The sequence below is a fragment of the Citrus sinensis genome, chromosome 5 (assembly GCF_022201045.2).
Source record: "Citrus sinensis cultivar Valencia sweet orange chromosome 5, DVS_A1.0, whole genome shotgun sequence".
NCBI lineage: Eukaryota > Viridiplantae > Streptophyta > Magnoliopsida > Sapindales > Rutaceae > Citrus > Citrus sinensis.
In genome coordinates this window covers 7,050,879-7,122,967 of record NC_068560.1, presented here as the reverse complement: position 1 = coordinate 7,122,967, position 72,089 = coordinate 7,050,879, and the positions used below count along the sequence as shown (strand labels likewise).

At 33.3% G+C, this 72,089-nt stretch overlaps 3 protein-coding genes, 2 non-coding genes and 1 pseudogene across 5 annotated transcripts; 4 read left to right on the top strand and 2 right to left on the bottom strand.

The window, feature by feature from the left end:
- Positions 1–28,721: 28,721 nt before the first annotated feature.
- LOC127902932 (small nucleolar RNA R71) lies at positions 28,722–28,828 on the top strand. The gene has a single exon (XR_008055571.1). It is a non-coding gene; the product is annotated as a small nucleolar RNA R71 (small nucleolar RNA).
- Positions 28,829–35,078: 6,250 nt separating this feature from the next.
- On the top strand, positions 35,079–37,358 carry LOC102622421 (uncharacterized). The gene is made up of 6 exons (XM_015533768.3): positions 35,079–35,286; positions 35,503–35,644; positions 35,814–35,986; positions 36,126–36,417; positions 36,707–36,885; positions 36,987–37,358. The coding sequence occupies exons 1-6, from the start codon at positions 35,271–35,273 to the stop codon at positions 37,136–37,138; spliced, it is 954 nt and encodes a 317-aa protein (XP_015389254.2). The 5' UTR covers positions 35,079–35,270; the 3' UTR covers positions 37,139–37,358.
- Positions 37,359–49,008: 11,650 nt separating this feature from the next.
- Positions 49,009–49,112, bottom strand: LOC127902868 (small nucleolar RNA R71). The gene has a single exon (XR_008055504.1). It is a non-coding gene; the product is annotated as a small nucleolar RNA R71 (small nucleolar RNA).
- Positions 49,113–51,261: 2,149 nt separating this feature from the next.
- On the top strand, positions 51,262–53,298 carry LOC127902129 (uncharacterized; annotated as a pseudogene).
- Positions 53,299–65,782: 12,484 nt separating this feature from the next.
- Positions 65,783–67,871, top strand: LOC102628900 (MATH domain and coiled-coil domain-containing protein At3g58400-like). Its single transcript, XM_006494494.4, has 6 exons — positions 65,783–65,978; positions 66,146–66,266; positions 66,350–66,522; positions 66,864–67,155; positions 67,258–67,424; positions 67,534–67,871. Exons 1-6 carry the CDS (start codon positions 65,960–65,962, stop codon positions 67,692–67,694), a joined length of 933 nt encoding a protein of 310 aa, XP_006494557.2. The 5' UTR covers positions 65,783–65,959; the 3' UTR covers positions 67,695–67,871.
- Positions 67,872–70,271: 2,400 nt separating this feature from the next.
- On the bottom strand, positions 70,272–70,739 carry LOC127902210 (secreted RxLR effector protein 161-like). The gene has a single exon (XM_052441033.1). The coding sequence runs from the start codon at positions 70,737–70,739 to the stop codon at positions 70,272–70,274; it is 468 nt and encodes a 155-aa protein (XP_052296993.1).
- Positions 70,740–72,089: the final 1,350 nt, after the last annotated feature.

Sequence of the window (72,089 nt, the reverse complement as noted above, 5' to 3'; positions counted from 1 at the left end):
AACTAAGAGGGTAGTTTATGGTAAACTCTGACATCCTACTGACTCACCATCATGGAAGTTAGTAGATGAGAAATGGTCTACCTTTGCATCAGATCTTAGAAAATCTCCATCTTGCGCTGTCGGCTGATGGAATCAACCTAATAGCTCTCTTAGTAGCACATACAGGAGTTGGCCGGTTGTTCTTACAACATACAACCTTTCGGCGTGGTTGTGTATAAAATGAAAGTTTATGATGTTGTCCTTATTGATTTTTGGTCCTTAACAACTGAGCAATGACATTGATGTGTACTTGGCATCGTTGATAGAAGACTTGCAAACTTTATGGGAGGTGGAGTGGAAGCTTATGCTACTAATAGAAAGGAATTCTTTAATATAAGGTTTGTGTTGTTGTGGACCATAAATGAATTTCTGACATATAGGCATTTAATGAGTTCCACTGTTAAAGGGTATAATGCATGTCCATATTGTAGCTTAAATACACCCAAACGTAGACTGAAACATAGTGGGAAAAATGCATGTTTAGGCTATCATCATTGGCTTCCTAGTAAATATGAATTTCGAAGCCAAAACAAGCCTTTAATAATAAAATAGAGAGAGATCCACCCCCAAAACCATTGAAAGATGAGGAGATTTTTCAGCTGGTTGAGTCCATTGAAAATAAATGGGGAAAAAGTGAAAATAAAATGTGCAAAAGTTTTGACAATAATGATAGTGTGTGGTGGAAGAAAAAATCCATATTCTATAGAGTATTAAAAGTACTTGCTTGTGCGTAATCAATTAGATGTAATGCACATTGAAAAAAATGTTTGTGAGAGCATATATAGAACATTGCTGAACATTTCGAGGAAGGCCAAAGATGGCCTTAAGTCAAGGATAGATCTTTTGGCATTAGAAATTACGGTTGAATCAGTACCAGATGTTAAAAATGACAGGCAGACATTTTTACCTTCGACTCGTTACACTTTAACTAGAAAGGAAAAGGCCAAATTTTACAAAGCTTTGAAAAGTATCATGGTTCCTAACAAGTATTCTTCAAACATTAAGAATCTTGCGTCAATGAAGGACTTTAAACTTCAAGGCCTTAAATCTCATGATTGTCATGTTCTCATGCAACAACTTTTAACCGTTGCCTTTAGGTGTATCTTACCAAAGCATGTTAAAGATGCTATCATCAAGTTGTGCTTCTTGTTTATTCCTTGTGCACAACTGTAGTTGATGTAATAATATTGGATAAATTACAAATGCACCTTGTAGTGACTTTGTACTTACTAGAAAATTGTTTCGCCCCATCTTTTTTTGATATTATAATTCATCTTATTATACAATTGGTGAACGAAGTTAGACTGTATGGCCCAGTCTATCTTCGATGGATGTATCCATTTTAGAGATACAAGATAATTCTTAAAATTTATGTTCGGAATCGTAACTGTCCTGAGGGCTGCATAGTGGAGAGTTATGTTGCAGAAGAACCATTGGAATTTTATACATAATACATCTCAAATATGTGTACTATTGAGCAACCACTTTGACATATGCAAAACTTGTCAATCGAGAAGCTTTTGTCTCATGGAAAACAAATGCAAATTAATCTAAATTTGCTAGATCAAGAACATTTGTATGTTTTACACAATATACGAGAAGTTTAACCATATATTAGGTAATATATTCATGCTCTTAACTAATAAATTTTAATAATTATTCAATTAAATTTTATTTTTCTATAATATAAAAATATGAATTTTTTAATGTTTTAATGAGCTCGTGCAATGACTTAAACTAGTTATCTACGTCAAAATGACAAATGGTTGCAAGATGTTGCTGATTGGCTACCAGATAAGGTTCATGCTCGCATATCATTACATTTCACTAGTAATAACCTGTTCATTTCTTGTTATTAAATAAACAACAATGTTTACATATGTTTCTTGCTTAGTAGCTGTATATTGAGATAGAAAATGGTGTTACTATATCAGATACCCTATGTTGTATATCACGAGAGCCACTTCCTTTTGTGGTTAAATACTTAGGATATGACATTTTATGGTTTCCACTTTGTGACACGGGATCGAGACTCCACTTGTTTACTCAAAATAGTGGAGTGACTCTAGTTGCAAAAGTTATGTATGTTGCTAGTCCAAAAGACATGACATGTTATGGAGTAATAGATGAGATATGGGTTGTTGATTACCATTTGCTAAAAATTCTTGTGCTAAAGTGTGATTGGGTTTGAAATAGTGATGGTGTGAATAAGGATAACATGGATTCATCTTAGTGGACCTAAATTGGTTAGGGCATAAATCTTATCCATATATATTGGCTTCTCAAGCCAAACAAGTTTTTTATATACCTGATGAGGTTGTAAAAAAATGGTCGGTAGTGTGTCATATGCCTACTAGAGGCAATCCTAACCCTACAAATGAACATGATGTGTAAAATGCAACTAAACTCCCTTCTTTCACAACTGAATTACCAACTAATAAGTTATTAGCATCTGCCCACAGTGAAAATTTAATCTATGCATGAAAGTTTAATGAGGGAACTTGGATTAACAGCTTATATGTCCTTTTACAGAGTTGACAGTAAGTATTTTTTATTGCTTATTATTTAATTACAGTTAAGGTTTGGAAATTATGATTATCTAAATTGTAGCTTTTGGATATTTTAATTTCTTTAGCACATTTTTAGTGTTGTGGCTTGTTTCTTTTTATTTTATTTATTGGCTTTTTGAACTATTACTTTCTGTTTATTAAGTCCAATTGTTATTTGTGTATTTCAGGTGTACTTAAATGGATAACGGAAAGGATATTGCTAAGGATAATGTGCTGATAATAGCATTAATGGTATGGATATGATTATGATGATCTTTTTTATGATGGCACCAATTGTGATATTCTTGTATATGCTATGGGCTCAGACTTTTAAAAAGATGAAGAGGACATGGAAGGTTCTGTTGATGTAATGGCTGGCATGAAAGGTTCTGCAGATGCTGTTGAAGGAGTTCATATCAATGCTCCAGAGAGTAGTAATGCGACCAGAGGCGTGAATATAGGTGCTAGGCAGAACAAAAAGCTGAAAACGAGGAAAGGAATAATTCTTATACAATATACTACACTGGGTGTTCCTGTTGTTGATGAAGCCACTGAGCTAGCTTTGTGTCTTGGAGTCTTAGCTCATACTTCGGTTTTGATTTTATTTCTTGATTGGCGTAAAGTTCCAGACGAGATGGAGAAGTGTTTATGGGAATTTATTCAGGAAAATGTCCAAACTCTTAAATCTATTGATCTTAAAGCTGATACTTGGGGGAAAAAAAGGAAAAAAAAAAAGCTAAACATTCAGGAGAACTCTAGTGATTGCCTTGGTCTTATGTAATTATTAGGAAATAGAACCTCGTTTCACGCGGCTTGAAAAAACAATTTAGTAGTATCCTTTTTTCTTACTTTGCACTTGATGAAACTAATAAAAAATATGAAATTTTTTTTAAGATGAGGCAGCCTTATAAAACTAATGTTATTTATTAAAGTTAATTATTTTTTTGTTAACTTTAAAAAAATATATTAATGTGTATAATGTAAGTGTACAGACCTTATACCTTTTGTAGTTGTTGATAAGTTCCAAATTATATTCAACTTTCTAATCTATTAGAACTTGCATATAGGAGAAGTTCTGCACTACAAGATTTGATGGCTTCTTAGCTTGTAAAACTTGAAACATTTGCTCTAGTTGTTGGATTTAATTTGTTGAATTGATGTTTTTTTATGTAACTATTGGATACAAGTGTTTTTGGATGATGTTATTAGTGTAAAGTGTTTTTGGACTTAATAGAATGTATAATTTAATTTTTTGTTCATATTGAATTTGTGATTGAATTTCATATACAAGAACGCATAAATTTAAATGAAATAATTCATAATTTGTTTCAATATAAATTTAGATCTTGTGACAGTAAAGATTAATCATAAATTAATTCACAAACAAAATAATTAATGACAAAAAATATCAATCATAAATTCCGTCACAAACTAAGTATTTTACTCGCTAAAATTATCCAGATGATAATTCACGTGTGAAAATCAAATTTCCCGCCAAAATTTCAAAATTAAAAAAATCAATTTTCTCATCAAAAAATCAATTATTATATTCATTTTTTTTTTCATGACAGACATGTGACATCTAAATACTATCATAAGTTAATGACATAAATTTTTTTAGCATAAAAGAGTTACAGGTACATAGATGACGGATAATTCTACTGTCATCCATCCCCTTTATGATAGATTTTTTCGTCATCTATTGTCAATTTTCTTATAGTAACAGTCGTTAAGTCGCATTATATATAACTTACGATAATTCAAAAGTAGTTACTCAATATAAGAGAATAATATCCTATAGAATAAGTGGAAGATCATGGGTAACTATGTTTAAGTTTATCCCAGTAATGTAAAATTTACTTAAAATGGGTCAATTTTCTATTAAATTTTCTTTACTTTTCCTGATTTTTTCCCCATTCGGGGTGATCAGGGCCATTCTAGAAATACTAGTTCTATCTTTGTAAATGACCTAATGTTTTATAGTTTAATGACTTGTAAATAGTTATCAAATGGCTACAGTGATAAGTAAGTCAATGTAAATCAAGCCTACATTATCTGATAATTAATAATTAATTAACTTTCATCGGTTAAGCCCATGTTTAGTTGGAAAAAAAAATGATAGGAGAGGACATGAATGGAGAAGAAATGGAAGAAGTGAAAATGTGTGAAAAAAATGGGTTAATCTGATTTTTATTGTTTGAATAAACATGAAAATCATCTTTCTCCACTTATTTCCATCTTTGGGAAAAGCACAATTACACATCCAAAGTTTGGGAAAACGATCATCAATACCCTCAAGTTTTCAAAAGGGACATCAAAACCACCCTTTTGGCCATGATACCCTTTATCTCTATTATTGGTATGTGATTTCTATTACTATGGGTATCAATGTGATGAGTAATATACTGATGAGTATTTAGATCATCTCCACAATGATTGATGTTATCAGACTTGCTACAACAATCTTAACAGTGCAGTTTTGTTAATTAAAATAAGTTCACTTTATGAAACTAATAAACTAATAAAAATAAAAATGCAATAAATAAAAGGAAAATAAGCAAATTCTCACGTCAACACAATGATGAAACCAATGGGAAAGAAGTAGCTGAGTGAATAAAATCACATAATGGCATTGACTATTTTTCAATTACAGTATCGTTGCTACAACATCTACTACAACACTGGGCAGAATCCCCCATACATCCTTAGGTGTTGCCTGTTGAATATCTTATATCTAATGCAGCCTAACAGTGACCAATGGGTACGCTAACATTAAAATAGCATTAACTGATCTAGATTCCATTTACCCTAAGGTGAATCCATATGTCTAGTTCATCACTGATTATAGATCAAGTATGGTTTTATTCAAATTGAGATTAACTCAACTTGGGAAACCTAATTTAAGACCAAGTATTGTCTTAATTAGATCCATTAATAAAGACCTTTTTTATGCTCTTTTTTAGCTAGTATCCCTGAATAGGTGGTAAGCCGAAATAAAGAATTAAATTAAGTACAATTAAGACAAAATGTTATAGCAAATACACAGTAATCCACATATGTCAATCAAACATCCATTAAGATTATTTACCGCTCAACTACAATCAAATTCAGTTTATGATTTGCAATAGAAAAATAAATAAAAGAGTTTCAGCATCAAATGCATCCCCATGAATAAATTAAAAACAAGAAAAGAATAAGAATGTTAACATGAATATGTTAATAATATTGATTTTGATGATAACAAACTTTAAATGGTTCTTTGATAAAAATGTTGGAGCTATTCCTTAATAAACGAAACCCTTAATAATCATTTCATTCATTTTTCATAAAAGATGGACTTTCAAATTAGAAAAAGACTCTCTGCAAAATTTGGTTTAAAATGTAATTCTGGAAATAAACGGTAAACCGTTTTCCTTTAAATGGTAAACCGTTTTCCTTTAAACGGTTAACCGATTAATACCAGAGAGCAACATATTCCCTAAAGCTCTAACCGTTTATGAAAAACGGAAAACACAAAAGATGGGAAGGCTACTGGAACTTAACGGTGAACCGTTTATTTAAACGGTTAACCGATAACATCTAGAATCACTGATTAACAAAACCGGTTAAGGCTGAATTGTTTTGCAGGTTACTGGCAACTAACGGCAAACCGTTTACTACAAACAGTTAACCGATAACATCCAGAGATGTCACTTCATGCAAATCCTTAACTGTTTAATGTAAACGGATAACTGATGCTCATCTTGCAGGTCTCTGGAAGTTAACGGCAAAAGAGCAATCCTAAACGGCAAACCGTTTATTTAAAATTTGGCCCAACGGTAACTTTTGACCAACCTAAACGGCTAACCATTTATGGTTAACGGCGAACTGTTTTCGGACCGACATTTTGTAACGGCTAGATTTTCAGCTCCAGATATAAATAAGCTCATTCAAATTCAAAGGAAGTTGATCACAACACGACCATTGAGCTAATATTCGAGAATACAATCTTCATAGAGCTTAGAACACATTCTTGCTTCATCTATTCACATATTAAGCATTATTGTGTAAATCTTATATATATTGTGAGAGGCAAAACAATTTGTAATCTTTTACTTTGAGTGATTGTAAGTGTTGGGATACACTTGGGTTAAGAGATTAGGGATAATCTCTTGTTGTAAAGGTTTATTGACACCTTGGAAGTCAAGTGTAAGCATTCGAAGCCTTGGAGGCTTGCTTAGTGGAATCCTCAAGCCCGGAAAGCTTGGAGACGTGGACGTAGGCGAGGTTGGCCGAACCACGTAAAAATCTATGTGTTTGAATCCCTCTTCCCTAATCTTTTTATATTGTGATCAACTTAATTGTTATTGCTTTGAATTTGGATTATATTTGCATTAAGTTTTTCTTTATAAATTGAATAATTTTTAGAATCCCAATTCACCCCCCCCTCTTGGGTTGCATACTTGTATTTCAATTGGTATCAGAGCCTTGTTCTCTTGTTAAGACTGAATCGTCTAGAGTAAAAGATCCATGGCAACCCTAATTGACTCAAACTTTAGAGAAGGGCAATCTACAACTAGAACACCATTCTTTGATGGAAATGACTATGCTTATTAGAAAACTAGAATGAGAATCTACTTGCAAGCCTTAGATTATGAAATTTGGGAAGTTGTTTGTGACGGTCCATTCATGCCTATGTTTAAAGATGAAGTAGGAGATGATATTCCTAAACCATCAAGTTAATGGAGTGAGTTAGAAAAGAGAAAAATGTCTCTAAACTCTAAGGCTATGAATCCTTTATTTTGTGCCCTTGATAAGAAAGAATTCCATAGAGTATCTACTTGTGAAAGTGCACAAGAGATATGGAACAAACTTGAAGTTGTCTATGAAGAGGCAAATCAAGTAAAAGAGTCTAAAATCAGTAGATACACTCGTCAATATGAGTTGTTCCAAATGGAACAAAATGAAAATGTGTATTCTATGTATACTAGATTCACGGACATAGTGAACACCCTAGGTGCCTTAGGCAAAACCTTCTCAAATAATGAGAAAGTTAAGAAAATCATTAGGTCACTTCCAAAAGAATGGAGACCTAAAAGAACCGCCATTGAAGAGGCCAAAGATTTAAATACTTTACCTTTTGATGATTTAATTGGTTCTCTCATTTCATATGAAGAGGATTTAGCTGCAGAAAAAAGACATGAGGAGAAGAAGAAAAGCATTACTCTCAAAGCTTTAAAATATGAGAATGATGGGGAGAGTGAACTGAATGATGAAGAGCTAGCCATGCTAGCAAGGAGGTTCAGAAAATTCTTCAAGAAAACCAGAGAGCGAAGAAATTTCAGAAACTTCAAGAACCATAGGGAAAAGAAAGAGGCAATCACATGCTATGAATGAAAGAAGCCTAGACATATAAGATTGGAGTGCCCACTTATCAACAAACTCAAGAAGAAAGCAATGGTTGCAACTTGGGATGATAGTGAGGAAGAATCAAGTGATGAAGAAGGATCGCAAGAAGTATCAAACCTAGCACTCATGGCAATAGGAGTGGATGATGATCTCAATGAGGTAAGTGATCCCACTTATGATGAATTGTATGATGCTTTTAAAGATTTGCATAATGAGTTGATGAAGATTGGTAAAAAGAATGTATGTCTTAAAAAGGAAATGGCAAAGCTTAAAAATGAAAATGAATCTCTAAATGCAAGAATTGTATGCCTAGAAGCAGGGAACAAAATATTGCATGATGAAATTGCTTTATCAAATGAGAAACCTAGCATCTTACATGAGCATTTAGAATCACACATAGATGAGTTGAAAAATGAGAACCAAATGCTCAAGAAAAAGAGTAATGAATTGAATGAAATTGTTTTGAAATTTACAAATGGGCAAAAGATGTTGGATAATATGCTTAACTCACAAAAATGTGTTTTTGATAAAGGAGGACTTGGATATAAGCCTAACTTGAAGCAAAAGTATTATAAGAATTATTTTGTTAAAGCTACCTCCACAAATGATCATAAAATTGTATGTCATTTAGTTGTGTTATTGAGAACTCATGTGATGGCAAAACCTTGTTTGTTGGTAATAGATGTGGTAATGTTTATATCATTATAGAATGTGCATCTACTATTGATAAATGTTTTTCCGCATTACATGATGATAGTTGGCTATGGCATAGAAGATTAGGACATGCAAGTATGGATTTGATTTCGAAAATTTCAAAAAATGATTTAGTTAAAGGTCTTCCGAAAATTGGTTTTCAAAAGGATAAGATTTGTGAAGCTTGTCAATTTGGAAAACAAATCAAAACCTCTTTCAAAAACAAAAACCATATCTCTACTTCAAAACCACTTGAACTCCTTCACTTAGATCTATTTGGGCCATCTAGATATGCTAGTCTAAATGGCAAGTATTATGCATTTGTAATAGTGGATGATTTTTCTAGATATACATGGGTATTATTCTTAGCCAATAAGGATGATGCACTTGATGCTTTTAAAGTGCTTTATAAGAAATTACAAAATGAAAAAGGGCATGATATTATATGCATTAGGAGTGATCATGGAGGAGAATTTGAAAATCATGCATTTCAGAACTTTTGCAATAATCTTGGCATTGAGCATCAATTTTCATCACCTAGGACTGCACAACAAAATGTAGTTGTTGAGAGAAAGAATAGGTCTATTCAAGAAATGGCTAGGACCATGTTAAATGAAAATACTTTACCTAAATATTTTTGGGCAGAAGCCGTCAACACCGCTTGCTATGTTTTAAATCGGGTGTTGATTAGACCTCATCTCAACAAAACTCCCTATGAGCTTTGGAAAGATAGAAAACCCAACATTGGTTATTTCAAAGTTTTTGGATGCAAATGTTTTATTTTAAACACAAAAGATAATCTTGGTAAATTTGATCCAAAATCTGATGTTGGCATCTTTCTTGGGTATTCAAACTCAAGCAAAGCTTATAGAGTTTATAATAAAAGAACTTTAGTTGTGGAAGAATCCATGCATGTTACATTTGATGAGTCTAACCCCTCCTCTGTAGAGAAAGGAGTTGCTAATGATGATGCATATGGAGATTTACAAGAAGAATCATCAAAAGAGATTCAAGAAAATGCATCACAAGAAAATTAAGAGGATAGACAAGAAAAGCAAATAAATACGGAGATGGAGCAATAAGAAGGTATTTCCAAACACTCCCCAAGGAGTGGAGGTATGTCTCTTCTCATCCTATAGATGTAATTTTAGGAGATCCCTCACGAGGTGTTACAACTAGATCATCACTTAGAAATACTTGTGAGCATAATGCATTTATCTCTCAAATTGAACCCAAATCCTTTGCGGATGCGGAAAATGATGAATCTTGGATTATGGCAATGTAAGAGGAGTTAAATCAATTTGAAAGAAACAATGTGTGGGAATTAGTTCCTAAACTGGAACATCAATCTGTCATAGGCACTAAATGGGTATTTAGAAATAAAATAGATGAATCCAGGGTGGTTGTAAGAAATAAAGTTAGATTAGTGGCTCAAGGTTACAACCAAGGAGAAGGAATTGATTTTGATGAAACTTTTGCACCTGTAGCAAGGTTAGAATCCATTAGGATGTTGTTAGCATATGCATGTCATAAGGATTTTATTTTATATCAAATGGATGTCAATAGTGCTTTCTTAAATGGATATATTATGGAGGAAGTTTATGTGAAACAACCTCCTGGTTTTGAAAATGAAAAATTTCCAAATCATGTTTATAAGTTGCTTAAAGCCTTGTATGGATTAAAACAAGCACCTAGAGCATGGTATGATAGACTTAAAAATTTCTTACTAGAAAATGATTTTTCTATGGGTAAAGCGGATACTACTCTATTTGTTAAGCATAAGAACCAAGACATGCTTATTGTTTAAATTTATGTTGATGATATTATTTTTGGTTCTACTAATGAGTTGTTGTGTAAAGAATTTTCATTGTGTATGAGCAAAAAATTTGAGATGAGTATGATGGGAGAGTTGAAGTACTTCCTTGGACTTCAAATCAAACAAAACGAGGAAGGAATTTTCATAAATCAAGCCAAGTACATAAAATATCTACTCAAACGATTCGGCATTGATGACTCAAAGACCAAGAATACACCAATGAGCACAACAACCAAGCTGGACAAAGATGAAAAAGGCAAAGAAGTGGATATCAAAATTTATCGAGGTATGATCGGATCCCTACTTTATTTGACTGCAAGTAGACCCGATATCATGTTTAGTGTATGTTTGTGTGCAAGATTTCAGTCATGTCCCAAGGAATCTCATTTGCTTGCTGTTAAAAGAATTTTTCGTTATTTGAGTGGAACCATAGATATTGGCCTTTGGTATCCTGGGGGAACTCATATAGATTTAACATGTTATTCAGATGCTGACTTTGCCGGTTATAAAGTGGATAGGAAGAGCACTAGTGGTACTTGCTATATTCTAGGACACTCTCTTGTTTTATGGTTTAGCAAGAAACAAAATTCTGTCACACTTTCAACTACCGAGGCTAAATATATAGCTGCCGGAAGTTGTTGTGCACAAGCACTTTGGATGAAACAAACACTTAGAGATTATGGCATTTATCTTGAACAAATTCCTATTAAGTATGATAATACTAGTGCTATAAATCTCTTAAAGAATCCCATTCAACACTCTAGAACCGAGCATATAGAAATTAGACATCATTTCTTGAGAGATCATGTTCAAAAGGGAGATATTGCATTAGAGTTTTTTTCTACGGAAAAACAACTTGCCGATATTTTCACAAAACCACTTTGCGAAGAACAATTTTCAAAAATTCGGCATGAACTTGGGATGATGAAATTTTCGCATTAATGTCTCTATTCATGCTATTGAGTGTACTGAATTGATTGACTTAGTTGTGATCAAATATTTATGAAATGCTTGAGCTTGATAGTCAAATGATGAATTTACCTTGTTAATTCTTGATTATATGAATTAAATTGGTTGAAAACACGTTCATGAATCATGCATTAAAATGGCTCATTAAATATTTTCAGATCAATTAAATGATCTTGGAATATATTATTTGCTGGCAAAAAAAAATTAAATCAAATGTGCAAAATTACAGATAAAATAAACGGATAACCGTTTCCAATAAACGGTGAACCGTTTTATTCTAGAAACGAGATTATGTGTCTGTCCGTTTACTCTTTCACCGTTTGCTACAATCGGTGAACCGTTTGAAAACAGAGAGTCATCTAACAATTACTCCTTAGCCGTTAAGCACTTAGGCTTTCACCGTTGCCCTTTCTTTAGCCTCTGGAAGTTACCCCTTAACCGTTTAAATAAACGGTTAACTGTTTTCACGATTATAAAATTGTTCAAAGGTTTTTCTTCTCCTTCTCCAATTACCCTTTCACCGCTTTTGCCATTGTTGCGCAGCCGAAGGTTTCTCTGCCCTCAAACCCTCATTTTTCTTGCTTTTCTTGCCAGATCAAACCTTCAAAATCATTTCTTATCACCTTTAGAACAATTTCACCGATTCAAAACTTCAAATCAAGCCCAAAATTCAAAAATCCCAAATCTAAACCCTAACTGCCGCGGGTCGGGTTTCTTCGTTTTTACTCTGATTCTTCCCCTTCTTCAACCAAATTGAGCATCCAACTCACATCCTCTATTCATTCTTTAGTCAATCATCGATTAATTTTCTTTGCCTCACATCTCTCCCGCATTTTTTCACACTTCATTGTGTCTCTCCATGGCTGAACCCCCTCGGAGAAATCTCAGGCATAAATCCGTGCCTCTAAGGAATCCTTTCCCACCACGGGAAGTCTCTGAATTTGCAAGGATTCACTTCCCCACACCTTCCTTGGCCAAATGGTTCGAAGAACGCTTCGATAGTCGAAAGGTACTTGACTCCTTCTTTGTTAACATTGATGATTTCCGTAATTTAGTTGTTTGTGGTAGAAGCATTCGGGATATGCTTCAGCCTTGGGAGCCTGCCATTGACCTTGATGACCGAGTTTATCCAAATTTAGTGCGAGTCTTTTATTCAAACATGGAAATCTCCGATACTCGCCCAAATAGGATAGTCACTCAAGTCAGCCGTGTGCCAATAGAGTTTGATGATGCAGATCTAGCTGACTTTCTTGGTATCTCTTGTGAGGGGTTTGATATTTACACCTCTAGGAAAGCCCTTTCCTTTGACAGTTTTCGTCATACTAATGGCGTTCGCAATATATGTCGTCGTCGAGACTTGTCTGATGAGATTTGTTTGCTTTCTTTTCGGTCTCAACTTTTACCCCTTCAAATCCGCATTCTTCACACTATTTTACAGCACATAGTGACACCTAGAAAGGGTCACTTGGATGAGGTTACAAGGTTGGACATTGCCCTACTAGATAGCCTACTTACAGACCGTCCCATTAACCTTGGGTATATTATTGTGCGACACATGTTGAGTACTCCCGCGGTCAATCACCGCTTGCTTCCTTATGGCAGTATCATTACTAAGATACTGCGACACTTTGAGGTGCCTCTTCTTGATACTGGACACATGAAGACTAGACGGATTGGTCCCGAGGCCATGACTAGTATCGGTTTCTCTAGGAAGAATGGAGAGTGGATAAAGACAAGCAACTCCAAAAACCGGGATACCTTGATTGCTCCAGAGGACGATCGGATGCTCAATGATATCTATCCTCCCGATCAGCTTCCTGACTTTAGATTAGGAGCTCATCCTTATCCTCCGCATCACCGTTTTGTCCCTCGGCCTCCAGCTGACTTAGACTCTGAGGAGCGTGCGATGGATGCTGACATTCCCTCCTCTTCCGAGTCGCCTCTTGCTCCTGAGCCATCTGCTGTTCCTGAGCAGCCATCTGCCTCTATGCCGCCTCCAGCTCCCGTTCAGCCCCCTGCTTCAGACGTTGTGCAGCAGTTGATTACTGATGTTCACCGGATTTCGAAGTGTCGGCAGCTGATTCTTGACCGGTTGGACACTGTTTCTCGTGACTACCAGCAGCTACGTTCTGACTTTCAGACTTTCCAGCAGCAGGGCATTGATCAGCAGCTTGAGCTTATTGCTGGACAGCGCACTCTTCTCCGTTATTTAGGCTATGATCCGGGGAGCACATCTTCTCCGCCTCCATAGTTTCTGGGTTCTGGTTTCGCAGATACATCTCATATTTTGGTTGTTTGCATGTTGCCATTTATATTTTTATATACATTGTTTCCTCTATATGCTCTTTCTGGATTTTGATGACATGTTTCTGATGTTCTTGATGATTGGATGACTTGGTTATTAGTTTGTGGTTTATTGGATATTGAAGTGTTGGTTTGTTTGTTCATGGAGTTGTTGGGTTGTTGAAAGATGAAGTTGGTGTTAATCTATTTTGGAAGTGTTTTAATCTCATTTTGTATTAGTGGTTTTGCTCATTTTAAGGGGAAACTCTGCCAAAATTTTCGCTCACCAAAACCGGGTAACTTCCTTAAAGGATTTGCGTCTTTCCTCTCTCTCTCTCTTTTCTTTTTGATGATGAAGGGGGAGATAATTGGGAGATTATTTAAATTATTTAAAATGAATTTAAAAATGTTTTCTTGAGCAAAAATCTTTTTAATTGGACATTTCTTAATTTGGCTATACATTTAGGGGAAGCACATATTAAGGGGGAGCTAAATATTGAATGAAGTTTGTCATCATCAAAAAGGAGGAGATTGTTAACATGAATATGTTAATAATATTGATTTTGATGATAACAAACTTTAAATGGTTCTTTGATAAAAATGTTGGAGCTATTCCTTAATAAACAAAACCATTAATAATCATTTCATTCATTTTTCATAAAAGATGGACTTTCAAATTAGAAAAAGACTCTCTGTAAAATTTGGTTTAAAATGTAATTCTAGAAATAAACAGTAAACCGTTTTCCTTTAAACGGTTAACCGATTAATACCGGAGAGCAACATATTGCCTAAAGCTCTAACCGTTTATGAAAAACGAAAAACACAAAAGATGGGAAGGCTTCTGGAACTTAACGATGAACCGTTTATTTAAACAGTTAACTGATAACATCCAGAATCACTGATTAACAAAACCGGTTAAGGCTGAATTGTTTTGCAGGTTACTGGCAACTAACGGCGAACCATTTACTACAAACGGTTAACCGATAACATCCAGAGAAGTCACTTCATGCAAATCCTTAACCGTTTAATGTAAACGGATAACTGATGCTCATCTTGCAGGTCTCTAGAAGTTAACGGCGAAAAGGTAATCCTAAACGGCAAACCGTTTATTTGAAATTTGGCCCAACGGTAACTTTTGACCAACCTAAACGGCTAACCATTTATGGTTAACGGCGAACCGTTTTCGGACCGACATTTTGTAACGGCTAGATTTTCAGCTCCAGATATAAATAAGCTCATTCAAATTCAAAGGAAGTTGATCACAACACGACTATTGAGCTAATATTCGAGAATACAATCTTCATGGAGCTTAGAACACATTCTTGCTTCATCTATTCACATATTAAGCATCATTGTGTAAATCTTATATATATTGTGAGAGGCAAAACAATTTATAATCTTTTACTTTGAGTGATTGTAAGTGTTGGGATACACTTGGGTTAAGAGATTGGGGATAATCTCTTGTTGTAAAGGTTTATTGACACCTTGGAAGTCAAGTGTAAGCATTCGAAGCCTTGGAGGCTTGCTTAGTGGAATCCTCAAGCCCGGAAAGCTTGGAGACGTGGACGTAGGCGAGGTTGGCCAAACCACGTAAAAATCTCTGTGTTTGAATCCCTCTTCCCTAATCTTTTTATATTGTGATTAACTTAATTGTTATTGCTTTGAATTTGGATTATATTTGCATTAAGTTTTTCTTTATAAATTGAATAATTTTTAGAATCCCAATTCACCCCCCCTCTTGGGTTGCATACTTGTATTTCAAAGAAGACTGATTTTCGATTGATCTTTGCAATTTCTCCTCTAGTACATCCTTCAATCTATCTCTTGATTTATGTTTTCCTTATTGTTTCTTTACGGTATCTCCCTTGGGTGATGGCTCTCTCTTTTCTTTTTATGTGTGCTCCTTTTAGAACTCAGAATTAGGGCAACCGGAAGTATATGGCGCGTATCTTCCACTTTTAAAAACTTTAGAACACAATGTTTTAGTTGATACACACAAATCCAATCTGTCGTTGCTCCAGAATTACTATAGCAACTATGATACAGCAATGGTGTTACAACAACATCTTCACTGTTTCTTACTTGTTTCAATTATTCTGTAGCCAAGTTCTTTCATTGTCTTTGCAAGTCTTTTGCAGCACCATTCATTCTTTAAAACTTGAGCTTTTAGTGACCTACAATTATGCATATAATCTAAGCATAAATTATTCTAAAATAAACTAAATTTATTAAAAGTAAACTAAAATAGATGTTTATGCAAAATATAGATAAAATACAATAAAAACGTGTCATTTGCTCTCTATGTATTACTGATTTAAGGTCATGATAACTCTCATTTTATAGAGTTATTACCACCTCATACTTAATCCATCACATGTCCTCAATTAAGGGCAACAACACCAACACTTCAATCACACAATCATGCAACAAACAACTTAGCTCTGTCATCAAGTTTGTAAGGAATGTTCAACCCTCAGATCACACTCTTAATTATGCAAAATTACCATCACAGTTCAGTTCTAAACTTAGGCCTTATCCAGTCAAAAGTGTGTTTGTGTGTCGCTTTGATCAAGTTTCTGAGGTGTTGCAGCATTGCACAAACATTATATATAAGTCAGAAGTAAAACATAAATACATTTACATATGGGGAAGTAGAAGTTTCAAATAGGCTCAAACTGTGCTACAACAATTTTTTTATATATATTTATTTGGTATAGCAATGCTCGTATCTTTTGTTCCCATTTTACTCAAGTTTGCATATGAGGTGCATACTCAGCCTTGGTTACTCAGCAACTTAAGCCATTGGAGCAAACTTTATTTCATAGCAAACAAAGTTTATGATAAATCTCTATAAATTCCCCTCCCCCCCCCCCTCCAAACTTGAGATATTTTCTACTCTTTTTTGGTTTTTCTGGCTCTGCTACAATATACTCATAAAATTCAATCAAAGTCTAAATGTTGAGACATAATTTTAACCTTTATCTATAACCATTCCTACTTGGTGAAATACTAACTAAGCAAACCAAAAGGGGGGTGAATTGAGTTTCTAAAACTTATGCAATGCTTGAACAAAACTTAATGCAAATCTTAAACAAGTTCAAAACAATAATAAATAAACCAATCAAAATGTAAAGTGATAAGGGAAGAGAGATTCAAACACAAAGATTTTTATGTGGTTCGGTCAATCTCGCCTTCATCCACGCCTCCAAGCTCACTGAGCTTGAGGATTCCACTATCCAAGCCCCCAAGGCTTCAAGAAATTTTACAATTGACTTCACAGGCATCAATTTACAACAAGAGATTATCCCAAATCTCTTAACTCAAGTGTTTCCCACACTCACACTTTCTCAAATACAAGATTTTTCTCACAAACAATCTATGTGTGTACAAATATATGCCCAAGGTGTGATTTAAAGAATGAATGAACAAATTAAACTGATTAGTGTTAAAAATTGTAGGTTTATTAAGGGTTAAAAATGTTATTTTGTTTTATTAATGTAATTTATATTTGTAATTGTGTAACATATTGTGAATTTCTAATTATTTTTCTAAATATTTGATTTTGTGTATTTTTGTGTGTTTATTAGATAAAAATAATAATTTCATGCAATTTAAGGCTCCAAACTAATGCATGGATGTCAAATTTGGATTCCGGAAGTCCGAGAAATTATGTCATTGTTGAGGAAGATCCAAGACTTTTGTTGTAATTTTTTACGTTTTTACCACGGTAAATGTGGTAATTGTAAAATTATAAGTTTTATCATATTAGGTATGGTAATTGTTAGTGGAATGTGTTGGATATGCTTGAGTGGATAAGCTTGAGTGGATAAGTTAGGTTTATGTTTTATTAGTGGGATTATTAGTAGGACAAATGTAAGGTTAAGATGTAATTAGTTTTTTTTTTTTGTGTGGTGTGGATTTACCATGTAGTAGTATAAATAGAGGGGGGGTGAACACACCTCAATAAAATTAGTTTTATTTCAATTTTCAAATTCCATTTTTAATTATGTGTTTTTCAAATTTAGTAATTCCTTTATAAAAAAATGTTTAGCTAAATATTAATAGTTAGCGGAATGTGAAACTCTTAAGAAATAAATATGATTTAATGAAATTCTATTTTTAAAATTAAATTATTTTCTATTTAATTTTATACATATTTTGTATTATGAGATTTTGATTTATTGTAGATAAATAAGGGAGTTTGGCACAATAAATTCTTTTTATCTAAATATAAGGTATGGTAAAATGGTATTTTGACTTATTGTAGACAAATTAAAGTTTGGCACAATGAATACTTAATCCATCATAAAATTAAAGGGAAAATAATAATAATTTATATAATTAATCTTTTGGGCAATAAATCTAAAAAATAGCAAAAAGAATTTATTAAGTTTTATTTACTACTAAGAGTGAATCCACAACCCTAACTAATTCAATTTCATAGTTTTATTTAAATTAGGTTGTTTATATTTAAGTTTTATTTTCAAATTTTAGATAAAATAAAATAAACAAATTAAATATTTTCTCTGTGGATCGACCTCGAACTCACCGAGATACATTATAACTAGGCACTCTTATACTTGAGAATAAATCAAACACTTTTAAGTCGTGTCATAAAGCTCAAGAAATATTGTATTCTTAATAATATGCTCTCTGGTATTCATTGGATTAACTTTGATTTGGATCTAATGCAGTGTTTTTATAGTTGGAGCTGAAAACTAGCCGTTATTGACTTTTTGTACACAGTCGGATCGATGTCACTATAAGAATATTGGTCTTTAGCGACAAAACTATTTTCGTTGATGAAAGTACTTTTGACCGATGAAAAAGAACTTTTTTCGCTAAAGTCATACTAGAAAAAATAATACTTAACTATTACATATAGCGACCAAAAATTAGTTTCGCCGCCAAAAAATTAAGCAGCTAAAAATATGTTGGTGCCAAAACCTTTAGCAATGAAAATTTAATCTAATGCGACAAATAGTTTTCGTCGCTAAAAATAGTTTTAGCGACAAATAGTTTTCGTCGCTAAAAATAGTTTTAGCGACAAAATTTTTTCGTCGCCCAAAGTAGTTTTAGTGACGAAATTTATTCGTCGCTAAAGCTATTTTTAGCAACGAAGTATATTTTTGTCCCCAAACAAGCTCCTTTGGCATACAAAGAGTTTTAGTGACGAAATGTTTCGTCGCTAAAGCTATTTTTAGCAACGGAGTATATTTTCGTCGCCAAAATAAGCTCTTTTGGCATACAAAGAGTTTTAGCGATGAATATATTTCGTCACTAAAATAATTTTTAGCTACGAATAAATTTTGTCGCAGAGACTTTCTGATATGCCAAAAAAACATGTTTTAGCGACGAATATATTCATCGCTAAAACTCTTTGTATGCCAAAAGAGCTTGTTTTGTTGACGAAAATATACTTCGTCGCTAAAAATAGCTTTAGCGACAAAAACATTTCGTCACTAAAACTCTTTGTATGCCAAAAGAGTTTTAGCGATGAAATTTGAAAATTCGACGCCAAAGACCTAACGCAACGCTCCTATGGCGACAAAAATTTTTTTGTCGCTATAACCTTTAGCGATGAAAATTGCATGTTTTAGCAACAAAACGGTTCGTCGCTAAAGCCCTTTTTTGTTGTAGTGTGTTAAGCCTTATTGGATTGCCATTTTGACTTGAGCAAGTTATCGTTGTGCTATGATTTCAAATTGTCAGATCACCATTTTGCCAGATGTCGAATCACCGTTAGTTTCCAAAAACTAAACTCCAATTTTGTTCGATGTCAGTTAGCCATTTTGCTACAGTGACATTATTTTCCAAAACTATAGTTTTCCCCAAACTTTCTATAATTATACTATACTCAAAACTTCATAAAACTTTACAAATAGGTCAGTTTCAAAGATTTCTAAAACTTTTTGAAATTATACTATGACCCAAAATTTTTTTAAATATTTGAAATAGGTTCATTTCTAGAATTTCAAAACAATACTGGTTGATTTCAAAGTTTTCAGAAGGGAAATTATTATTCGTATACCATAAATTTGTAGTTTTATAAAAAATACTATAACACTTTAAGGATGTATCAATCGTCCACCCTAAATTGACAAAAGTTATCTACCGACTACTAAATCGTTAGCTGCCATTTGAAAGTTGGCGATTTTACCTTGAAAATTATCATTTGTATACCCTTAAAATCTCTTATTATCACTTACATACCCTTAAATTATCACTTGTATCATATGAAAAGATCAAATTACCCCTTTGATGTCATCATATTTAAACAGGAACTAACGGTTTGGTGGACGACAGATACATTTTGTCGATTTAGGATGGACGACTGATATACCTTGAAAGTGTTATAGTAAATTTGATAACGAAGTAAACTAAGAGTATACAATTGATAATTTCCCTTCTCAAACCTTTTTCAATTTAAACCATTAACTTGAAAATAACCAATTTCATAAAATCATTTTTCCATTAAGTATAAAATCTTTATATTATGAAAATAATGATTTATTTAAAATGTATGAAAAATAATTTGAGCTTTTAAAAGCTTAATCATTCTTAATTTTATTTGTTATCATCAAAATCAACATTATGCATACATAAATGTTAACACTTGACAGTCACAAATACTAAATGACACTCAATTTATTTTCATTAAGTTTTCCAATCTATACACAAATACTAGATAACAGAGCTACACACAATATACATAACACACAACACTAGTACTCACAGACACATTACACCATCGCAACCCCCTCAAATTTGAGAGGTGATGTGTCCTCACAAGGACACAAAATAAAACAAGCCACATATGCATACACTAGCAAGAAAGAAATGCAAAATAAACAATTTAAAATAAAAGAAAAGTTTTAGGAATTGGAAAATTAAATTGGGCTGGCAGGAAATACTCCCTTGTTGTTAGATATTCTACAGCAGCTACTACTGAAAAAAGGTTCACTTCTTCTTAGTTGCACTTTGCAAACCTTCCTTAGGTGAACCTTGTGTTATGGCAGCTAACTGCTTCTTTTTCTGACTTTGCGTTAGACTGATTGTTAGGATTCCAACAAGTTCAATAGCTACAACCTGAGTTGGTCTTGTTCGCTTATGCTCTGGCTCTTCTGGTGTTGTAGCACCTCCAGAGGTTTGTGCCCTTTTTCGCTTATTGGATATCCTGGGATCTATGATAAGAGATTTGGTTGGAGTTTATTGTGTAGCAGTTGGAGCAGGTTTTGCTAGAACAGGTTCCTTAGGAGTGATACTGGTAATGAGGTCTCTTAGGCTACTTATTACCTCTTCTGTTCTAGCAACTTTGTTAATAGCTTGCTCAATAGTTGCATCCACGTCATCTTCCCACTTTGATTCTAACTATTTTTCTTCTAAAATTTTCTCTTTTCCTTTGCTAGAAGAAGTCACCTTTAGGAGTTCTGCCTCTCTTTCCTCCTCCTCCATATCTCTTTCTTTTTCCTCTTCCTCTTTTGAGTCTTCTATTTTTGCTTCAGTATGTTCTGCTTCTTTTTGCTCTAGCTGTTGATCTTCCTCAGATTCTCCTTCCCTCTCCTTTCCTGCTGTAATTCCTTTACTTCCTTATACTGCAGCCACTTCCTCTGCCTCTCTAAAATTGAACTGTTGCAACAACGAGTCTAGAAAATATGCATCTTTACTCTTCATGTACAGAACAAATTGGTACTTTTGGGCTTCTAGATGCTGAGTAGGTCCAAAATCTCATATTCTCTTCTATCTAGGCTTGGACGCATGCCTACACTACCTCACTTAGCGCTTAAAGCATATTCTCGATCCCTGTAGCCTGTGTTGTCCTTGCTGTAGTAGGGCATTCTAGAGTTGCTGCAGTTGTAGACTCTCTAGCAATTCTCTTCACTGTCCTCAGAGTAATGGCTTTTTCATTCTTTATTCTCTCGTCATTGTCCTTAAATTGAACTCCCAAGGCCTCACATATTCCCGTGATAAGAGAAGGGAATATCAATGCAATGGATTTTTGCTTTTTCATAGCACAATCTCTAATTTCCCTCTCAGTGACTTTGCCTACATCTATCACTAAACCATTAACTATGGCATAGAGGAAGATGAGCCTATCTTTTGAAACTGTGGCGGTGAGGGGCAAGGGTAATTGGCATCAATCGAGATTTGAAGAACTTAACCCACACTTTAGTAATAGGTTTCAAATCAATTTTGTTAATCACATGCCCTTCTTCGTTCATTCATGCACTACCCAGGATATTTAGGGTTTTGAACACTTCCCCCCATTTTTTAACGGTCATATTCTCAACAAATTGACTGTGCTCATATTCTATAGTAGTGGGTAAATCATAAAAGACATTAATAACTCTAGAGTCTAAAGGAACTTAGACTTGCCTTATAAAAATATTGCGTTGATCCTACTGTGTTAGAGTAAAAACAACCGGAACAATTGGATCTTGAGAGTGAGAACAAAATTTCACCCATCATTGCCTTACTACAGTAGTATAGATGCTGCTCATTACTCCCATGAATTGCTTGGAGAAGATAAAGCTCTTTTCCTCTAAGAGTTTCCTTGGCTCGATAAATTCCTCAAATTTGTCTTCGACCTTGTGGCAATGGAAGCGTGAAGGGTCCTTTAGTCGAGCAGCTCTTGTCTTGAACTTTGACATTGCTAGAGTAGACTGAAAAGAATTATATGGTGCCTAAAAGAGAAGTCAATCGTAAAAAGAATTATAAATAATGGCGAGAGTTGTTGACGGGAAGAAAAATAATTGTGGTGAGAGTAAAAGACACTACAGTAAATCCCTAATTTATAGCTAGAAATAAAACAGAAAAAGGAGGTAATTAATAGGATAAATTGGAAAGAATATTTGAAATTTAAAAAAAATCAATTTTAAAAACGAAAATATATTTTTCGCAGTTATTTAGGGATTGCACCATATTTCCTTATCTATAACTTTGCTCTGCTAACACCAGCCTGGCAAAATCACTCCCAACGGTAAAATTTTTCTCAATTTTGTCATTGCAACAGTAAAAATTACTGCTACAGCAATTAATCTAGTACTGCAGCACTAGCGATAGATTTCTTTGTTGGATTAGAACAACTTTCCGACTATCATTTTGTATGGAATGCTGCAACAACTCGTGTTAGTTTTCTTAGTCCTTTTTTAAATGTATGTGCTGCAATAAAATAAAAGAGAAAAGGAAATTAAATAAGCAATTCAAAATGAAAAAAATCGTAAGGAAAAGCATGCAAAATTTGACTTAATGTTGAAGGAAAAATTGAAATAACTCCCATAAATCATTGGGTTGCCTCCTAATTAGCACTTGATTTTAGATCGTTCAGCCTGACCATCCTTGATTGCTCATGTTGTGTCCCTTAAGAACATGTCCTCCCTTGGGTAAGTCACAACAGTTCCCATGTATTGCTTCACTCTATGCCTATTAACCTTGAATTCTTGACCTGTTCTTTCATCTAAGAGTTCTACAGCCCCATGATGATATATTTTGACAAGCTTGAAAGGTCCTGACCATCCAGATTTCAATTTTCCACAAAAAAGCCTTAATCTTGAGTTATAAAGCAAAACTTGAGTGCCTGGAATGAGTTCTCTTTATTGGATTCTTTGGTCATGCCATTGTTTGGTCTTCTCTTTATAAATCCTTGCATTTTCATAGGAGAATAGCCTGAACTCTTTCCAAAGTTGTAATTTTCTTTACTCTGCTGCAGCAACCATGTCCATATTCAATTGCTTGACTATCCAATATGCTTTGGGTCTAACTATAATGGCAAGTGACAAGCTTTTCCATAAACAATTATATACGATGACATGCTAGTTGGAGTTTTATAGGATGTTCTATAAGCCCATAAGGAGTCATTTAATCCAAGCGACCAATCTTTTATGTTTGGGCTTACAACTTTCTTCAAAATTTTGTTTATCTCCCTGTTGGATACCTCTGCCTGTCCACTTGTTTACTTGATTCCATACTTGGCCAATGCTTCAGCAAATGTTTTGTTACAAAAATATATTCCTTTATTACTAATAATGGCTCTTAGAGTGCTAAATCTTAAGAAAATATTCTTTTGTAGGAACTTCACTACTTCCTTGGCATCATTAGTTGGTAACGCAACAGCTTCCACCTATTTTGAAACATAATCAACAACCACTAGGATTTATAGGTTGCCGAAAGAGGGTGGGAATGGTCCCATAAAATCTATCCCCCATACATTAAAAAGTTCCACTTCCAAGATGTTAGTGAGTGGCATCTCAAACTCATAAGCATTTTTAAAAATAGAGGGCCATTAGTAACCTAATTGTAAGACTTTTACGGCTACAGCACGACATGATTGCAGGATGTCTGAAATTTCTTCATCTAGTACACATCTTTCTGATCATATTGTCTAAACACATCTTGTACAAATAAGGCTCATCCTATTGGTAACTCTTTACATCATGAATAAACCTCTTTTTTGCTGGTAATTCAAATCTGGTGGTAATAGTCCACTCACCAAATAGTTAGCAAAATCTGCATACCAAGGGAATCCCAATTGCTGTAGCATCTGATAGTGTTGTAGCATTAAAAATTATTCATCAGGAAATGTTTCTGTGATATCCTGCTTGGTCAGAGTACTTTCATCTGCTTCCAGCCTTGAAAGATGGTCTGCTACTTAATTCTTAGTGTCTTTTCTGTCCTTGATCTCCAAGTCAAACTCTTGTAGCAACAGGATCCAGCTAATCAACGTTGGTTTGACATCCTTCTTTGAAATCAAATATTTTATAACTGAGTGTTCTGTATAAACAGTCACGTTGCTACCAACCAAATAAGCTCTGAATTTATTAAATGCAAGAACAACTGCCAGCAACTCTTTTTCAGTGGTAGTATAATTTAATTATGCATCAGCTAAAGTCTAGCTGGCATAATAAATGGAATGAAAAATCTTGCCTTTCCTTTGTCCTAGTATTGCTCCAACAGAGTGATCACTGGCATTACACATCAATTCAAAAGGTATACTCCAATCTAGTGCTATAATAACTCGTGTTGTAACAAAAGTTTTCTTCAACTCAACAAAAGCCTTTAAACAATCTTCATCAAACCTGAAAGGTCTGTCATGTTCTAACTGAAATACAAGTTATGAAACCCAAGAGGGGGGTGAATTGGTATTTTAAAACTTATCCTAACCAAACCACACAACAATCCAATCTAATGCCTTAATAAATTCAAAAACAATAAGTTCAATAAAATCACAATAACAAATGAGTAAGGGAAAAGAAAAACAAACACACGAATTTTTACATGGTTCGGCAATCCTCGCCTACGTCCATGACTCCAAGCGATCCAAGCTTGAGAATTTCACTATCCAAGGCTTCAAATGCTTACAATCGATTTCCAAGGTGTCAATGAACCTTTACAATAAAGAGATTATCTCCAAATCTCTTTACTCAAGTGTCTCACACACTTAAACACTCACAAATTTGATGAGGAAATGAAAATTACAACAAAAACTCTCTTTAAGAGTAGATATACAACAAAGATTATTCAATGTATAATGATTTGCGAAATGATAGCTCAATATATGTTGTGTGCTTTTTGTTTTTGCTTGCCAGAGAGCTTGAAAATGAATTGGATTTGAATTTATATAGTTTGAGCCCAAAAACTAGTCGTTATGTGTTTTTTGATAATAATCGGCTTGCCACTTTCAAAATCCGGTTAGCCGCTTTTATGTTACTGTTATAGCAAAAATTTGAATTTTAGAACATCTGGTATATCGCTTTCGAAATCTAGATAACTGCTTTCATTCTAGTAAGCTACTGCCCAAAATCCGGTCTATTGCTTGTCAAATCCAGTTAGCCGCTTGCTACAGTGACTGCTACAGTGAACTATTTTCTAAAATTATAGTTTTACTTAAAAACTTTATATAACTGTGTTATGACCCAAAATATTATGAAATTTTTTAAATAGGTCCAATTTCAGAGTTTCTAAATAATGCTTTGTTAATCCCAAAACTTTTTGAAATTATAATATGGCCCAAAATATGTGAAATTATAGAATGACCCAAATTATTTAAATATTTTTAAATAGGTCCAAATCTGAAATTCAAAATAATATTTATTAAAATCAAAGATGACAAAATCCTTTTATTTTAGTCCATATCTTGAAAAACACTCTAATAACATAAAAATCATTTTCTTATTGTAAAAGCACAATGGTAAATATTTATTTATCCAAAACAGGTGGTTTGTTATCATCAAAATCAATATTTATAGCCCTATAGGCTAACACCAGCAATATACATAAAGGTTTAGTTATTTTTTAAAAGTCTTTAATGAACCTTCTGTAGAACCCAGCATGACCTAGGAAACTCCTACTTCACTTTACTAAAATAGGTGGTGGAAGTTTATCAATCACCTCTATTTTTGCCTTATCAACCTCTATTCCCTTTCTAGAGACTCTATGGCCTAAGACTATCCCTTCATGTACCATAAAATGGCATTTTTCCCAGTTCAATACTAAGTTGGTCTTTTCATAACTCTCAAGCACATTTTCTAGGTTATGAACAGTCATTATATGATTCTCCTAAAACTAAAAAATCATCCATGAATACCTCAAATGTGTGGTCAACTATATCTAAAAAAATAGACATCAAACACCTCTGAAAATTTGTTGGAGCATTGCATAGCTCAAAAGGCAACCTTCTGAAAGCAAATGTTCCATAAGGACAAGTGAATGTTGTCTTCTCCTGATCCTCTAGTGCTATAGCAATCTGGCCGTAGCCTGAGTATCCATCCAAGAAATAGTAGTATTCTTTTTTAGCAAGTCCATCCAGCATCTGATTTATAAAAGACAATATGAAGTGATCCTTCCTTGTGTCTTTTTTAGCTTCTTATAATCCATACAAACTCTCAATCCAGTCATTGTTCTTGTGGGAATGAGCTCGTTCTTCTCACTTGCTAAAGCAGTTACTTCGCCTTTCTTTAGTACACATTGTACTGGACTTAACGATGAGCTTTCTTATATTGGGTAAATAATTCTAGCATCAAGCCACTTAATGATCTCCTTCTTCACAACTTCCTTCATGATAGGATTCAATCTTCTTTGTTGCTCTACCAAGTTGTTGTAGCAGTCCTCCAAAGAATCTTGTGCATGCGTTTGGATAGACTGATTCTTTTGATATCTGTCATGGTCCATCCAATAGCCTTTTTACATCTCCTTAATACATCCACTAAGCTCTTTTCTTGATTTACATTCAAAAAAGATAAAATGATTATTGTCATCAAGGTAAATATATTTTAAATATGAAGGTAAAAGTTTTAATTCTAGAGCAAGAGGTGACTCAATAGAAGGAACAAACAATTGTCCTTCCCTGTTCAATAGGTCTAAGGATTCAAAAGATCTGTCAGCCCTCACGGGTTGCTTCTTTTCTAACTATGCTATGTTAATTCCTTCAAGATCTTCATCTTCGAGTTCTTCAAATGTTACAACATTGATTGCCTCTTTGCTGCAGCAACTGTTTAACCTCTCTGTCACATTAAAGTCCACCGCACTAATAAGATTACAATCCTCAACCTCTTCAGGACTCTTCATAGCATCCGGCATATTGAATGTAACTTACTGGTCATTTACCCACAATGTTAACTCTCATTTTTGCACATCAACTAGAGTCTTTCCCGTGGCTAAGAAAGGTCTTCCTAAAATGATTGACACTTCTTTGTCTGCCTCAAAGTCCAACACTATGAAACCCACTAGAAAAAATAAATTTATCCATCTTTACCAACACATCTTCAATCTTCCCTTCTAGATAAGCGTGAGATCTGTCAGCAAGTTGTAAAGTCACAGTTGTTGGCCTAACTTCTCTAACTCCTAATTACTTGAACATTGATAAAGGCATAAGATTGACGTTTGCCCCCAAATTACAAAGTACTTGTCTTGCTTTTGCTTTTGAAATCTTTGAGTGAAGGGTGGTAGATCTCTAAACTGCTCTGTTGCAGTAGGTTGTGCAAGCTGTTTCTCTTTTTCCATGTTTTGAACTAATGTGATTAGTACTGCAGCATCTTCACCAACCAGTGTTGGATTATTATTCTCTGCTGATGTTGTAGCTTGGCTATTTACATCAATGGGCTGGAAAGTGGGTTGTTGCGACTCTTCTTCAATTTGAGTTTCCTCTTGGCTTGAAATGGGTTCCACTCTTTTTTTTGATATACCAACAGGAATATGAACATCATTTCCAGACCTTAAGTTAATCACCTTGCAATGCTATTTTCCTTCTCTTCTCAGATCCTCTGTATTACTAGATAAATTGTCCTAAGGTCTATTACTTAATGTTGTATCTAGCTGTTCTATTTAATTCTCCAAGTTTCTTAAAGACACAGCTTGGCTCTGAACAACTGCTTTATTCGTCACAATGTATTTCTTAAGCAGAGTTTCAAGAGAACTGAGTTAATCATTGCTGGTGTTTCTTTACCTTTGATTTTGCGGGTGAAATCCAAGTGGTTGAGCAGGCCTATTTTGTCCACTGGTTTCTGCAGTATGCTAATTTTGATTACTTCATAAAAAGTTTAGGTGTTGTTTCCATCAAGGGTTGTAAGTGTTTGAATATGGATTGTTCTGGTTTTGTCTATTAAAGTTACCCACATAATTGACCGAGGCTAGATTTCCAAGCCAATTGTCAAATAAGTACCCTTCTCCACAATAAACACAAGATATTTCTAGTAACTTGGTTGACAGTTACTAGAGCAGTGGTCATAGCCTTCTCCATATTTGTTAATGTGGTTACTTGGGCTGATAATGTTGTCAAGGCATCTACATTATGGACTCCTACTGTTCCTCTTGCTCCAGCTTGCCTGGTTGATGGCCATTGATAGTTATTGTTGGCTATCCTCTTCAAAATTTCATAAGCCTTATTGTAAGACCAAGATAGTAAGGCCCCATTTACTGAAGTGTCCACCATTAATCTAGTGCTTGGGTTAAGACCATTATAGAAAGTTTCCAACTGTAAACAACAAGGAATACCAAGATGAGGATATCTCCTAAGTAACTCCTTGAATCTTTCATATGCATCATACAAAATCTTATCTTCAAGTTGATAGAAATATGTTATCTCATTCGTCAATTTTGTATTTTGGTCAGTGGGAAGTATTTCATAAAAAATTTGTCAGGTAAGTCATTCCATGTTGTAATGGAGTCAAGTGGTAAAGAATTGAACCATACTCTTGCTTGATCCCTTAAAGAAAATGAGACAAATTTGAGCCTCAATGCTTTCTGTGATGCTCCAATAATCTTGAAAACATCACTTACTTTAAAAAATAGCTTAAGGTGTAGATGAGGAACTTCATATGACAGCCCATTGAATTGCCTCATTGTTTGAAGCATCTGAAACATCACAGGTTTAAGCTCAAAATTATCAGTTTGCACTTCAAGTCTAACTATTCCAGAGTTTATGACTTGAGGGGTCAACACTGCATAATCTATAATGGCTCTGTCTCTATCATCCGCCATATAAATAATGTTGTTATTCCCTGGTTGTCCATAAATAATCTGCCCATTCTGACCTTCTTAACCTCCTTCTGCATTCACTGGTTCTATTCTTCCTTGAGAGTTCAAATTCCCAATAACTTGTAAATCATCGATTGCTACAGCAACTGTTGAATTTCTTTGCTCTTTTCTAAATCTCCTTGCAGTTCTTTCAATTTCTGGATCAAACTGGAATTCAACAGGTTTATATTTGTGCATGCAAGAGCTGCCGGTCAACAAAATAAACAAATTAAAATAAAATCAAAATTTAGCACCGTTTAAGATTAATTTCACAAATCACAACGAACAATCAATCCCCGGCAACGGCGCCAAAAACTTGGCGCGCGATTTCCATTGATATGGGTGTCAATGTGCAAGTGTACACAACAAGTAATATAATATGAGTATTCAGATCGTCTCCGCAAGGATTATTGTTATCATACGTGCTACAACAATCTTAACAGTGCAGTTTTGTTCTAATTAAAATAAGACACTTTATGAAACTAATAAACTAATTAAAATAAAAATGCTAATAAGAAAATTCTCACATCAACACAAGAATGAAACCAATGGGAAAGGAGTAATTGAGTGAATAAACTCACATAATGGTATTAACTATTTTTCAATTACATTACCATTATTGCAGCATCAACTACAACACTGGGCAGAATCCCTCATGCATCCTCAGCTGTCGCCTATTGGATATCTTATATCTAATTCAACCTAATAATGACCAATTGTTATGCCAACGTTAAATATAACATTAACCGATCTAGGTTCCATTTACCCTATAAGATGAATTCCTATGTCTAGTTCATAACTAATTTTAGATCAAGCATAGCCTTATTCAAATTGATATTAACTCCACTTGGGAAACCCAATCTAAAACCAAGTATTGTCTTAATTAGATCCACTAAGTCAGACATTTTTTAGGCTCTTTTTCTTAACTAGTATCCCTAAATGGTGGTCAGCCAAAATAGAGAATTAAATTAAGTACAATTAAGACAAAATGCTATAGCAAATATTGAGTAACACACATTTGCCAATCAAACATCCATTAAGATCATTTATCACTCAACTACAATTAAATTCAATTCATGATTTGTGATAAATAAATAAATAAAAGAGTTTCAGCCCTCAAATGCATCCCCATAAATAAATAGAAAACAAGAAAAGAATAAGAAAACTGATTTCCGACTGATCTCTTTGATTTTTGGTTTTCTTGTTGTTTCTTTGCTGTATATCCCTTGGGTGACGGCTCTCTCTTTTTTCTTTTCATGCGTGCTCCTTTTATAACTCAGAATTAGAGCAACCGAAAGTATATGGCGTGTATCTTCCATTTTTAGAAACTTTAGATTGCAATCTTTTAGTTGATGCGCGCGAAATCCAATATGTCATTGCTCCAGGATTGCTACAGTAATAGCTACAACATCTTCGTTGTTTCTTACTTGTTTCAATTCTTCTATAGCCAAGTTCTTTCACTGTTTTTGTAAGTCTGTTGCAACAACATTCTTTCCTTAAAACTTAAGCTTTTGGTCACCTACAATTATGCATATAATTTGAGCACAAATTATTCTAAAACAAACTAAATTTATTAAAAGTAAACTAAAATAGATGTTCATGCAAAATATAGTTAAAATGCTATAAAAACATGTCGTTTACTCTTTAAGTATTACTTATTTAAGTTTAAAAGTGTCATAATAACTCTCATTTTATAGAGTCATCAATTATCCCAAAACATTTGACTCTAATGTTTTATAATAAATAGAAATATAACATTAAAATTAATGTAATAATATATACATTTTAGAAAAATTTCAATATTTAAAACATATTTTAATGTTTTACAATCTATTAGATGTACTTTATTATGTTAAAGTAAATTTCATAATGAATAGAATCATAATATTAAAATAAATTCATTGAAATTTAAATTATTTTTAATATTATGTAAAATAATAATTTTAACATTATTAGTATGTGAGAATTTTTTTTTTACTTGTAAACTGTACTTAATGCAAATATTCGTTTAAAATCCTACAATAAATAAAAAAATTATTAAACTAAATATAATAATTTACATCTTTAAATTTATTAAAATATTTTAATATTTTAATATTGTTAGTTTATTTCATAGATTACATTATTTGTGTGATGTTTGTATTTATAAAAAGTTTTTTAAAGTCGATTTTTGTGGGATATTAGAGGTAAAGGATAGAATGGCCAAAAGAGTGTCTGGGTCTCTTTTTGAAACTTTTAGGGTATTGGTGGCCGTTTCCTCAAATCTTGGGGTGTATATGTCCTTTTTCATATTTTTTTCCCCTCTCCTCCTTTTCTCTCCTCTCCTCTCCTTATATTTTTTCAAATCAAACATGTTATAAGAGTTTTCTCATTTCATGTGGATAATTTAAAGAGTAAAGCGTTTCCTAATACAATCAATTCAGGGATTCCCCATAAATCGATTAAAAAAGACTACAATTAATAAGGTTGTCAATATATACCTCATCGAAGATCAAGTTATGTTTTATTAGCTAAGGGAATATTATTTGTTGATGATGCCACTGTAAAATATTTAGAGAATTGTCCACGAACATATAAATAAAGACAAATAGCTTAAAAAATACTTGTGAAATTATCAAAGACAGGCCATAAATAAGTTTAATTATGTATAGACTTTATACCATATGTCATGATGCCTGTTAGCCAATAACATGGGACGATAAGTACATTGGATAAGACTTTGCCTTAAACAATGACTAATATTTCTCTAAAAATCATAATAGTTATTCATAATAGGTAAACATTATATTTATTGTAAAAATGATTTGACACTGACCAACATTTCTGGACAAGTTTATGGCTCACTATTTAATTGTCTCCTTAGTCTGTTTTAAATCTTTTAATCCACATACAATTGTGCTGATGTGCATGCACATCAAAAGCCGACCGGATTCGTGCTTTGTTTAATTAATTAATCGTCCGACTGGCCTTTCAATTCGGCAATTATTAATTAATATCGCACCATGACTATGTAATTTTAAGATTTAACGAAACCGAAGAAATGAAAAACGAAACAAGTCTTTCTCTATTATCAAATACCCACAAGTTATGGCCATTTTGGCTGATACTTCTGATACATTTGAAAAATTCAGAAGTTGGCATTAAAGAATTGACTGTAGCATGATTTGTAATTAATGCCGATAAAATCATTAGCCAATATGGATATTAATAATAAATTTTATTTGTTTACTAATTTTTGTTAGGTTAGGTCATTATAATAAATTTAACCTCTATTGGCCAATAATAATAAATTTCATTCTTTATCGATTTTAATTAGGTAAATAATTTTTTATTTTTAATTCGGGAAGGTCAATTTTGATTAACTAATTAGCCAGTATTAGTACGTTTAATTTTTTAGAGATGTACTGCATACAATAAAGTCAACAATTGCCAAATGCCAATAAAACGAATAAACAAAGACTTCAAATAAACTAATTAAAAAAAAACAGCGTTTTTTCAAGGTGTTTAATATACATTTTTAAATATAAATATGATAAAAATACTAAAGCAATTAAAATACTATAGATGTTCAACAGAAACTCGAGAACAAATTTGGCAATTCACATCATTTGAAGATATCAACACCTTAAAGAAAAGGGTAAAAACTCATTTAGTCCCTATATTTTAAGATTAATATCTATTTAGTCCCCGTATTTTTAAAATTACCAAGAAACATCCCTGCCGTTAAAGTATTGATACCCCTATTGTTACTTTTTATTTCTTTTGGCTTACTTTTATAATATTATCCTTTTATAATAATTTTTTTGTTTGGACATTAATAAAAAGAAAATAATTAAATTACTAATTTAACCCTAAAAATAAAAAATTATATTAATTTTTAATTGTCAAAAATTGTATGCAAACTATCAAGTGTGCAAAGGTTGTTTGCAAAAAAAATTAATATAATTTTTTAGGGTTAAATTGGTAATTTAATTATTTTTTTTTTTAATGTCCAAACAAAAAAATTATTATAAAAGGGTAATATTGTAAAAGTGAGCCAAAAGAAATAAAAAGTAATGGTAGGGGTATCAATACTTTAACGGTAGGGATGTTTCGAGATATTTTTAAAAATACGGGACTAAATGGATACTAATCTTAAAATAGAGGGACTAAATAAATTTTACCCTTAAGAAAATGACGAGACTCTCCAAATTCCTCACTGCATTATTATCATATCAACTCCTTGCTAATATATTTTGTTCTTCGAAAATATATATCGGCAATTACCCAATAAATACCAATACAATCGGCATGTCATCAACTATGATCATTCTACATCAAGTTCCATTATGGAGTATCAACAAAAGTTTTATTCATTATATATTTTTAAAGATAGGGGTGGTATATCCATATTGATTTTTTTAATCCTAACTTCTAACTTAGGTGATTAGTAAAAGAAAACTTTTTGAAAACCACTTGATCAGGTGGCACAAGTCCATTGAGTGCAAATATCAACAAATTATTTATGTTTTTCTTGTTGTGTGATTAATGCTTCGCTTTATTAATCATTTTCTGGTACTAGGTGCATAAAATTTTTTGTTGATTTTAAGTTGGCATTAAAAAAATGGTCTTTCTTTAGTACCAAGATCTGTTAGGAAAAGTATAATCATCGACTGAGTAATGAACTTGAGTTAAATATAAAAGATTTAGACAACTCTCAACTTTTGAGCTATCTTTTGGGTTGAGGTAGATGAGTTAGATTCGTAGGCTGTCATATGATATCAGAGATAAACTTCTGTAAGGGTGAACCTGCATTGCTTTACCACATGATAAGCACCCGTTAAAAAGACCAACCTGCACGTGATATTGGTGCTAGGAAAAATTTCCTACATCAGCTGAGTATGGTTAAGTATACAAGACTTGGACAATCCTCAATTATTGACCTAGCTTTTGCATTGAGTTAGGCCTGTAGGCTTCTATAAGATTCAATGTGAGCTAAATTTTTTTTGGGTATTGAATCAATGACCAGAACTATTTTAAATTTTCTATTTTATTAAATTTCTCTTGCCTAACAATTATTGATTCAATGCTAAGAAAAAACTCAGCACTGCACTAAGGCTCCATTTTATTAAAGTTCTACTGACAAAATCTCTACTTAAATAAACTCTATTTGAAAAGTTGTATTAAATGGAGCCTTAGTGCAGTGCTAAGTTTTTTCTTAGCATTGAATCAATAATTGTTAGGCCTGTAGGCTTCTATAAGATTCAATGTGAGCTAAATTTTTTTTAGGTATTGAATCAATGACCATAACTATTTTAAATTTTCTATTTTATTAAATTTCTCTTACCTAACAATTATTGATTCAATGCTAAGAAAAAACTCAGCACTGCACTAAGGCTCCATTTGATACAACTTTTCAAATAGAGTTTATTTAAGTAGAGATTTTGTCAGTAGAACTTTTATAAGTAGAGTTTTTATACAAAAAAAATTAGTTATTTAGTTGTTTATAAGAGTTTTTATTAAAAATTATAAAATTACTTTAATAGGTAAGTTTTTTTTTTTTTAAATAACCAAACAATAACTAAAAATATTGAAAGAGCTTAAATAAGTCATATCAAATAGGCACTAAATTCTTATCCCTATATCTAAACCTTATGTGGGCATTTGCTTGGCTAATGACGCCACAGATGTCCTTATCATTAATTTCTTTGTTAATATTTACGATCTTGTTCTTATTTGAGTTTTATATCTATAACTGACGGTTATGGCTCATTGTATACTAGTTCAAGTTTTTTTTTTCTTATTAAATAGAATCCCCTCGTATTGTCAAGGTTTACAAAAAATCTTAATTTTAATTTTTCACATAAATTCTTTGCAGAATTACGAAACCTGATTAACGTTGACCGTTTGTGCTCTTTCTATTCCTTTATATGCCAGAATGAATTGACTCTATAGATGTAGAGTCTTATTTAAATCATTTAATCGGCACACGATTGCTATTAGCCAAACTGAGTTGTATTTTGCTTAATCCTCTCCATTCTTCTATGGCTATAGGGCAAGGTACCTTCTTTCTTTCTCTTATTATCAGTTCTTAGATCTGATCTAAGATTTAATATTTGCCCAATTCCGCTTGATTTCTGCAATTTTTTTATGTCATTAATTCAAGCATATGTGAAATAGAAATTAAATTACAAAAGAAATTCTAATACAATTAACTAAAAACAAAAAGATAGGCTAATCCAACTAATTTTGTCCCTTAAACTTTTTTTTTTCCAGAAATTTCAAGTGTTAAAAGAGGTCTTCCACCAGCTCACTACACGCTAGAAATAAAGAAGTACTCACAACTATCAAAGGCAGTTGCAGACAGATATGAATCTGCCATATTTAAAACCAAAAATGAATCCCAAGAATGCAACTGGTGAGTTCCGATTTTCGCCTGGTTAAATTTACTTTTCTTCGATCGTTGTTATTAATTAACGATTCTAGTTCAAATCCGGATTCTATAAAATCCAGACATCTGGATGTGATCACTATTAATTAATTAGCTCCCTAACAATAAAATCATAAATTTCGTGCTTTGGCCGTAGGAGATTGATTCTATACCCAAATGGGAACAAAAAAGGGCAAGGGACTGGCCATATTTCACTTTATTTGGCACTAGATGAAAGCACTTATTTTCCTAATAATCCTTGGGAGGTTTTTGTTAACTTCACATTCTTTGTCCAAGACCGTATCAAGAACGAGTACCTGGCGATCCGGTGTAAGAATTTCTTATCTTCGTATTGACAATTAAGATATATAAATTCTGCAATATATCCTTTAGTTATGACAATTAGTTCCATGCATCCCGCTTATTGAATTAATTATGAAAACAATTTTATTTAATTAAATTTGTGTAGATGATGATGGGGCAGTAATACGTTTACATAGTATGAAGAGAGAATGCGGTATTGACAAATTAATTCCTCTTCAAGCTTTCAAAGAACCTTCTAATGGATATCTTGTTGACGATTCTTGTGTATTTGGAGCTGAGATTTTTGTTATTAAGCCTACTGGCAAAGGAGAAGCCCTTTCCATTGTTAAGGTACCTGCTCAAGCTGGAAATATTCTCCGATGGAAAATCCCCAATTTCTCAGATTTAAGAGATCCCGAGTACTACTCTAGCGAGTTTAATGCTGGAGGAAGAGAATGGTAATACTTTTGTGCTTTCAACTGAAATTTTTCCCTTTTTTTTCTCTAAAAGGTAAAGGCTTCAGATAAATAAACTTTGTAGTACATGTTGACCAGAAGTCTGCCGAGAATTACCCTTAGTCAGAGAGGTAGCTATTGTTATTCAAAGTAAAAAAAGTTCCATGGGACAAAAAACCTCCATGGGACTCAAACTCATACTCCCTGCTTAACTTAATTTGAAAAGGGACAACACCTGAAGTTTTGATAAATACTTACATTTACTCGGGTTTTTTTGGCTATGGATTCACAGGAGAATTGTGATTTGCCCAATGGGAGATGATAAAGATGATAAAGCAAAGGGAAATTATCTATCATTTTACATAAGACTGCAAGGTTCGGACGATATCTTCCAATCTAAGAGGAAGTTGTACGCTGAATACAAGATGCGGGTCCTAGACCATCCTCGGATCAGAATAGACGAACAAAGAAGTGAATTAAATTTCTTTCATATTTTTTTTATAATAATATTTTTAAAATATTTACACAACAAATTAAGCTAACTTTCAAAAAAAAAATTGATTTCTTTACAGGCAGCTGTTGGTTTTCAAGTGAAATTCGGGAGAGCGGTTACCCCTGTTTTATGTCGCTTGATAGTCTTCATAAAGGAGGATATCTTTATGGTGATACTTTGATCATTGAAGTAGAATTTCTTATCGTTTCTGTGGTTAAGGATCAAAAATAGTCTTTTTTTTTGGGGGGGGGGGGGCTTGTTCTGGATTTTTATTGTGTTTTTTGTTTTTTAATAAACCTCGACTAAGGAGGGAATTCATTTAGACAGTTTAATGGATGAGGTTATTCCTTTGTTAGATTTGTATTTGGGAGTTCAATTCTAGATATGATATAATCAATGTACGAATTTACGTTTCCGATAGACTATAAATTGTTGTCGATTTTCCTATACACATTCGTAATTGATTTTCAAATTGTTGTTGATTTGAAATATTGGAATGATATTTGAGAAATTTTCTATTATTTCAATTATTGAAATATTGATGTTGAAATTGTTGTTGATTTGAAATATTGGAATGATATCTGAGATGTTGAAAAGTCAGCACTGAATCCAATTTTCACATGCATATGGCTAGCAACTTTTTGACTATAATTGCATGTGCTAGCATGAAATTTCTAGCTCTTCACAAAAGTCACACCGAAGCCATCAAAAGGCCAAGATTTTTTTCCATGCACTCATATTGTAAGCTTTACCTATAAATAGAGGGGCAGAATGCATTTGTAAATCATTAAAAAAATATTTGTGAGAGCTAAGCTCATTTCAAGTGAGTTTTAGAAGAATATTTCCTTAGGTGCTAAGGGGATCTATTTAGGGCTGTGTTTATTTTTTAGAGTGAGAGTGAGGAGTGTGAATTCTTCCCACTCCAATATTTACTTCAACAATTTAAGGAAATTAGGAGTGGGAGTGGGATTCCCTCTCCCTTTTCTACCATTTTTCTTATTTAATTTAATATTTAATATTTAATAAAATAAAATAAATAATATTATATTTATTTGAATAATATTAGTATATTTAACTAAATAATAATTTACATTGATTCTAAGTTAAAATTACTTTAAAATAATATTATTATATTAATAGAGAATTAATAAATATTACTATATGTTATCTTCATTTGAAAATATAATATTATCATATTTATTTTAAAAATAATAGTACTATATTTATTTAATATTAATAATTAATAATAATGAATAGCTTATTCTAATAAAATATTAATTTTGTACTAAACAATATTATATTATTATTTTATATAATAATAAATTTAATATAATTATAATTTATTTAATATAATTATATTAAATAAAATAAAATAAAATTTCATTTTAAATTCACCCTTCTTTTTTACCCTCCTTTTATTAAATTTACTATAATTATATTTAATAAATATTTAAATAATATTATATTTATTTAAATAATATTATTATATTTAACTAAATAATAATTTGGATTGATTCTAAGACTGAATTACTTAAAAATAATATTATTATATTAATAGAGAATTAATAATATTACTACATATCATTTTGATTTGAAAATATAATATTATTATATTTATTTAAAAATAATAGTATTATATTTATTTAATATTAATAATTAATACTAGTAAATAGTTTATTCTAAGAAAACATTAATTTCGTACTATGTTAATAGTAAAAATGTTTCATTTATATTGTCCTTATCAATAATTTTTAATTTATATAATTAAAATTAAAATTAATAAAAAATTGCGATGTACATAATTAAGAATTTTAATAATTATTATAAATTCACAAATATAATCAAATAAATGTTTATTCATTAAATATATTTTTTATTAACTTTGTAATTAAAAACTATAATTCTTTAAATAAGGATAAAATTGTAATTTGAAACTATTTACTCCCAATCCAAGACAAAGTAAACACATAAATTAGATTCTGATCTCCATTCCATACTTCCATTTCAATGTAAGTAAACAACATACTCTCACTTCCACTCCACACTCTCAATCCTAGGTTTCACACTCTTCAAGATTCCCACTCTAGTCCAAAAAATAAACACTACCTAACTGTATTGGGTCTTGGGTTTTAGGAGCTATCCTTAATAGTAAATTTCTTTATTATTTTTCTAATAATAAAATTTCAGTTAAAATTGGGTGCAAATTATAAGTTGAGTGAGGCATTAGATCTAATTTAATTTGTCCATACTCGTGGAATGGAACGCAATTTGCACAATTCTGGCCTGGACATTAATTTCTCTGAAATTGTTCCCTTTGATTTAATGGTACTAGCATGTTTCACGAAATTGAAAGTAAAATTTAGACTATGTATTGGAAAATGATTGCGATTAGATTTGAATTAATTTTTTATATTATCATTAACAGTACATTTATTTGTTATTATTTTCGTAATAAAATTTGAATCATGATTGTGGGCTAATTATGAGTTGGGTGAGCCATTAGTTATAATTTATTCTGTCCATACTCGTGGATGTAACGCAATTTGCACAATTCTGGCCTGCACATTAATTTCTCTGAAATTGTTCCCATTGATTTCTTGACTTTACCCGTATTTGTAAGGGGATGAAAATTTTCTAAAATTTTAATTTCTTTTCTCTTTCCTTTTTTTTTTCAAGATAGGAAAGTCGTATTCGTTCATTGAAAGTAACATTTGGAGCACCTTCATAAATGAGATCCTATAATTGATGGGATTAAGGTGGACCAAGAGAAGACGCAAGACTAGATACGTGTGAATTTGAGAATTTACGTCCGTTTAATTGCACTGTCATTTTCTTTCTTTTGACTGTCATTTTCTTTCTTTTCGGAAGAAAAGAAAATCACATTTATTGAAAGTGAAGCCCTAATTAATGGTGAGTGTAAATTTGAGGTTATTTAATTGCGCTGGCATGTTTCACGAAATTATCAATAACATTTAGATTTTGTACCTGAAAATGATGGCCATTAGATCCAATCTCAGCTTGTTCTCATTAATCAGTCGTTTGGACGATCTAGAATGGATTCACGAAATGTTCACTAGTCCAGCCTGGACGTTTGTCGAAAACTTGTTCTCATTGATCTCTTGACATTATCCATCATTGAAAGGACATGGATATATTTTAAAATTGAGAGGTTGAATTTTCTTTCTTACTTTTTTCTTTTTAGAAAAATAGAAGTCAAATTCATTGAAAGTGAATTTAGTAAGTGAAGCCCTAATTAGTTTGGTTTTAAGTTCTTAGTGCGTGTGAATTTGAGAAAAAAATACACCTGTTTTTTAATTGCACGAGTATGTTTCACGAAACTGAAAGCGACATCTAAATTATGTACTGGAAAATGATTGCCATTAGATTTATGATTTAATTTCAATATGTCCATTCTAATTAGTCATTTGGACGATCTAGAATGGATTTTTAATGCAGTTTGGAGTACTTCGACCAGAGCGTTTCTCTGAAGAATTGTTCCTAATTGACTTTACTCCTGCGGTAAATACTTGAGAAATGCATGTTTGAAAAATTAATAATCTTGATTAAAAAATAAAATTTCTGATCTTGACTCAAACCAATTTGCTAAATTAATAATCTTGCTAAATGGATAAGATAATAATTTTTAAATAATTCATTAAGTCCCAAGTGTGAAATTGAGGGGGGAAAAAGTACATCTGTTATTTAATCGTACTAGCATGTTTCACGAAATTGAAAGTAAAATTTAGACTATATATTGGAAAATGATTGCCATTAGGTTTGCTAATTAACTTTTTTACATTATCCTTAAGAGTAAATTTCTTTATTATTATTTTAGCAATAGAATTTGAATTAAAATTGAGTGCAAATTATGAGTTGGGTGAACATATTAGATCTAATTTAATTTTTCCATACTCGTGGATGTAACGCAATTAGAACAATTCTGGCCCGGACATTAATTTCTCTGAAATTGTTCCCATTGATTTAATGGTACTAGCATGTTTCACGAAATTGAAAGTAAAATTTAGACTCTGTATTGGAAAATGATTGCGATTAGATTTGAATTAATTTTTATCTTATCATTAACTGTAAATTTATTTGCTATTATTTTCGTAATAAAATTTGAATCATAATTGTGTGCAAATTATGAGTTGGGTGAGCCATTAGTTATAATTTATTTTGTCCATACTCGTAGATGTAACGCAATTTGCACAATTCTGGCCTGCACATTAATTTCTCTGAAATTGTTCCCATTGATTTCTTGACTTTACCGGTATTTGTAAGGGGATGAATATTTTCTAAAATTTTAGTTTCTTTTCTCTTTCCTTTTTTTTTTTTTTTTTTCATGATCGGAAAATCGCATTCGTTAATTCATTCGTTCATTGAAAGTAACATTTGGAGCACCTTCGTAAATAAGACCCTATAATTAATGGGATTAAGGTGGACCAAGACAAGACGCAAGGCTAGATAGGTGTGAATTTGAGAATTCACGTCTGTTTAATTGCACTGTCATTTTCTTTGTTTTCGCAAGAAAAGAAAATCACATTTATTGAAAGTGAAGCCCCAATTAATGGTAAGCGTAAATTTGAGGTTATTTAATTGCGCTGGCATGTTTCACGAAATTATAAATAACATTTAGATTTTGTACCTGAAAATGATGGCCATTAGATCCAACCTCAGCTTGTTCTCATTAATCAGTCGTTTGGACGATCTAGAATGGATTCACGAAATGTTCGCTAGTCCAGCCTGGACGTTTGTCGAAAACTTGTTCTCGTTGATCTCTTGACATTACCCATATTTGAAAGGGTCACTACTAGAAAAATAGTCTTTACTGACTTTAGAATAATGTGAGAAATTACTTTCACTAACACTTGTTAATTGTGTCAGTAATCTGGGAGTCAGAAAAATAGTGACACTTGTAAGTGGTGTCGGTGATTACTATTACCACAGCATCACCGATATTATGACACCATAGTATTAGTAGTTATTGATATTTTATTGGTGTCTATAATTACTGTTACCATGGCATCACTAGTTAATTTATTTTAAAAAATAAAAAATTGAATTGGATCATTGCCTATTGATTTATTGGTAAAATTAAAAGGCACCACAAAATAACAAAAAGAAATTGATTTATATCACAAAATCTTTCATTTCAAATTTAAATATTATTAATATATATTACAAATTCCAAAACTTCAATAACAAAAATATGAGATATCCTACTCTCATAACTAAATAATCCAAATTCAATACACAAAAATTTCTACCATCCAATCAAATGCCTACTACTTCTGACTAAATTTAATAAATCTAGAAGTTAAATTGAGAAGGATGGCTGCCTTTCACTCTTTGAATATGAGTAGTATAATTGCGTTATCACACCAGCAGCTTCTCCATTCAATAGACTGTATGAGTTAGGATATAAGTGAAGTTGAGGAATAAACACTTCAAACACATTGATCAAATCTGCATATGAATACATGGAAAAGAAAAAAAATTAGCTACCAATATCCAGCCATTAGAGAAAACTATATTTGCTTCTCACATGATATAACTATATAAGTTAAAATTGCATAAGAAACTGTAAAAGTAGCAGCAGGTGTTTGAATATATATTAAATTTAAAATACTAAATATATCAGAATGATACTTTTCAGATTTTAAGTGGACATATAAGTCAACAACATGTTAAAATTTGAGGCTATTCCAATATCATTAGGCTGGTGTTTGATAGGATCAAACATTAATGAACAATTCTGTCAAAATTGCATATGAAACTGTAAAAGTAGCAGCAGGTGTTTGAATATATATTAAATTTAAAATACTAAATATATCAGAATGATACTTTCCAGATTTTACGTGGACATATAAGTCAACAACATATTAAAATTTGAGGTTATTCCGATATCATTAGGCTGGTGTTTGATAGGATCAAAGATTAATGAACAGTTTTGTCAAAAGAAGTTACTGCAGAGACAGCAGAGTTTGAAAAATAATTAAAAATAAATTACAAATTCAATCAAAATAAAATTTTCTAGATTCGAAATATGCAAATAGAAGTGTAGTTTAGCCGAATTTCAGCTTATTCTAACTTTGTTAGACTATACGTTTTCAATATCAAACATGGTACATATGTAATTTCTAATAAAATTGGACAACAACCAACCATATTGAGAAATCCATTCAAAATCAAATATAAACCCAATTCATTCCAAAATTTCCAGAATTAAAATGTTCTCATTTAAACTTAGTTTAATCAAAATTTCAAATCAATTGAAAGTCATTTAGTCAAGTTCGGAAACAACCAAGTTCACAATAAACAGTCTATCAATCCTCAAATTTTCAGTATAATTTCATAAACTATTAATTAATCTTTTACCTCAAAATCAAGTGTCCAGCAACTCGAATATCATCAATCCCCATATAATAATTTGAACTTCTACCGCCAAATGTGCTGATTAATCAAAAAACTGAAATCACGATGAAGTACTAAATTGAGTAGAAGAATAATGTAAGAACCGAGAACGAAAAGGTTAGGGGTACTACCACCCAATATTCACATGGTAGCTAAGTATCAGAATTTAGCGAAATATATAATGATTATCTTGAGATCAACTAATCAATTCACAGCTCTTCCACAATGGGAAAAAATAGTACTCACCCAAAAAATCAACAATCGTATGGACAATACTCACCCATAATTTTATATTTATCAAGTCTAGAGTAAGTAAGATCGTAAGCTTATGCAATTCAATAAAGTAATAAAAAAATAATTATTTATTAATGGCGAAAGGATATATTGTAGTAACTATCATACCCATCAATAGTACCCTTTAATTTGTTCACCATTACAATCGCAACTCAAGAGGCACCATCCGTTCTTGAAACCACAAGCATAAAGGCCAAGTTCAAGAGAACAGAAGCATCAGATGTTTTTTGAACCCGGTGGTGTAATGAAGGCGGCGCCACATTTTTCAGCCATTGATTTGAAGTCGACAATCTAGATTTTCCTTGCCACAAATGAGAAACCCTAAAATTAGTTGAATATAATTATATTGAATTTTAATCAAAATTAAAAGAGGAAAAGAGAAATTACTGAACGTCAATAGATCTTGACTTTCTGTTGAAACCTGCTAAAGAGTACTTCTTAGTTAAGGATCTGTACCACGTTCCCCTTTCATCTCCTTCACTTTCTTACCCTGAGGTCTTATCAACCTCTTAGAAAGGAAGATCTGGTTAGGACCCATACGCCCACCCCCGGAATCCGAACTGGATTTCGTCAATGAGCCGCAAGGCTGGCTAATCGTACGCAGCAGGCTCGAAGACCCCTAGTTCTGGAAGGCACATGAGTTCGAACACTATGTTGAATGTGCTGACACGCCGGAGTTGGCTGCTGGCACAACAAGGTGGTGCCTTACCGCACCGCAGGCGAAGTTCATGCTCCGGGTCGGATTTGCCAGCAGAGTAGGAGGACAAGACTGGTGGGTAGAAATTTGTGGTTGTTCGTTAGGGTTTCGTGACTGTTCATCTTTCTGCTCTGATATGTCGTCGTCTTAGGATGAAGCGTAGTCCACCAAAGATATCTCTCTCTGTCTCTTCATCCAATCTCATCAAAAATTAGTTGGCGTGGTAGCTTACAAAATGACACTAGAGAAGTTTTGTTTTCTCTCAATTTTAATTTTCAGAGACTTCATGAGAGAGGCGGCGTTAGAAGTTTGGAGAAGTTTAGGTTTAGGTTTAGATTGCAATGGATATATTTTATATTTTTAAGACTTTAATAATTAAACAAATAAAAAATTTTAGGCTCAGCGGTTTTGCGATTGAAAGTAAAAGTTTGAAGTTTATAGATCTTGGGTTCGAGTTGAGGCGAAAACAAAAATAAAATGATAATTTTTTTGCGATTGATACCTTAGCGTCAATGATTTTTTATGTTTAATATACTTACACTATAATATCAGTGATCTATGATACTTGTTTGTTAAACACGAAAAATGCCCCTAATGCATGAAATTACTGATACTTTTTAATAAAGTGTCACAAGGCAAGTGTCAGTAAAGACTATTTTTCTAGTAGTGGACATGGATATATTTTAAAATTCAGAGGTTGAATTTTCATTTTTCCTTTTTTTTCTTTTTAGAAGAAAAGAAAGTCAAATTCATTGAAAAGTGTATTTAGTAAGTGAAGCCCTAATTAATTGGGTATTAAGTTCTTTGTACGTGTGAATTGGAGAAAACAATACACCTGTTAATTGCACGAGCATGTTTTGCGAAATTGAAAGTGACATCTAGATTATGTACTGGAAATTGATTGCCATTAGATTTATGATTTAATTTTAATATGTCCATTCTAATTAGTCATTTGGACGATCTAGAATGGATTTTTAATGCAGTTTGGAGTACTTCGACCAGAGCGTTTTTCTGAAGAATTGTTCCTATTTGACTTTACTCCTGCCGAAATGCATGTTTGAAAAATTAATAATCTTGATTAAATAATAAATTTTCTGATCTCGACTTAAACCAATGTACTAAATTAATAATCTTGCTAAATGGATAAGATAATAATTTTTAAAAAATTCATTTGGGCCCAATTGAAATAAATTATTAATTGCCCAAATTATAAAAAGTACGTATGAATTAAAAATATTAAGGATTCCTTTTCTTGACAACTTTAATTCTCTAAGTAAAAGTAGTTTTCTCTTTCTTAATTGGACTCATGGTGCATGACTTTCCGGATTGGACAATCGGAATCCAGAATCAGAATAATTGACAGTATTTACTTCGCAAAATGAAGACAGGAATCGAAATTGGAATTGTGAAGCCTGCCTACAATTGAGGATAGGGAATGAGAGATTGATTCCCAATGGTGTTGCTTGCAATCAATCTCCCATTCCCAAGATTGACCATTTTGCCCCCTACAAAACTAAAATATCCATTTTTCTCAGTTAAAAAATTATTATAATTAATTAAAGTTAATTAATATATTTTGAATTTTTTAATTATTATTATTTTTAATGATAATAATAATTAATTAATAGAATTATTCTATGTAACTAATATAGTTTGAATTATTATTATTATTAATGATAAAAATAATAATAATTAATTACTAAAATATTTTCAATTATTATTATTATCATCATCATTAACCACACAAATTTTTTCAATTAATTAATATATTAATATATTGTTAAAAATAATTATTAATAAAAATAATTTTTAAATAAATAAATAAATAATAATTTTTAAATAAATAATCATAATAATTAAAATACAGAATAATAATTATGAATATAGCTCAATAAGTACTTTTTAGTAATTCGTTACTATCTAACTCATTCCAATTCCGATTCCAAGACAAAGCAAACATACGAATGACAATTTAGTTCATTCCGATTCTAATTACTACAGTTTAACTAAGCAAGTTATTATGATTTCAATTCATCATTCTCATTTCAACCTATTCGTATCCCTGCTCATTCTAATTCCAATTTTACAAATGCACCACCAATTTCATCCTTAATTTTTTGGCAAAACATGTATCAAATTTGGTACATTTTTTTATTTAAGATTATCATGTAAAACGTACTTGCATTAATTTTTAGCTTTTGCATGCATGTGCATAACATTATTTATGTATTTCTTTTTTGAAATTCATACATGAATTTAGAAAAAAAGATAGTACGTGTACCAAATCACACAATTAATTAAAATATAAAGCTCTTTTTAAATTAATAAATTTTAGCTCACTGATAGATTAATAGCTTAAAATATAAAACTGTTTTTATATCCGATGGGTGTCTTCTGGTGCCAATGAGGTGGGCAGAAATAGAAATGGCAGCTAACTTCAATTTTAGGTTCTAGTTGACCCGTTTGCGTGGTTCAATTCCATCTCTTCCTCCTCCCCTTCCCCTCTTACTGGCTATCTTTCTATTTCTTTTCCTTATATAAGGTGTTGAGTGTTAGAAAATGTATATTTATAAAGGAGAAAATCGTTATTTTACACTACAAGTTTTACTAACACCTTTACTTTTATAAATTTAACCTTCTTTTGATTTAATTCCGTGTGTTTTATTTTAATTAAGTATTTTATGTATTTTAGGGGCATCGTAGTCATTTCACAATAAACGAGAGATTAGATGGCAAAACGGACATCACTTTTGAACTCAGGACGGTCGAAAACCTTAGGAGGAGCATAAAAGGAAAAATAGCACTATTCACATAGACGGACGATGACGTGGCATTGACCGATGATGTGGCATTGACTGATGAGGTATCACGATCCTGTTGGACTAAAATTCTTATGTACTGTTGATGGTGACGTGGCAGCATATCAGTGGACCAAAAATCTCACGTACGGTACATGCATCACACAGGATTATTTTCAACCAAACCGCGTCACTGTTCACCCGAGTCAAACCGTGTTACTGTTCATCCGCGTGGTCAAACCGCGTACTGTTGATTGATGACGTGGCGCAATCCTGAGCGTCCAAACTGTTTTTAATCCGATGGCCATGATTTACTCCATGTATCTATAAAAAGGGGGCCTCCCCCCCTAATTTGATATCTCTGAATCCATTTTTGGGATCCATTTTCTGTAATTCCTTCTCCATCTTGTATTTTCTTCATATTTTAATAAATTCCCATTTTGCCCCTAGTTCAATTATGAGTGGCTAATTTTCTTTCAAGCTTGGGTTGAAGGTGAAGTCTCAACGTGTGTCATGGGCTTAATTTGGTAAATTTATTTTCTCTTCCCCTCTAGTTTTTGTGGATGTTTTGACTTCTCGTCGACAAATAATAATAATCTTGTCTAGATACCACCTTGGTTACACCGACTCTCTAGTATAAGGTTATTATTATTTGGCACGATAAGCCGTTAGCACCATATTGATTAGAGTGTGGTTCATGAGGTGTGGATTCCCCCCTCATGATTTAATTGGTATTAATAAGGAATATTTAACCCATGATGCATGTTGATATGGATCCAGATACCCAAGTATGTCATTTCAATAGATTTCTCTTCAATTTATTCTTGCCATTTCAATTCCAATTTTAGAATTTATTCTCGCCATTTTAATTTAAGTTTTAGCATATTCCAAATCATTTCCACCACAAATCCAATCACCCATTTACAAAACTAATTCTACACACAATTAAAATCCACCTCCTCGTGGGATCGACACTCGTCACCATTGATCTATATTACAATAGATTCGTGCGCTTGCGAGTTCAATAAAATTTGCACAATAAGTTTTTGGCGCCGTTGCCGGGAAGGTAAGTAATTTTAATTCATAGAATTAATTTTTGTGAATAATTTCTTTTATTTGTTTTCTTGTATTTTTTTAATTATTAAAAAAAAGAAAAAAAAAGTGAATATACATATAAAGATTAGTATTTCTTTTCTTTTTCTCTTCTTTAACATTCTATAATTTAATTTTCAATTTATTTTTCTTTGTAATTTTTTTTGTTTATCTTATTAATTTATTTTTAGTTAATTTATTTCACGTATTTGTTTTTGTGTATTTTTATAGAAAGGTTTTAATAGTGCAATAAGGTTAATATCGTAATTTCTCCCTCTTATTTATTTTTATTTGTTTTGTTCCCATCTTTATTTTCATTTTATTTGTTTTGCATGCATGGTCGTAGGTCATTATTACCTAATCTTGAACCTATAGACCTTGAACTAGAAAAAACACTTCGCACACACAAACAAATTAAAAATAAAATGGATTTGCAACCACAGGAAAGGCCATTTAAGGACTACTTCAGTCCTTTAGCTAATTTGAGCACATCATGCATAAGATACCCAAATGTAGCTGCTAGGAGCTTTGAACTAAAACTTAGTGTGCTAAATTGTCTCTCCACATTCTATGGCTTAGAAAATGAGGACCCATATAATCATCTGAATGATTTTCATGCTATTTGTCAAACTTTTAAATACGAGAATTTTTCAAACGATGATGTTAAACTCAGATTATTCCCATTTTCTTTAAAAGATAGAGCTCGTTCATGGCTTAATACATTGCCTGCTAATAGCATTGCATCATGGGAACAAATGGTAACAAAATTTTTGAATAAATATTTTCCAGTGCATAAAACCAATGCTATTCGCAGGGAAATCTCAGAGTTTACCCAGAGAGAAGACGAGCAATTTTTCGAAACATGGGAGCGATTCAATGGGCTACTCTTGAAGTGTCCACATCATGGGTACGAGAAATGGCACCAATGCCAATACTTTTTGGAGGGATTATTGCCGAATGTGCAATAATGACTAATGGCAACAAGTGGAGGAGAGCTAATGTCAAAAAGTGCATAAGAGATTTGGGAATTCTTCCAGCGACAAGCGGATAATTCCCAACAACGGAGTCGATCACTCAGGAATACTAGAAGAATTAAGTGAGTAAATGAGGTTCACATTGGCGAGTCAACTTTGGGAATCAAAGAAGTCAAGGAGATGGTTGAAGGTCTTGCTCGACAAATAGCATCGTTGTCGACTGCTGAATCAACAGAACCACATGACCATGACTCATACTCAGATGAAGCCAATGCCATAGGTGTAATGAGAAAACCATCGAATTACAACCCATACTCCAACACATATAATCCTAGATGGAGAGACCACCCCAATTTTTCATGGTCTCAAGGATTCCAACAGAATGGACCAGCAGCTCCAGCTCCACCAATTCCTCAAATTCCTCAAGCCTCTCAGCCACCATTTAGACCATACAATCAGAACCAGAACCACTCTCAACCTAGACCATGGGAGGATGCATTCCAGAATTTCAAGAATGTTACTCACTCCACGATTGAGCAACAGAACCGCACCATTAATGGACTACGAAATGAGTTGAAAGCAGGCTTCAACTCACAAGCTCAATCAGTCTCAAGCCTCGAGAAAATGGTGGGACAACTTGCTTATTCAGTTCAGACCTTGGCAATGACTGTTGAGAAAGGCAAGTTTCCAAGTCAACCAGTGCCTAATCCTAAAGGAGTACATGAAGCAAGTACTAGTTCACCACAGCAGCATGGAGAGGTCAAAGCAGTCATGACCTTGCGAAAAGGAAAAGAAGTCGACAACAAAGTGGAGATGCCGGTGACAAAAGAAAATCAAATTGTACCTGTGAATGTTGAGGACTCATCACCGGAGGAGAAAGAAGAAACCAACCCACGAGAATACGTTCCCAAGGCTCCATTCCCCCAGAGGTTAGCTAAAGGCAAGAAGGGAAAATCCATAGGTGAGATTCTTGAAATCTTCAAACAGGTAAGTGTTAACATCCCTTTACTTGATGCTATTAAGCAAGTTCCATCTTTTTCCAAGTTTCTTAAAGACCTTTGTACTAAAAAAAGAAATATGCATGTTTAAAATAAAGCATTTTTAATAGAAAACGTTAGTTCTATACTCCAACATAAAATTCCTTTAAAATGCAAAGACCCAGGCTCCCCCACTATCTCATGTAGTATAGGGAACCACACAATTGAGAATGCTTTGTTGGATTTAGGAGCTAGTGTAAATTTTTTGCCTTATTCAGTATTTGTGAAACTTGGACTGGGAGAATTACACCCAACTCCAGTGGTGTTACAGCTTGCAGATCGGTCCACAAAAATACCTCGTGGTATTGTGGAGGACGTGCTTATCCAAGTAGACAAGTTTTATTTTCCTGTTGATTTCATTGTAATTGACACTCAACCAATACAGGATTCAAGGAAGCACATCCCCATTATCCTAGGCCGACCTTTCTTGGCAACTGCAGATGCTCACATTCAATGCAGGACTGGAAATATGCAGTTGTCCTTTGGCAACATGACTATGGAGCTGAACATCTTCAACATTGCCAAACAACCTCACAATGCAGATGATGGAATTGTTGATGTGGATTTAATTGAAGCATTAGTTGATGATATTTTTGTTTCAAACCTTAGTGATGATCCTTTACAAACATGTTTAACTCACTTTGGTTTTGATTTTGATATTGACAGATCAGTCGATGAAGTCAACGCCCTACTTGACTCAGCACCATCCATGGACACTAATAAATGGAAGTCAAGAGTTGAACAACTAGCACCATCAGAGAAGACACTCATCCCATCATCAGAATCACCACCGAAAATCGAGCTCAAACCATTGCCCAACACATTGGAATATGCGTTTTTGGGAGAAGAAAGTACTCTACTGGTAATCATTTCATCATCGCTAAATGACGAACAAAAAGGTAAGTTGTTGGATGTTTTGAAAGAGTACAAAGGAGCATTAGGATGGACCATCGCAGACATAAAAGGTATAAACCTAGTGGACTGCATGCATTACATTCACCTCGATGAAAATGCTAAATCTACTAGAGAAATGCAACGTCGGTTAAATCCTAATATGAAAGAAGTTATTAGAACTGAAGTCCTTAAGCTATTAGACCCAGGTATCATTTACCTAATTTCTGATAGTTCATGGGTCAGTCATGTACAAGTTGTTCCCAAAAAGTCAGGAGTCACAGTAGTTACGAATGCCGATAATGAATTGGTACCCACTAGAGTAACTACAGGATGGCGTGTATGCATTGATTATAGAAAGTTGAATTCCGTCACACGTAAAGACCATTTTCCTTTACCATTTATCGATCAAATGCTTGATAGATTAGCAGGCCATGAATTTTATTGCTTTCTAGATGGCTACTCAGGATATAATCAGATTCCCATAGCACCAAAAGATCAAGAGAAAACTACTTTCACTTGCCCTTTTGGCACATTTACATATAGGAGAATGCCATTTGGATTATGTAATGCACCTGCTACATTTCAACGATGCATGTTGAGCATTTTTTCTGATATGGTTGAACGATTCCTTGAAGTCTTTATGGATGATTTTTCTGTCTTTGGTGACTCGTTTGATCAATGTTTACATCATCTAACACTAGTTCTGCAGAGATGTATCGAGAAGAACTTGGTCTTAAATTAGGAGAAATGCCATTTTATGGTAAAACCAGGTATTGTTCTCAGTCACATCATTTCGAGCAAAGGTATTGAGGTTGACAAAGCCAAGGTGGATCTCATTTCTAATCTTCCTCCACCCAAAACAGTCAGAGAAGTAAGATCTTTCCTTGGGCATGCTGGTTTCTATAGACATTTCATTAAAGATTTTAGCAAAGTTTCTAGACCCTTATGCAATCTACTTGCTAAGCATGTACCTTTTATCTTTACTGATTCATGTCTTGTGGCGTTTGAAAAACTAAAGCAATTGTTGACATCATCACCCATCATTCAGGCCCCAAACTGGAGCTTACCATTTGAGCTAATGTGTGATGCATCTGATTATGCAGTAGGAGCAGTTTTAGGACAAAGAGTTGATCGAATTCCCCATGTTATTTACTATGCTAGTATGACATTAAATTATGCACAGTTGAACTATTCAACTACTGAAAAAGAAATGCTAGCAGTAGTGTTTGCATTGGAAAAATTTCGATCCTATCTCATTGGTTGTAAAATAATTATATTCACGGATCATGCTGCTCTTAAATATCTTCTCACAAAAAAAGATGTAAAAGCTAGACTAATTCGTTGGGTGTTACTTTTGCAGGAATTTGACTTGGAATTCAAAGATAAGAAAGGGACATAAAATGTTGTGGCGGACCACCTCTCTCGTCTCCATTTTGACACAATTACAGAGACATTAATATTGAATGAGTCATTTCCAGATGAACAATTAATGAGTGTGGAAGTATTACCTTGGTATGCTGATATAGTTAATTATCTTGTTACAGATAAACTTCCAGAGCATTGGACCAAGCAAGGCAAGGCTAAATTCTTTGCAGAGATAAAGAATTTCTTTTGGGATGACCCGTATCTGTTCAAGTATTGTGCTGATCAAATTGTTAGACGATGTGTCCCAGAAAATGAAATTCAAAATATTCTTTCATTCTGCCATGAACAAGCTTGTGGAGGCCATTTCAGTGCTAAGAAAACAGCAACTAAAGTTTTACAATGTGGTTTCTATTGGCCAACTATATTTCGAGACGCTTACACTTTCTGTTCTTCATGTGATAGGTGTCAACGAATGGGGAGCATTACGCGAAGGAATATGATGCCACTAAATCCAATTTTAGTGGTTGAGATTTTTTATGTATGGGGTATCGACTTCATGGGACCCTTTCCCCCTTCTTTTGACCATCAATACATATTGGTTGTTGTTGACTACATATCGAAATGGGTAGAAGCAATTCCATGTAGGACCAATGATCATAAGGTGGTGATAGCATTTTTGAAAAGCAACATTGTTTCACGCTTTGGATTCCCTCGGGCAATAATCAGTGATGGTGGTGCCCACTTTTGTAACAAAGCATTCAAAGCTCTTTTGACAAAGTATTCAATCACTCACAAAGTGGCAACCCCTTATCATCCGCAAACCAGTGGCCAATTTGAGATATCCAATCGAGAAATAAAGCACATATTAGAAAAAACGGTGAGGCCAGACAGGAAAGATTGGTCATTAAGACTTGATGATGCATTATAGGCATACAGAACGGCTTTCAAGACCCCGATTGGGATGTCACCCTACAGGCTAGTGTATGGAAAAGCTTGCCACCTACCTGTGGAACTCGAGCATCGTGCGTATTGGGTCATCAAGAAATTCAACTTTGATATGCAGCAAGCCAGCTCAGAAAGAAGATTACAACTGGCAGAACTTGAAGAAATTCGCAATGACGCATACGAAAATGCCAAGATTTACAAGCAACGAATGAAAGTCTTCCATGACAAACACATTATGAGAAAATCTTTCACTCCAGGTCAGAAAGTGCTTTTATTCAATTCTCGCTTGCACCTATTCCCAGGTAAGTTACACTCTCGTTGGTCTAGCCCATTTATTGTACATACTATTTCTCCACATGGGGCAATTGAAATTAAGGACCCAAAGAACGGTGTCCCGTTTAAAGTTAATGGTCAAATATTAAAGCCATATCTAGAGTACCAACTACATGGAGAAGACACCGAAATAAATTTGAGTGACCCACCATATTTGAATTGATTTTTTTTTCTTTTCGTTGATTTGATTTTTTTTCTTACTTTATATTATTCTTCTGCTAATTTAAATTATTTTTGCATAAGTGTGTTTGTTTAACTATTAAGTTTTCTCTTATCATTTTTAATCATGAGTACCTTACTTAGACCGTTCCTCCTGAACATTCTTAAACCACTTCAACGTGTCAAAACTCATCTCAAAAGCCAGATTCAATTTTGTAAAACACATCGCATTTGGGCTCTACAGCCACCAGAGTTAGTAGCCTATGTTGAGGGTTTACAAAGCCAACTCAGAGACATTGAGAGAAGTGTTTACGACATCCAGTTGGAGCTTGAGGTAAATTCAATAAGAGAACGATTTTAATTTTCTTTGTGTGTTTTAATTTGTTTTTCTGTTTGTGTGCTTTAGTTTGTTACCCCAGTGAAGTGGCGGATAACGGTACTCCGTGACAATCAAGTCGGTTACTTCAGTTTCCCATAATAACTGATATTCTGAGGTGAAGGTATGGACAGAAACGAGACTCTAGCGAAGCTTCACAAGCGATTCCCTTCACTTCCTCAGAATGCCCTCCTTACGATCTATAAAGCTCGGTCCGAACGCATGCGATTACTCATGAGGAATAACATACCTGCTGACATCCGTTGGTTAATCGAGGCTAAAGTACGATCGGCAATTGAGTTACCTCCAAAATTTATTGCATACATGCCTGGTTGTGGTAAAGGAAATTATGCAAGAAAACGACGAGCTCGAAGAATTTCTGTTGCTTGTCATAAGTGTGCCAGAATGAGTTGCCATAAAAACCCATGTTCTTTAGGAATGGTGTCTGATAATAGGGAAGATAAGATTCAATTCATTAGGGATGGCTAGAATAAGGAGTCATTGGATGATATCCTTTTGTCTCTTGAAACGCATCCCAGTGGATATGTGCAAGGAGCGATTCTCCAGTTATGGCCATTATTCCAGAAAGAGCATGTACGATATAGTCTCAGGAATCTGACTATAAACGACCCTGTTTTCCAGTTTATAAGAAAACTGGATAGGAAGCCTATCCTCGACCCATAGAGGGTGTTCAAGCCATTTCTGGACGTAAAACCAGAGGAAGATGTGAGCCACAGTCGCAACTACCTGTAAATATCCTTTTACTTTACTATTATTTTATTTCACTATTATTTTATTGTGTGCATTATTGTCTTTAATAATTTTATTACTGTTTGCTTTTTCCTTTTTACTGTTTCCTTTTTGACTCGCGAGCCATGTGCTTTACGCGTTATTTGACACTGACATGTTATCTCATACACAACTGTGACCCACTGTCACCAAGACTCTTAAATGTGATTTTTTTGTCAAGCACTCACAAATTGTTTTTTTGAGAAGTATCACAATGGCAGCTACTCCAAATAGACAATTCAAGAACATTTGTGTGCTTTCTGGATTTACCTATGGCAAACATAAAGAGTTCGTTGAGGCAGCCATCGATCTTGGTCGAAGTATAGCAGAGAGAAAATTACACTTGGTGTATGGAGGAGGTAACCGAGGGTTATCAAAAATGGTCTCAGAAGCAGCTTTTATCAGAGGAAGTCAAGTGTTAGGCATCATCCCAAGAGTCTTAAAACCATTGGGCAGTTCATCTGACTCATCAACTGGAGAAGAGTTAGTCGTCTCAGGTATGCAAGAAAGAATAACTGAAATGCTTAATCATGCTGATGCTTTTATTTTCCTTCCAGGAGATCTTGCAACACTAAAGGCACTTATCACACTAGCATCTTGGGCCCATCTGCACATCCACCATAAACCCATCGGTTTGTTAAATGTTAATAACTTTTATGATGGCTTTATCGCATTTCTTAACCATGCAATAAAAAACTATTTCATTCCTTCTAATGTGAAAAAACTTTTTATTTGTGCTCACACTGCTAATGAGCTACTTGATCTGTTACAAGCTTATAAACCGGAGCCAGACCCCTGGACCTTTGTGTTGGAGCGCCCAAATAATGATGGTAACAGTAGCCGCAGTAAGAAGTACAAATTAGATTTAACTCTCCGCTTGTAAATATTTTCTTTTGTGTTGCACCACCCAGGTGATGTCTTCTAAACTCTACTTCTTTCCTTTCAAACATTGAGGACAATGTTTCGTTCTGGTTGGGGGGAGGGAATAGTCGACAATTGTGGAATTTTGGTTAAGTTTTTACTAATTTTTTTGTTGTAGAAACTAACTGTTGCTAACTTTTTGTGTTGAAGATGGCTGAATATGGGGTGTAGTAACTCTAGAAACGCATCTTCATCGTTAAAAAGAAAATTAAAAAAAAACTAAAAAACTAAAAAACTAAAAAAAAAATTCAGACATTTTCTTTTTCTTTATTATGTTTTGATGTTCATTTTTCTTCTTCTTTTTAATTTCTCCTTATAAATATATATTTTCAAAATTTTGAGTCAAAGATGGCTGAATATGGAGTGTAGTGCCTCTAGAAACGCATCTTCTAAGTTAAAAAAAAAACCATTTTTGTTTTCTATCATTTTAAGTGTAACTTTTCTAATTAGTTTTTATGCATCATTTTCACATTTCTGCATGCATATTTTCCTTTCATGTTTAGAATAGGTTGGGGGGTAGAATGTTGTTTAAAAAAAAAATTTTTGTGTGATTTGTTTTAACATTGGATGACGTGATTAATTTCAAATTTTAGTATTTATATTATCTTTGGTCTTAAGTGATGTTATGCTATGTTTGCTACTTTACATGTTGATGTCGGAGACAAATATGAGTTGCTTGAAGGAATGAACATGTCATAAATAAGTACCAAGTGAGTTATTGAGCCTATCATTTTCTTGGAGAGTAACCCTTTTGCCCATTCTCTATACAGCTTAGCAGTTTATTATTTTATACACGATCTCTAGATTTCTTTTGAGTTAACCCTTAAAAAAATGGTAAAAAAAAAAAGAAAAAAAATGTGTTGCTACATTGGGAGGCCCATCTTACTAGTAGATATGGATGATTATTTAGAGCCCTAAAAGACGATGGAAAGGCCATCTTTGATCCGTTTGAGCCTTTCTAGCCATCCCTTTTATTAAATATCCATAGTTAACCCTTTTGAGCCTTTAAAAAAAAAAACAAAAACCTTTTCTTTGTCAACTTATCATCTTGACCCACTCCGATTTGGAGTATTACCCAATGTCTTATAAGTTCCATCACCTATTTATGTTTGAGAAAATGTAAATAATTATTTTGTTCAGTGAAGTTATGCCAAAAAAAAAACAAAACAAAACAAAAGTTGTTGTTTCAAAAGAATAAAAATAACAATAATAGGTGAAATCCACCTTGTAACTTTCAAAAAAAAAATTTCTCTGTATTTTTCTCAAACATAAACTTTGTTTTCCTTATTTCCCTTCTTTGTTAGCCATGTCCCTAGCCTACGTTACGTCCTAATAAAAGTCCTTCTTAATTTTAGGGAACTATAGTTTGAAGTAGAAGCTAGTTATATGGGCTAAAAAGATGTAGTGGTGCATAACAAAAAATAAATAAATAAATAAAAGAAAAAAAAGAAGATAAATAAATTGGGTTGACTAGCATTTTTGTTTGACTTGAGATCGTATTATTTCTAAGCTGAGGGCATATTTATTTCATCTTGGTGAGAGCATGTGATATCACTTCTTTATTATTTTCTCTCAATTACCATTCATTGGAGTGATTATTTTTATTGGGTTTAATTTCTTTGTGAGAGTGTCACTACTTCCAGTGAGATTTTGGGGTTTGACATGTCATTCTTGAAAGTAGCTATAACAAAGTCTACTAGGCTGATTCATGTGGATGGTTGATGTGGTTGTGATGTTGCTTTAGACTGGAGATAATGCTTATATTTTTATTTGATTGCTATCATTAATCTGATTGAATAAACATGAGTGTTTCTAAATAAAAAAAAAAATTCATTTTGGTTTTGAATTTTGTTTTTGCTTTTCCTTATATAAGGTGTTGAGTGTTAGAAAATATATATTTATAAAGGAGAAAATCGTTATTTTACACTACAAGTTTTACTAACACCTTTACTTTTATGAATTTAACATTCTTTTGATTTAATTCCATGTGTTTTATTTTAATTAAGTATTTTATGTATTTTAGGGGCATCGTAGTCATTTCACAATAAACGAGAGATTAGATGACAAAACGGACATCACTTTTGAACTCAGGACGGTCGAAAACCTTAAGAGGAGCATAAAAGGAAAAATGGTATTGTTCACATAGACGGACGATGACGTGGCATTGACCGATGATGTGGCATTGACTGATGAGGTGTCACGATCCTGTTGGACTAAAATTCTCATGTACTGTTGATGGTGACGTGGCAGCATATCAATGGACCAAAAATCTCGCGTACGGTACATGCATCACACAGGATTATTTTCAACCAAACCGCGTCACTGTTCACCTGGGTCAAACCGTGTTACTGTTCATCCGCGTGGTCAAACCGCGTACTGTTGACTGATGATGTGGAGCAATCCTAAGCGTCCAAACTGTTTTTAATCCGATGGCCATGATTTACTCCATGTATCTATAAAAAGGCCCCCCCCTAATTTGATATCTCTGAATCCATTTTTGGGATCCATTTTCTGTAATTCCTTCTCCATCTTGTATTTTCTTCGTATTTTAATAAATTTCCATTTTGCCCCTAGTTCAATTATGAGTGGCTAATTTTCTTTCAAGCTTGGGTTGAAGGTGAAGTCTCAACGTGTGTCATGGGCTTAATTTGGTAAATTTATTTTCTCTTCCCCTCTAGTTTTTGTGGATGTTTTAACTTCTCGTCGACAAATAATAATAATCTTGTCTAGATACCGCCTTGGTTACACCGGCTCTCTAGTATAAGGTTATTATTATTTGGCACGATAAGCCCTTAGCACCATATTGATTAGAGTGTGGTTCATGATGTGTGGATTCCCCCCTCATGATTTAATTGGTATTAATAAGGAATATTTAACCCATGATGCATGTTGATATGGATCCAGATACCCAAGTACGTCATTTCAATAGATTTCTCTTCAATTTATTCTTGCCATTTCAATTCCAATTTTAGAATTTATTCTTGCCATTTTAATTTAAGTTTTAGCATATTCCAAATCATTTCCACCACAAATCCAATCACCCATTTACAAAATTAATTCTACACACAATTAAAATCCACCTCCTTGTGGGATCGACACTCGTCACCATTGATCTATATTACAATAGATTCGTGCGCTTGCGAGTTCAATAAAATTTGCACAACATAAGGCTCGTCAGAAGTCGAAGAGGGAGGTGTGGGAACTTTCCTGGTGCATTTATTCACATGAAATTAACATCATAGAGGTTGTTTTTAAATGTAAATAGTTGTTGAAGGCACTGATCATTTGAGTTAAGCAGGATGGCAAAGGCATCGTCGTCGTCTTCATCAGCGAGGACTACTATGACTAATGTAAAGTTTGAATTGGAGAAATTCGATGGTACTAATAATTTTGGTATATGGCAATGTGAGGTTTTAGATGTCTTATGTTAGCAAGAGTGGGATGTCGCCCTTAAAGAAAAACCTAACAAGATGGATGATAAGGAGTGGATAAAGATTAATAGACAAGCATGTTGTACTATTCACTTATGTCTGGCTAAAGATCAAAAGTACTCTGTCCTAAAGGAGACAATAGCAAAGAATTTGTGGGAGGCACTGGAAGAAAAGTACATGAAGAAAAGCCTTGAAAATAGGCTTTATATGAAGAAAAAAACTTTGTTGATTCACGTATGCACCTGGCATGTCGATGAATGACCATGTGAACTCATTCAATAAGATATTAGCAGATTTGATAAATTTGGATCAGAAATTTTAAGATGAAGATAAGGCTTTATTGCTGTTGAATTCCCTTCCTGATGAATATGATCAACTCACCACCACTTTGCTTTAAGGGAAGGACAACATCAAATTCGATGTTGTATGTAGTATATTGTATAACTTTGAGACTAAAAAGAAAGACAAAAGATCATAGAGATACTATTGCAGAAGCATTGACAGCGAGAGGTTGTTTACAAAGCCGCAAATCTGGAAAAAAAAGGTAAGTCTAAAGGGAGGCCTGCCAAAGATAAATGTGCTTTTTGTCACGAGAAAGGGCATTGGACAAAAAATTGTCCTAAGTTACAAAAGGGCAAGGCTACTTCTGATGCTTGTGTAGCAGAGCATGGTGAGGAGTCAGACTTTAGTCTGGTTGGCATGACGTTGACATGTAATTCAGATGAGTGGATTTTGGATTCGGGTTGTACCTATCATATATGTCCTAATAAGGGTTGGTTTTCTAGCTTCAAGAAACTAGACGGTGGAGTTGTTTTCATAGGTAATGACAATGCATGTAAAATCATAATGGCTCAATTCAAGTATTGACAGATGTTCGCTAAGTGCCAAGCTTGAAGAACAATCTCATCTCATTCAGAGTTTTAGAATATAAAGGGATCATAATCACTTTTAGAGATGATTTATTGAAGGTAGTAGCTGGCGTGCTAACAGTGATGAAAGGCACAAGAAGAAATAACTTGTACAATTTTCAAGGGAATATAGTTATTGGATTAGCATCAATAGTTTCTGTAAAAGCACTGCAGACTTTGGTAAAGCAAGTTTTAGTGAAAGGTGCAAATTCTTGCAAATTGAAATTTGTGAACATTGCGTTCTGGGCAAGCAGACAAGGGTAAAGTTTGTTTTAGCAATTCACGATACAAAAGGAATTTTGGACTATGTTCATTGTAATATGTGCGGACCTATCGAAACAGCTTCTTTGGGAGGTATGCACTGTTTTGTTGCTTTTGTTGATGATGATTCAAGAAAAGTGTGGGTGTATTTGATGAAGAATAAGAATGAAGTTTTACGCATATTTATGAAATATAAGAAAATGGTCGAGATTCAGACTGGTCGAAAGGTCAAAAGACTTTGCTAAAACAATGGTGGTGAGTACAAAGATGATCCATTTCTACAAATATGCCGAGATGAGGGCATTGTACGATAGTTTATTATTCGAGGTACACCACAACAGAATGAGGTGGCAGAACGCATGAACCGAACTATACAGGAGAAAGTTCGTTGTATATCGTCTAATGCTGGATTGGGCAAGGAATTTTGAGTTGAAGCAGTTGTAAATATATGCCATCTGATCAACTATTTTCCATCAGCTGCAATTGAGGGCAAGATACCTATAGAGATGTGGATTGGTAATCCTGCTACTGATTACGATTCTTTACATGTTTTTGGTTCCACTACTTATTATCATGTAAATGAATCTAAATTAAACCCAAGAGCAAAAAAAGCATTGTTCATGGGTATAACTGGTGGAGTAAAAGGATACCGTCTCTAGTATCCAGTTACAAAAATGATTATTTTCAGCAGAGATGTTGCTTTTGATGAATCAACCATGTTGAAATAAAAAGATTCTCAAGAGAATGACAAGCCAGTAGAACTTTGAAGTAAGTAGAGTTTGAAAAGGTTAAAAATGATTCAACTGGTGTCGAGGAGACAGATAGTGATTCTCAATCGACCGAGGATGATAAAGAGGTTTTGGCCCAAGAACATTCACAGCAACAAGATTCAATTGCATATAGAAGGCCACGAAGGGGATTCACAAACCTGCTCGCTTTGTTGATATGGTGGCCTATGTCCTTCCAATTATAGATGATAATGTTCCTTCCACTTACAGAGAAGCAATAAGTAGCCTTGAAAGTGTACAGTGGAAGCTAACAATGGATGAAGAAATGCAGTCTCGTCATAAAAATGGAACTTGGGAGTTGGTTACACTACCCAAGGAAAAGAAGGCAATTGGGTGCAAATGGGTATATGCAAAGAATGAAGGATTTCCATATAAAAATGAAATTCGATGCAAGGCTAGATTAGTAGCGAAAGGTTACGTTAAAAAAAAGGAATAAACTACAATGAAGTATTTTCTCCAGTTGTGAAACACTTATCTATTCGAATTTTGCTAGCCACGGTTGCGCAATTTGATCTTGAACTAGTTCAGCTCGATGTAAAAACTGCATTTTTACATGGCGATTTGGAAGAGAAAATCTACATGACTCAACCAAATGGATTTACGGTTGCTGGAAAAGAAAATTGGGTTTGCAAATTGACACGGTCGCTTTATGGATTGAAACAATCTTTGAGGCCGCAATATAAACTATTTGATGGGTTTATGAAATGAAAAAGGTACACAAGAAATAAATTTGATCATTGTGTGTATTTCGCAAGCTATAATAGGGATTCTTCATATATTTGCTCTTGTATGTTGATGATATGCTAATAACATCCAAGATCAAAAATGAGATTGAGAAGTTAAAAATTCAACTCAATCAAGAATTTGAGATGAAAGATCCGGGTGAAGCTAAGAAGATTTTTGGCATGGAGATATGCAGAGATAGAGCTCATGGCAAAGTCAGCTTATATCATAAGCAATATTTGAAGAAGGTACCACAACAGTTCAGCATGACTGAGCAGACAAAACCTATGAGTACCCCGTTGGCTTTTCATTTTAAAATTTCTACACAACTATCTCCTTCAACATATGCGGAATGAGAATACTTGTTACAAGTTTTGTATTCAAATGCAGTGGATAGCTTGATGTATTCAATGGTGTGTACAAGGCTCGACATTTCACATGCAGTTGGTATAGTGAGCAGGTATATGCATAATCCTAGTAAATGACATTGACAAGTTGTGAAATGGATCCTACGGTACATTCAGAAGACCGTGGATGTTGGTTTACTATTTGATCGAGATGATATACATGGTCAAAGTGTGATCGGATACGTTGATTCTGATTATACTGGTGATCTAGACAAACGACGGTTAACCATTAGATATGTATTTACTTTTGCTAGAGGGCCAATCAGTTGGAAGTCTACACTACAATTTATAGTTGCACTGTCGACCATAGAAGCCTAGTACATGGCAATTACAAAGACTGTTAAAGAGGCTATTTGGTTACAAGGCTTGCTTGAACATTTAGGATTGGCACATGAGCACATTAATGTGTATTGCGACAGTCAAAGTACTATTCATTTAACAAAGAACCAAATTTATCATGCACGTGCGAAGCACATCAATGTACGATTTCACTTTGTGCCAGAAATTGTTGATGAGGAAAAGATTCTTCTTCAGAAAATCAAGATTGCAGAGAATCCCATAGATATGTTGACCAATGTGGTAACGACAATCAAGTTTTAGTATTGTCTAAACTTGATCAATATCTTGCAAGTTTAAAATAATGAGAAAAGCAGAGATTAGAGGATGATTTGATATATGGGAAGTTTAGTATTCAGCTCAGATTTGGATAAACTTTCACCGAGGTGGAGAATTATTGAAAAGTCAGCACCGAATCTAATTTTCACATGCATATGGCTAGCAACGTTTTGACTATAATTGCATGTGCTAGCATGAAATTTCTAGCTCTTCACCAAAGTCACACCGAAGCCATTAAAATTGAAAATGGCCAAGATTTTTTCCATGCATTCATATTGTAACCTTCACCTATAAATAGAGGAGTAAAATGCATTTGTAAATCATTCAAAAAATATTTGTTAGATCTAAGCTCATTCCACGTGAGTTGTAGAAGAGGATTTCCTTAGGTGCTGAAGGGATCCATTTAGGTGTATTGGGAATTGGGTTTTGAGTTTTTTCCCACTTTTGTAAATTCTCATTATTAGTAAAATTATCTTCTAGTCTTTACCCGTGGACGAAGGTATAAGCCGAACCACGTAAATTATTATGTTATATTTTCTTTGAATTTATTTGTTACCTTATTTATATTTCTCCGGAAGTTGCAATCATCATAAAGCGACGATTTATCTTCCGAATATGGAACTCATAATGGCTATGATTTCTTACCATATATACATATCATGAAGTTATAATGGTGATGATTCTTGCCATATAAACATGTATAATGACTTTGACATCAGCCATATTTGTGAATTCTTCTCAATGTTCTAGGTTGTATCTACCTCCTTTCTCCGTTGATGTAGGGTATTGTGTGTCACGAGCAGGGTACCTTCCAAAGGCCATAACTTGGGTTATAGGTATCTGTTTTTGGTGTATAATATATCATTTTGAACCTTGTGATGAGACGAACAAAATCTAGAATTGCCTAAACCGTTCTACCCCACGATCGAGCTGGAAATTCTACTTTTTTCCTGGTCATTTTCTAGTTTTAAGATTTTTTTTCCTTTTTTCTGATTCTTCTAGGATATTTGTCTTTTTTCTAGAATTCGGATTTGAGTGCCTTTTTTATTATTAGGAAAATTTAATTATCATATTATATTTCGGATTTGCCTATTTTGGTAAATTCCCGATATTTAGGCTTGTTATCAAAGGGGCTTAAAATCCTAGTTTTATTCATTCAGATTTTTAATAAAATTTATCTTTATTCAGAAACCTAGTTTCTTCTATCAGCAAACTCAATAATGTTTCCGTTTCGTCACCTGGACTAACGATGATAAATAGAAGTGGTAGTTGAGATGTGAATTCTCGCGAGGTCTTTGTTTGATTATGTATTTGGAAATGTCATTAATAAATCATAATTGATCGTATGTTTTGGGTTCTTTAATTTTAGTTGGATCGATAAATATTCTGTGTTATTTGATAATAGATCTATCTAATCTAATCAGGCTATTTAATCAGTAATGTTACCTGATATATTAATTGACTTAACCATATATGACGCTCTATTAATTGACTAAATAGGCTATTTGTTATTTAGAGTCTTTGGCATACTTTGTATGCCAGACTTGACTCGAATCTTTCTTAAATGGTTTTTGTTAGTTGAGTCTTTCTTGTTTATTGAAATTAGTGAACTAAAAAACATCAGAGGCTTCAAAAATGCCGTGCTTAAGTTCTGTTTGTATATTTTTTTTTTCCACTAACATAATTTATCAATTATATTTAACTATTAACAACACAATCGACAATAGAATGAAATGATATTAATTCTATGATTCTTAGTTTAGCCGTTCAAAAGACCATGTTAACCTTTTTCACATGCTATCATTACTAACTTATTACATACAAGAAGATCCGTAGTTTCATTACTAATTTACCCTGGCCTTGATCGAACCCTGCACCAACATATTGCTAACCAACTTTAATGTTAAACAAAATTATTATCTCCCCAGACTAGGTAATATTTTCTCTTTTTGTCCTTTATAAGTTTTCCTCATTTCTCCGAGGTTTGCTTTAAAATAAAAAATTGGGGTAGATCCTTTGAAATAAATTATAAAAAATTCAGGCGTGAAATTAAAAAAGATTTTAAACAAAAATCTTAGCAATAACTTTAGTAGGGTGCGGGGCCATAATTAATGAAATTTTAAGGGACAAATTTCATAAAGCTAAACTTTTAGGTGTTAAAGTTGAAAAAATATATCTATTATTGAGTTAAAATATGATACCAAGACGGGGCTAGGCCCTAGTAGTGTTAAAAAAACTTTATTTAATGGCCAACTGACCTTAAATTCATAGGGAAGCAGAGGATTAAAAAAACTAATTAAGACTTTGTCCACCTTTCTACATTTTTAAAAAATTGGGTCTTATGCGATGCGTCCTTTCAAACACGAAAAATAGTACTTGGAGAGAAAAATCGTTATGCAAAAAAAAAAAAAATTACTTAAAGACCATATTTATTTGTATGTTTGTAAGGATCCCCATCTTAGATTAAAGGTATCTATTTGGACTTAAATCCGTGACTTATTGCTTCTACTAAAAGAGTCTATATCAAATTTGTTAGCCTCCACCACCTCAAACGAACTTGACTATGCTTTGGATATGTTAGGTATATAATTTAAAACAATTTTGTATACAAGTATTTTCATTTAAAAATAAAAATTAAAACAGCGAGCACTCAGCCCGCTAAGGTTGACTTAAAAAATAATACAATGAGTCAACTTATGAACTCTGTTTTTAAATCCTCAAAATCTTCCTAATTAACTTCATTATGCCAATTCCCTTCTAACTTTTAAACTTACAAAAACATATAAATCTTTTGTTTGGTCTTTTTGGAATCAAGAATCAAGAATTCGGCAATGGTATCCATCGGAAAAGGTACCTTTATATTCTCCTCCTTCTTAAAGTTTTAACTAGTAGTTTATCTTGGTAATACTTTCTACAATCAAATTTAATGTTTCTGTTTCGAAAATCTTCTGTCAAATTAATTATCAATCATCCTTATGAAGTCACCACTAATGGATATCCTTGATTTCCATATACAGTTAAAAGAGAGTTTCCACCACCAGCTCATTTCATAATGGAAATAGAGTCATACTCCCAACTCTTCGCGAAATTTGACGATAGATATCAGTCTGGTGTCTTTGAAGCCGGTGGCTACAAATGGTGCGTTATTCTAATTTTAATTTCAATTTAATAAAATAAAGTTAATTTGTCACATATGCTAATTTGTCTGTTGAAATTCCCAGGAGATTGATTTTTTACCCTAATGGAGACAAGAAAAAGAACGCCAGTGGACATATTTCACTGTACTTGGCAATCGATGACGCCAATAATCATCGTGATAATAATTGGAGTATTTATGTCAATTTCAAATTTTTTGTGCAGGACCAGAACGAGAATAAGTACTTGCCCATTGAAGGTAAGAAGCCCTGTTTTTTATAGAAGTCCTAGAGTTGATGGTTATTTCAAACTTATATTTTTAGTGTAGAAACTAATATCCTCTTCACATGCATGGGGTTATTTTTATCATGTTGAAAAGTAATGTAGACCCAGCTATTCATGAGTTCAGCTCTGATATAATATGAAATCTTACAGGCCTCACTGAAGTTGAAGGTTTCCCAAGTCTTATATACTTAATCCAAGTTCACTCTTAGAGGATGTAGGATAAAATCTCTATTAGTTTTAATATAATTTTATTAAAGCATTATTTTTCCATCCAGATCCAGCTCTTGCTTGATGAACATTTCCATTATTGTGTAGAGGCTAAAGGGGTTGTGAGGGAATTCAATCGCATGAAGAAAGAATGGGGTTGCGACCGATTGCTAAGCCTTGAAGCTTTCATGGAGCCTTCGAATGGATATCTTGTGAACGATTGCTGTGCATTTGGAGTTGAGGTTTTTGTTATTAAGTCTACTGGCTGCGGAGAAACTCTTTCTATGGTTAGTGTTGAACCTGCTGAAAGTACTCACACATGGGAGATCCCTAACTTCAGAAACTTAGCATACGCGGGAAGTCAATATTCTGAAAGCTTTACTGTTAAAGAAAGAAAATGGTACATTCTACTCTAGCATATATCACTAAAATCATGCAAAGCTAGCCTGTAAGTTTATTGATAAAGGTATTTCAGATTCTTAATATCTTCTGACGATTCCAGGAAGATAAAGATTTGCCCTATGGGAGACGGTTCTGAGATGGGCAGGTCCCTTGCTCTTTACCTCATTCTTGATAAAGAGGAAAGCCCTCAACCAAATAGGAAAGTGTATGCTAAATTCAAGCTGCGAGTATTGGATCATCGCCGGATAAATCACTCGGAAAAACAGTGTGATCAATGCATTATGAACTTTTCATTTAGAATTTCCTTTTTTTTTTTACTTTTTTTAAAGAATTTGTTAGGTGTATAACTTGAGAAAATCTAATTTTTTTCTTGCAGTGAGCCATTGGTTTACAACTGAAAATTCAAAAGACTCAAAATGGGGCTCCAATGAGTTTGTGCCACTAATGGATCTTTATGATCCAGGATGCGGATACCTTAATAATGATGGTACTCTAATCGTTCACGTAGAGTTTGCTGTTGTTTCTGAGGTCAATTAAGGTTCTTTTGTCATAGAGCTTGGTGTTGTTTCTGAGATCAATTAAGGTTCTTTTTGTCATTTGATGTGCTTGTTGCAGTAACCTGTATCAATCAATTTCCAGTAATAATTTTTCAAATTCTTGCTGATTTAAAAAAAAAAAGCTCATATAAATCGAAATGATGTTGATTGTGCGGTCTGACTAAATTTTTTTTTGTAATGCTGTTCGAATTACGGATGTATTTGCTATTAGAAGGAATGAAGTTCCGTTTTGTGCAAATTCCGTATTGATTTTCCATTTTGTTCGCTTTGAATTAAGTTGAAGGATTAAACTTTTTTTCCCATTTTTTTCGTTATTATTGCTAATATTATTTGTTCATTCTACTCTTAAATTTTCAAAACTTAAAAGATAGTTCTAATACGATGTGCTAACTCATACTCATAAGCTGGTTTAGGAGTTAAAGATTGTCTCAGCCTTGTATTCTTTACCATGGCTTAATTTCAATTGATCTGAGATAATGTCCCTAACAGCTTCTGATACCATATAAAAAAACACATAATATGTAATGTGATCTAAATCACATGTTTAATGCATCAAAAAAATAAAATTAATTAAAATATTTAGAAATTAATTTGACAAAAATAATCTATGTAGTTTAGGTTAGACCTTCAGGCATCGTCAAGAGAAAAGAAAGAAAATTTTTGCTTCAAATACATCTTAGTCTAACAGTATTAATTTATACGTTTTTCTTGTATTTTAAAGGATGATGGATATTTTAAAAAATTCAAGCTTGAATTTTCTTTTTTCTTTTTCTTTTGTTAAAGAAAAGAAAGTAACATTCGTTGAAAGTAACATAACACATCTAGTTTGTGAGGCCCTAATTAATGATATTAAGTCCTAAGTGTGAAATTGAGGAAAAAATTACATCTGTTATTTACTTGTACTGGCATGTTTCACGAAATTGAAAGTTAAATTAGACTATATATTGGAAAATGATTGCCATTAGATTTTCTAATTAACGTTTTTATATTATCCTTAATAGTAAATTTCTTTATTATTATTTTAGCAATAAAATTTGAATTAAAATTGAGTGCAAATTATGAGTTGGTGAGCTATTAGGTCTAATTTAATTTGACCATACTCGTGGATGTAACGCAATCTGGCCCGGACATTAATTTCTCTGAAAGATCCCATTGATTTAATTGTGCTAGCATGTTTCACGAAATTGAAAGTAAAATTTAGACTATATTTTGTTTCACAACCCAAAATTTCAATACACCCAAACTCTCAAAAACACTAGAACTAGAGTTCAAAGCTCTCAACACTCTCAACTTACACCTCTTGGCACTCTCACTTGAATTGGAGAAAATGGGATAATAAAGAGGGCAAATGAAGCCTTTATTTATAGGGCAGGCAATGTCCAAAAATCAACAATGGTGGACATTAAAATAATATAAATTTTCTCTCAATTTTCCACTGTAGTGCCAAAGTAAAAAATTGCATGCTTCTCACTTACTCATATCTCCCACTTACTCAACAACTTTATGCCAAGAATCAAAAGTTACATGCAATTGTTTGCCACATGAAATTGTTTGCCAAATGCATGCACATGTTCAACAAATTAAGGTTCATTTTGTCATTTGCTTTGCATGTTGTATGGTTACTGCTTACCTGCATCAATCAATTTCCAATAATAATTGTTCAAATTCTTGCTGATTTAAAATAAAGAGCTCATATATATCGGAATGATGTTGATTGTGCAGTCTGACTAAATTGTTTTTTGTAATGCTGTTCGAATTACGGATTTATTTGCTATTAGAAGGAATAAAGTACCGTTTTGTGCAAATTCTGTATTGATTTTTCATTTTGTTCGCTTTGAATTAAGTTGAAGGATTAAACTTTTTTTCCATTTTTTTCGTTATTATTGCTAATATTATTTGTTCATTCTACTCTTAAATTTTCAAAACTTAAAAGATAGTTCTAATACGATGTGCTAACTCATACTCATAAGCTGGTTTAGGAGTTAAAGATAGTCTCAGCCTTGTATTCTTTACCATGACTTAATTTCAACTGATCTGAGATAATGTCCCTAACACCTTCTGATACCATATAAAAAAACACATAATATGTAATGTGCTAAATCACATTACATATAATGTCCCTAACACCTTCTAACGCATCAAATGAAGAACCGTGTTTTCATTTCTTGAATAAAACATTATACACTAAGAGTTATTAATAGATGCAGAGGCTACATTTTTTCAAAGATTACATATGTGAATACGGAAGGAAAGGTGTCAATCTGTTCGGCGCGGATCTTGTCTTTGACAAGTGCAAATTATCCCTTTGACAAGTGCAAATTATGTCTTTGAAAACTTCATTCAATGCCGTTTTATTTGATTCTCAACACTCCCCCTCAAGCTGGTGCATAGATGTCTTGCATACCCAACTTGTCTAGGAATTTTGTAAATGCCCTGCTTGAAATGGCCTTCGTTAAAATATCTGCAAGTTGATCTTCTAATTGAATTTTCAGCAGTTCTAAGATTTTTTCATCTAATTTCTCCTTGATGAAAATCTATCTACCTCGACATGTTTTGTTCAATCATGTTGAACTGGGTTATGAGCAATATCTGGTGCAGCTTTGTTGTCACAATATAGTTGTATTGGTTGTTGTGATGGATAGCCTAAATCATTTAAGATAAAACTTATCCATAGCCCTTCACATACCCCAAGGGCCATGCCTCGATATTCTGCTTCAGCGCTCGAACGGGCAACGGCATGTTGTTTCTTGCTTCTCCATGTGACAAGGTTGCCTCCCACAAAGGTAAAGTATCCTGAAGTAAAGCGTCTATCACTAATTGACCCGACCCAATCTGCATCGGTATAAACTTCTACGTTGCTGTAATCTTCATTTTTGGAAAATAGGATTCCTTTTCCTGGATTTGTCTTCAAGTACCTTAGGATCCGCATTACTGCTTTCATGTGTTGTTCTCCGGGATTATGCATAAACTGACTTACAACACTCAATGCATAAGCAAGATTTGGCCTTGTGCGGGACAAGTACATCAATCTTCCAATCAACCTTTGATATCTTCCTTTGTCTACTGGAACTTAGTCTGAGGTAATACAAAACTTCAGTCCTTCTTCTATTGGGGTGTCAATAGGCTGACAAGCTATCATTCCTGTTTCTGCAATAGATCTAAGGCATATTTCCTTTGAGAGAGAAAGATTCCTCCCTTAAATCGAGAAACCTCAATTCCAAGAAAGTATCTTAAGGCACCTAAATCCTTCATCTCAAACTCTCTCAACAAGTACTTCTGAAGAGCCTCTCTTTCTTCCTCGTCGTTGCCTGTAACTACCATATCATCCACATAGACAATAAAGGCAGTGATTTTACCTTGTCATTTTTTAATGAATAAGGTATGATCTGAATTGCTTTGGTTATACCCAAAACGAACCATAACCTTTGTGAATTTCCCGAACCATGCTCTTGGGGATTGCTTCAACCCGTACAATGATTTCTTCAATTTGCATACTTTCTGATTGAGTCGTTCTGGTCCACTTCATCCTGGTGGCAGATCCATATAAATTTCTTCAGACATGTCTCCATGGAGGAAAGCATTCTTTATATCGAACTGTTGCATTGGCCAATCCAAGTTGACTGCTAATGATAATAAGATACGAATAGTATTAATTTTTGCTACCGGTGCAAACGTATCAGTATAATCAATCCCGTAGGTTTGGGTGTAACCCTTAGCTACGAGTTTTGCTTTGTATCGTTCAATAGAGCCATCTGCTTTGTACTTTATATTGTAGATCCATCTGCAACCCACTGGTTTCTTTCCTGGTGGAAGATCAACTAGTTCCCATGTTTGATTTTTCTGAAGAGATCTCATTTCATCATTCATAGCCGCTTTACACTTTGGGTCTTTTAAGGCTTCATGCACACTATTAGGAATAGATACAGTAGATAATTGATTCACAAATGACTGATTTGATTCTGACAAGTGATGGTTAGATACAAAATGACTCATAGGGTATTTGACTCTACTAGAGAAGTCAGGATCATATGTGGGTTTAGGGATACCTCTATTTTGATGCTGGGGAAGAATTCTTCTTATGGGACTTGTGGTAGGAACATCCTCTGCAGACAATTGGTTAGGTATTTCTTCATGTGACTCATTCTCGATTGCAGTTGTGTCTGAGTTATTGTGCTCCCCAAATGTGTCTTCACTTATCTCAGCCTGAGAATCATCACCATTTGCTTTTCCAATATCTTGAAGGTTTACTATCTCAATGGAAGATTAACTTTCTTCAGGTGGAAGATAAGTAAGAGTATGAATTTCCTCTTCATTATACTCCCCCTAAAATTCAGACTCTGACAAGTAGTACATGATATCTTCATGAAAAACGACA

What these genes read in the sequence shown, in the direction of transcription:
- LOC102622421 (XM_015533768.3), top strand. An exon ending in CGAGTACCTGGCGATCCGGT is followed by an intron (nt 35,987 to 36,125) that starts GTAAGAATTTCT and finishes AAATTTGTGTAG; the next exon opens with ATGATGATGGGGCAGTAATA. An exon ending in AATGCTGGAGGAAGAGAATG is followed by an intron (nt 36,418 to 36,706) that starts GTAATACTTTTG and finishes ATGGATTCACAG; the next exon opens with GAGAATTGTGATTTGCCCAA.
- LOC102628900 (XM_006494494.4), top strand. An exon ending in GAAGCCGGTGGCTACAAATG is followed by an intron (nt 66,267 to 66,349) that starts GTGCGTTATTCT and finishes TGAAATTCCCAG; the next exon opens with GAGATTGATTTTTTACCCTA. An exon ending in AAATCACTCGGAAAAACAGT is followed by an intron (nt 67,425 to 67,533) that starts GTGATCAATGCA and finishes TTTTTCTTGCAG; the next exon opens with TGAGCCATTGGTTTACAACT.
- LOC127902210 (XM_052441033.1), bottom strand. Translation starts at nt 70,739, where the DNA reads ATGTACTTGTCCCGCACAAGGCCAAATCTTGCTTATGCATTGAGTGTT.